This window comes from Elgaria multicarinata, chromosome 14 (assembly GCF_023053635.1).
Source record: "Elgaria multicarinata webbii isolate HBS135686 ecotype San Diego chromosome 14, rElgMul1.1.pri, whole genome shotgun sequence".
NCBI classification, from domain to species: Eukaryota; Metazoa; Chordata; class Lepidosauria; order Squamata; family Anguidae; genus Elgaria; species Elgaria multicarinata.
In genome coordinates, this window is record NC_086184.1 from 7,063,410 (window position 1) to 7,135,498 (window position 72,089).

General features: G+C 43.8%; 1 protein-coding gene across 1 annotated transcript; it reads right to left on the bottom strand.

The window, feature by feature from the left end:
* Window positions 1–31,261: 31,261 nt before the first annotated feature.
* HSD17B2 (hydroxysteroid 17-beta dehydrogenase 2) lies at window positions 31,262–52,138 on the bottom strand. Its single transcript, XM_063141491.1, has 5 exons — window positions 51,853–52,138; window positions 42,760–42,972; window positions 41,488–41,673; window positions 34,701–34,838; window positions 31,262–31,620 (listed from the first exon to the last, which is right to left on the bottom strand). The coding sequence occupies exons 1-5, from the start codon at window positions 52,136–52,138 to the stop codon at window positions 31,262–31,264; spliced, it is 1,182 nt and encodes a 393-aa protein (XP_062997561.1).
* Between the last annotated feature and the right edge of the window lie 19,951 nt (window positions 52,139–72,089).

The window sequence follows — 72,089 nt, forward strand, 5'->3', positions numbered from 1 at the left end:
CCTGGTGGAAATGGGAACAGGCGTAGAACCCAGCCACAGCATGCCAAGAACCAGACAAACAGACAGCAGGTGATGCTTACTCACCTTGTTCACACTCACTCACCTCATCTCTCGCAAGCTCCCAGGGTGAGGCGCTGCTGCACGAATGCCACTTCTGCCACCAGATTGTCAGGGAAATTCCTCAAGACCAAAGAAACATATTCCAGGCAAGTCCCGAGACAAAGGCTTGTATTCAGAATACTATACGTGTAGGAGAAAGGCAGCCTCCAGCAAGCTGAAGGCCAGACTCTCTGACCACCACCCATGCACAGCAAACTTTTATTAGTTCACACTGCTTTGATGAACTCATCCTTTCTCCCCCTCCCTTCCTTAATTGATTACAAGTCCCATAAATGTTTCAAAACTGAAACTATTCTACAATAAACAATGCCTTCTCTATTACAGCTATAACTGGTACAAGTGTTACTTTTCGTTCTTGATAAGCGACCCAAGGGCAACAGAAAGTGCCAGAGTCTGCTCTTGATAACACCATAAATTGCCCTGTCAAGGGTTCTGAGGTGCTTGGGCTAAGGAAGGATGCGCCTTCCTGTCTACGGGATCTGTAGCTGGGGTCGGGAATACAAGGTCCTTGTTAACCGCCCAGAGAGCTTTGGCTATTGGGTGGTATAAAAATGTAATAAATAAATAAATAAATAAAATAAGGTCCTTGGAGCTGTACTCCAGGAAGAGGACAACAAATAGCCTGGGAGGGGTAAGGTGAGAAGTCAGGACAGGGCTGAGTGCGATCATAGAATCATTATTTATTTATTTATTACATTTCTATACCGCCCAATAGCTGGAGCTCTCTGGGCGGTTCGCAAAAATTTAAAACATTCAAAGTATAAAACCACAGTATAAAACCATAATATAAAATACAATATAAAAGCTCAACCAGATAAAAACAGCAGCAATGCAAAATTACAAAATTAAAACACCATGTTAACATGTATTTACAGATTGTTAAAATGCTGGGAGAATAAAAAGGTCTTCACCTGGCGTCTAAAAGCATATAATGTAGGTGCCAAGCGAACCTCCTTAGGGAGCTCATTCCACAGCCGGGGTGCCACAGCAAAGAAGGCCCTCCTCCTGGTAGCCACCTGCCTCACTTCCTTTGGCAGGGGCTCACAGAGAAGGACCCCTGAGGATGACCTTAGGGTCCGGGCAGGTACATATGGGAGGAGGCATTCCTTCAGATAACCTGGCCCCAAGCTGTTTAGGGCTTTAAATGTTAATACCAGCACTTTGAATCAGGCCCAGACCTGGACTGGCAGCCAATGAAGCTGGAAAAGGACTGGCATAGAATAGAATAGCAGAGTTGGAAGGGGCCTACAAGGCCATCGAGTCCAACCACCTGCTCAATGCAGGAAACCAGATTCTTCTGGTTTGTCTCAATTTTATTGTTCTTGGAAGATGTGGCAGGCCGTAAGTGTGTCTTTGGGGGTGTTTGTACACATTCACTTGAAAGGGATTTGTGGGGTCCTCAGATTTCTCTGTGAATCTTCTCCGTTCCGAAGGTCAAGATGGACAAGGTCCTGATCAATTTAATTCTATGCCTCTTTTCCGCATTAAAACCATGCTCAAAGCAGCTTACAGCAGCATTGGGGGAAAACAAGCCTTAATGGAGTGGGGGAAAGGCCACAGGCATCTGGAGGAATCTCGAAGGGCTCGATTGGGACCCCCAGGAAGGTCAGGGTTTGACACCGACACCTTTTTGTTTGAAGCTTCCCTTGCACCGGAGGAGATAATTGCAGAAAACGTGGCTACTCATGAGACTCATCAACTTCTCTTTGTGAAATGTGATCTCTCTGAATTCCTTGTCTCCCCCCAGCCCCAGATTTATGGGCAGGATGGATGCATGAGTGGCATATCTATAAACTGCAGCCCGGCGAACCTCCTTGTGGTGGGAAAGACAGCCAATATAAATCAAAATCCAGATTGCCTCTTCCTTTAGCTCGGTAAGATGCACAAAACCACAGCGCCTCTTGGAGGGGCAAGAGAGCTGGCCGAATGGCAGTCAGTTTCTCTGCATGGAGATGATAGAGAAATAGCATGTTCTGCAGGACAAGAAGGATGTGTGCATTAACAGAGATCTTGCAAAGAACAAGGCACTGCAATCATTGCCCTGGATATTTACGCGCCAATAAATTGGGTTGTATAGACTTGCAACGGCCTGTGCCACCTGTCCCACTTTGCTTTGAGATCCTCAGAGGCATCCGTATAACCACAAATGTGGCGTGTGGTAACCCTTCACACATAATGTACAGGGTATTAGTTTTCAGAAAGGTTCCTGAGACTTTTGAAATAAGAACAATCTCTCTCTCTCTCTCTCTCTCTCTCTCATCTCCAGAGGCTTATTAACCATTCTTTGGGGGATTCTACACGTAGTCTTGAGGGCGTTTCCATGCGCCCCCAGTGTGGCCCCAAAGTGATCGTGTAACTTGCCTGGAGAAGCGACGAGGAAGAGGCGTCCTTGCCGCCGCCACCGACAGACCTCCTCGCCGGCCGGGATGGAGAGCTCGGCGGAAGAAGGCGGGGTGGAAAGCTTCTTCCGCTCTCCACCCCGCCTTCTTCCGCCGAGCTCTCCGACCCGGCCGGGTCGGAGGTAGGTGGGTGGCGGCGGCGGCAAGGACGCCTCTTCCTCGTCTCTTCTCCAGGCAAGTTACACGATCGCTTTGGGGGCGCACTGGGGGCGCATGGAAGCACCCTCAGTACTACGTGTGGAATCCCCCTTTGAGGACAGAGCCAAAATGGGAGGTAGGGTTGCATTTTCATCCCACTTGCTGAGGGGGAAGACCCATTCACAGAATATGCATGAGTCGTGAGTTAAGGACAAATCCGTAATGGCTAGAAGACACAGCCTATAGACAAAGCTGTGTTGGACACAAAAAGGCAGATGGGCCCATTCAGACAACACACTAAGCCATGGTTAGATCGCTAACCCTTTTACAGCAAATGGTTAGAAAGGCCCTGTTCAGACAACACAGTAAACCATGCTGCTTAACCACAAAATGGTTAATGGAATATATTAACCATTTTGTGGTTAAGCAGCATGGTTTAGCGTGCTGTCTGAATGCAGCCCGAGTGTGTTTAAACCATGATTATGTAGCCCCCATGGTTAGGAATGGTTTACACAACACAGTCATAAGGTTTAGCTCAAAATGCTTAACTAGTGTGGCTTAGTGTGTCATCTGAACAGGGTCCTTCTCCGCGAGCCCCTGCCAAAGGAAGTGAGGCAGGTGACTACCAGGAGGAGGGCCTTCTCGGCTGTGGCACCCCAGCTGTGGAATGAGCTCCCTCAGGAGGTTTGCTTGCCACCTACATTATATGCTTTTAGATGCCAGGTGAAGACCTTTTTATTCTCCCAGCATTTTAACAGTCTATAAATAAATTTTAACTTGGTGTTTTAAATTTGTAATTTTGCATTGGTGCTGTTTCTATCTGGTTGAGCTTTTATATTGGATTTTATATTCTGGTTTTATACTGTGGTTTTATACTTTGAATGTTTTTAAATTTTGTGAACTGCCCAGAGAGCTCCAGCTATTGGGCGGTATAGAAATGTAATAAATAAATAAATAAATAAATAAATAAATAAATTTGGCCTAACATTTGGCACAGAATTTTGGTCTGATCTAGCATAGCTCTTCTTATGTTCTTATGTATTTGTTCACCACAGGTGTATCTCCATTCTGTGTGTGTGTGTGAGAGAGAGTATTTTGCACACCTCAGTCTCCACTCTGGGTCCAGATAAGGCCTGGGCGTATGTTAACATTAGCTGTCATATCTCGTTCAACCTTTGTTCTCTGTGGTGCCTTAGTTTATCAGGTTCCCGTGCTTACACGCTTCTCCTTGGCTCATGAAGGAGAGTATATAAATATGTAAAAGAAAAGAAAAGTGCAGTTTCTGAAGGAAGCTTTAGACAGCTGTTTTGTGCTCACGCAGATGCCATCTGTCATGATGGAAAGACGCTAAATGATACTCCTGTAAGAGCAGTAATGGAATTGGCTTTTAAGCTTCGTGGGATGACTTGTTTGCTCTATTAGGTGCAATGGCCTAGCCAGTTTGTTTTACATAATTTTCTATTATATTTACAAGGAAGTAAAAATACAAGTTATTCTGAAGAAGAGAAGTGACAGCTGAGATAATTCTAAGCCAGCAGGTGTATGGGAAGAAAGAAAAGAATGTTGTGTTTTTAATGACCACTCATGCCTTAGTTTGCACAATGCTTAATCTTCTCTTTGGATTTTATTAGTTGACATTTCCAACCGTAAAAGTTCAAAAGTCATGAAGCCTGCTCTTTAAAACACACACACACACACACACACACACACACACACACACACACACACATACACACAATAACCCATGAGTCATTTTTTAATTCATTTTGTTTTGTTTTGTAATTGTGTCCTAGTCTGGCATGTAACTATGGGGAGCGCTGCTATAGCCCCTAGACATTGTATGAGTGTGGGGTGGTGGTGCATAGGATACAGGGGTTTCCCCTAGTCTGAAGTCAGAGACAGTGCTCCAACCTTGGAATGGGGAGATCAAATCCCGCCCTCCTCCACCCCATCATAGCCAGCATGGAAAGAACCAGACTGACTGCCCTCCGAGGCTGGAGGTGCGACTGAGTGGGAGGAGGAGGAAAGGGGACATCCCAGGGGACAGGGAGGGGAGAAGTCCAGGGAAGCCAGGATACGAGTTATCCTGAGTCTCCCCAATCCTCCTTACCTCTCCTTTCGATGCCCATCTAGCAAAATAAATAAATAAATGCAGGGTGAGTGGATAGGAAGGTGAAGACTGCCTCCTTTACCCGTGTTGCCCTGAATTGGATGATGATGATGATGATGATGATGATGATGATGATGATGATATTTATTTGTATCCTGCCTTTTGCCCAATGCTGGGCCTCAAGGCAGCCTTACAAAGTTTTAAACATACATTGGGGGTGGGGAACCATAAACGTTTAAAATACACAACAAAATTATAAGACATTAACATAGATGGAGGGCCAGATTATTCTCCAAAGGCCTGCTGGAACAAAAAAGTTTTAGCTTGCTTCCGAAAGCCCATCAAGGAGGGAGCCAGCCTAGTTTCCCTGGGAAGAGAGTTCCAGAGCACTGGAGCAGCCACCGAGAAGGCCCTCTCCCATGTTCCCACTAAGTGTGCCTGTGAAGATGGTGGGACTGAAAGAAGGGCTTCTCCAGAAGATCTCAAAGCACGGGCAGGCTCATAAGGGAAAATACGTTCTTTCAAATAACCTAGACCCGAGCCATATAGGAATATGTAACATATATTCCATGATAGGAAGCCTTCGAGCTCATAGGGGCTTCTGATAATGCAGGGTGCAATTGATAGGAATTTTCTCAAGCCTTTGTGTTGAGAATCATGTAACCTACTTCTCCCAGCCAACCCCCGGACAATGAAAAGTGGGTCTAATCTGTAAGCGTCTGCAATCCTTTATAAAATGTCAAGATGGAATACACTTATTTATATCGTTTGATGAAGGCATGATGGATAGAACTCATCACCATGACTCAGGGTGTAACCAATGGATTTTGGTAGCAGAGGTGAGGGTAAGGGGATGTCCCAATCCCTTTCCACATACAGAAGTGAAAGAGACAGAATGTTACTTCAACACTGGGAATGGGAGAGTGTCTTCCCTCAATGTAGCTGGGAGGCATGGGGGCGGGGGCAGGGCAGTTCATGTGGCGCACCACCAACATTATTTATTTATTTATTACAGTTCTATTAGGGATGTGCTCCGCTTTTAATCGGACCGGAGAAGCAGGAGCGGAGCGGGGGGCTTCGCCTGCCCTTAAGGCAGAGGCGAAGAGGATTGGGGGGCCGGCAGAGCATGGCAAAGAGGATCGAGGTGAAGGCGGATCCTTCGCCTCAATCTGGAGCTCCGCCGGAAAGGTAAGTGGGGTTTACCGGGCCTTGCCGCTGTCGCTGTCGCCCATGCGGCGACGGCGGCAGGGCCCGGTAACACCCCTCCCCGCCCTCCTCTCCCAGACTTCCTGGTGGAACCGCGGGCTCAATTGAAGACGCCGACGGGCGACGGACCACGGACGGAGGCAGGTAAGGTCCCCCTCTCCCTTGGTCCTTTACCAGGCTCTGCTGATGGGACTGCCTTGAGTCTTGGCATGCGTATGTATCCCTGGACAAGCTATCATGGTGGCGAGTTTGAGATTTTTAACGTGCAAATTGACAGAGCTATGGAAAGGGGTGTGAATGGGGTGCCTGGTTTTCATAAATTCCCCCAAAATCAGGGGATTGGCTTGAAACTTGGCATGCGTGTGTATACTCCCATGAGGTGTCATGGTGCCAAACTTGAGGTTTCTAACTTTCACAGAAAAAAAGTTGTATACTTTTTTAGCTTAATGCAAGCCTACGGGGGGGGGGGGGAACGGAGCTCCGATGCGGATCCAGAGCTCCGAGCAGAGCGGAGTGGACATAGGCGGAGCGGGGGCGGGGCGAAGCGGCCCGATCTGCAAATCGCGGATCTGGAAGTGAAGCGGAGCGGGGGGTCCGTGCACACCCCTAATTTCTATACCACCCAATAGCTGGAGCTCTCTGGGCGGTTCACATCTCATCCCCCCATCATTTGCCATCTGAGGCAGCTACGTCAATCTGCCTCATGTTAGAGCCGGCCCTGATGCAAGTCTTTGTTCATTTTAATGGCTGGCAAATGGCTCTGTTTATTTTTTGTGGCTGCCAAAGCAATCGAGGCTAGAGTTGTCACTTGCCTTAGGATGGATGCCAGTTCACAGAGAGATGGTGCCAACCGAAGGTGTTTAAAAGAAATAAAGAAATAAGACATAGGTATGCCAATTCTGTGTTCTCACGCAGAAAAAGGAAGTGGAGAAAAATAGGGACGAGAATCTGGCACCTCTAAAATACATTGTCAAAGTTATTTCATTCAGTGAAATCTAAAGAACCCCCAAGGCAATATACAAGCATTAAAATAATCTCATACATTAAAGCAAACCTGAAATTACTTTATTTATTATTTTATTTAAATATTTATTGCATTTTTATACCTTCCAACACCCAAAGCTATCTGGGCAGTTTACAAAATTTAAAACCATAAAAATAACCATTCAAAATATAAAACAAACAGTATAAAAGCATAATATAAAACACAATTAAAAACACACAACCAGGATAAAATTCAGCTGGCAATGCAGAAACTAATGCAGATTTAAAACACAAATTTAAAAAAGAAAAATTCAAATTAAGTTGCTAGAATGTTAAAATGCTGAGAATTTTTTTTAAAATGTCTTATTTATTTAGGGTGACCATTTGAAAAGGAGGACAGGACTCCTGTATCTTTAATAGTTGCATAGAAAAGGGAATTTCAGCAGGTATTATTTGTATATATGGAGAACCTGATGAAATTCCGTCTTCATCACAGCAGTTAAAGCTTTAGGAGCTATACTAGAGTGACCAGATTTAATAGAGGAAAGGGCACCTGCAGCTTTAACTGTTGTGATGAAGAGGAAATTTCCCCAGATTCCCCATATATACAAAGGACACCTGCTGAAATTCCCTTTTCAATACAACTGTTAAAGATACAGGAGCCCTGTCCTCCTTTTCATAGGGTCACCCTAATTTATTTATTATTTATTTAGGGTATTTTTATCCCGCACCTCAGCCAAAAAGGCTACAGGAGCAGCTAACAATTGATCAGTAAAGAAGACAGTCCCTGCTCTCAGGGTTACATTCCAAAAAAGGCATGACACACAAGGAAAAGGGGATGAGGAGGGAAGAGGGAGAAAATAATAATAATAATAATAATAATAATAATAATAATAATAATAATAATAATAAATAAAAACACAACCAGGATAAAATTCAGCGGGCAATGCAGAAATTAATGCAGATTTAAAATACAAATTTAAAACAGCAAAGTTCAAATTAAGTTGCTAGACTGTTAAAATGCTGAGACAATATAAAAAAGGTCTCCACCTGAAATTAAAAGCAGAACAGGATAGGAATGGATGTATTTGTCAGTATGTCTTTCTCCATCATTCCCTTGTTGTTACTGAGTTGCTGTTGTCAAATCTCACATTCTTTTCATTCCGTATATTAAGTTATTTGCACATTTTAGCCAATTCTTATTAAAAAAAAATCAGAAATTAAATTCTTACCCATTCTTACTGGTCAGATTCAGTACAACTTTGTGCAACTGATTGCACAAAGATTTAGTTGTGCAATGCCATGAGTGGAGGAAGGTGCTTGAAAAGTGAACACCATGCACAGAACGAGAGATGCAGGGGAAATCTTTCCACATTTTTATGCAAATCCGCTTAAATTCTCAATTTAAACCAAGCAAGAACTGAAATGAAGTTGTCCATCAAAATTCACGTGCCCCTGAGTTTAGCAATAAAGTTCTCCCATTGAAAAATGCATTGAAATATGTACATTAGAGAAGAGTGCACACACAATTGCATTTTATGGTTTAAATTTTTGCAAACTGCCCAGAGCGCTTTGGCTATTAGGTGGTATGGAAATGTAATAAATAAATAAATGTTAGTGCATCAAAAATTCAGGCAAAATTTATCTCTGACAATGGAGTTGGTTGTTCTGGGAATGCAGTGACTTAATGGCCTCCCCAGCTGTTTTAATTTTCAAACTATAATAATCCTTTTTTAATAATGGGTGTATTTCAATTTAAATGATTTTACACAATGTATCCTGAGTTATTTTAGCTTGCACAGTTCAGATCTTGTTTTATGGTGCATTTGTCTTAGGTGTTATGTATGTGAACGGCCTCTGGCCCAAGGAAGTAATAATAAAGAAAGAAGTTAGTGGAAATGGCATTAAAATATTATGTTAGGAAAATGTGTACGTAAGGGGAAACTGTATATAAGGCAAAATTGCTTACCAAAATGCATTATGAGCAATGTGCAAAAAAAGGCATAAAATTTTACATGCATTTTTAAGATAAAAACCTTTAGTTTTGAAGCTGAAAATTATTCTGAAAATTATTCTGAAAATTACACAAAACAATGTGTCATCTTGGCACAGAATTCCATGCACCGTCTTTCACACACTTCGGTATCATCCTTTGGTTTTAAGAGTGGCATGAGCCAGTGTGGTGTAGTGGCTAAAGTAGGGTAACCATATGAAAAGGAGGACAGCTCCTGTATCTTTAACAATTGCATAGAAAAGGGATGTTCAGCAGGTGTCATTTGTATATATGGAGAACCTGGTGAAATTCCCTCTTCATCACAATGGTTAAAGCTGTAGGAGCTATACTAGAGTGGCCAGATTTAAAAGAGGGCAGGGCACCTCCAGCTTTAACTGGTGTGATGAAGAGGAAATTTCAACAGGTTCCCCATATAAACAAGTGACACCTGCTGAAAGTCCCTTTTCAACACAACTGTTAAAGATACAGGAGCCCTGTCCTCCTTTTCATAGGGTCACCCTAGCTAAAGTGTTTGACTGGGAGTCGGGAGATCCAGGTTCTAGTCCCCACTTGGCCATGGAAACCCACTGGGTGACTTTGGGCCAGTCACAGACTCTCAGCCCAACCTACATCAAAGGTTTGTTACGGTGAGGATAAAATGCAGAGGAGGAGGAGGAGGATGTATTCCGCCTTGGGTTCCTTAAGAGGGAAAAGGCGTGATATAAATGCAGCAATAATAATAATAATAATAATAATAATAATAATAATAATAATAATAATGAGTAATTGCAGGGATATGCTAGTAGCTGAAGCACACAAAGAGACCTATGGGTGGGGTCAGAATAGGTTTTTGAGACCCCTTGGGCAAGACACCCTCATTGGTCCCCTTCATTCAGTGAATCTATCTTCTTGCTGCTATTGCCACTAGCTCTTCCTCTCTCACCATTGCTACCAGTTGCTTGCTTGGCAGAGAGCCAGTGAGTAGGGTGACCATATTTGGGAAACCGAAAAAGAGGACATCTAGTGTGTGTGTGGGGAAGCAGCTTTCTGAGTCCTGCAGAAAGTACGTTATTCCCCCGCCACCTTAAAGAACCCGATTGGAGTGGAGGAGGGGAAAAGTTTTCATTCTGCACCACCACCATCCACTCCAATTGGGGCCTTTTCTATAATGTCCACGAATGACCCACTTTCCCCTTTAAGACCTCAATTGGAGCTCGGGGTGGGGGAATGATGTGCCTCAAGAAAGCATGTCATTCCCTCCTGCCATGCTAATGGCAGCTTTAAAGAGGAAGGTGTGTTATTCCAGGACATTATTGAAAATTTTAGAAAATCCCCCCTGACACCATGGAAAGAACAAAAACCAGGACAAATCCGGGGAAATCCTGACAGTTGGTCACCCTACCAGTGAGCAAGTAGGTAATGGTGTCTCCTTCTTACTACCACCATTGCCTGAGCATTAGCGAGAGACAGGTGAAGAGGAGGAAGACTTCAGGGGGCCCTTGTCAGGGGGCCCCTTCTGGAATGGGACCCCTTGGCCAGTGCCCCTCCTTGCCTACCCTTGACGCTGACCTTGTAACCCATGTATCTGGAAACCAACGAACATGGTGGTGTTCATCAGCAGAGGTGGCCCAAGCACAGGCTCCTAAGTTGCAAACAAGCCTCAAGCAGGACACATTGTAGTACATCCTTAACAAATTGCAATCTGGTTGAACTTTGTCTCCATTCACACACTGAGTTAAAGTTTAATCACTTGCCATTTATCAAGCATGATCATTAATGCCATATTTATCAACTTCTTGGAGAATTAGCCAAAACTCATCCTAATGCCAAAGCAATTAGCACAGATCATCTCTTAGTTCAGATATTTCACTATCTCAATATTCCATTAGCCTCAGCAACTCCAAGATATTCCCTCTCCCCACTCTCTCTTCTCTCTGTGTGTGTGATAGCTTAGAACTGGTTCAAAGGAATAAGGAGGGTTTAGTGTGACTGGAGGAAGGGATGTTAGGATGGTTTAATACATGACTGAGAATCCTCTGTGTCCATAGTGAGTCCATAATAATTGATGATTGATTGCACTTTTAATCCATCCAATAACCAAGGTTCTTTGGACAGTGTACAATACATTAAAATCATAACATGGGCACCATGCGGGTAGAGAAACCTACCAGTTGTTTCTGAGAACTACCTTCTTCTTCCTCCCTCCATTTCAGCTGATTAGCTAAGCAATGCAGCCCAGGTGGCAACTCCAATCTAATCTGCTCATTCACTTTTAAGCGCAGAGAAAATGTTGATCCTAACCCGAGTAAGTACCTGATATTACCTTTCACGACCACATCTCCAACTACTTCTTCCACTTCCCCCTTGTCTTGTAGATTACAGCCTGTTCCAGAACTTTGCTCAATCTTGCAACTCATTATCCTATGGATCAATCAATGCAACCCTTGTCTAAGCCCTATTCATTAAGCAACAAGGAATATGACTCTTTCGTCTGTCTTTCACCCTTCCCTCCCTATATGTCACACCTTTGTGAATACCTCTCCCCCGTTTGTATCCCCTGGATGTCTAACCCAATCCCACAAACCTTTTGGAGGAATGCAAGATGTTCTAATGGGCTGTGTAAATCACAACAAAATCAGAAAAGGTCATTAGACAAATGGGGGGGGGGGGGAGGGAAAAAACTCCTCCAAACTGCCTAAAGAAGATAACCTGACTTAGGGTGACCCTCTGAAAAGGAGGGCAGGGCTCCTGTATCTTTAACAGTTGCATAGAAAAGGGAATTTCAGCAGGTGTCATTTGTATATATGGAGAACCTGGTGAAATTCCCTTTTCATCACCACAGTTAAAGCTGCAGGAGCTATACTAGAGTGACCAGATTTAAAAGAGGGTAGGGCACCTGCATCTTTAACTGTTGTGATGAAGAGGAAATTCAACAGGTTCTCCATATACAAATGACACCTGGTGAAATTTCCTCTTCATCACAACAGTTAAAGCTGCAGGTGCCCTACCCTCTTTTCATATGGCCACCCTACCTGACTGTTGGGTTTTTCTCAGGACTGCCTTGTCATCCTTGAATGCTACTTTATCTCTCTGCAAAACACACAGAAAATCTATCAGTACATATCTGGTTGGGTGTGCCTTGAAGTGGAGGCACACAAGTTATCGCTTCACCTTGATAACTTTACTCCACCCTGGGTCTTAGGTAAACCCAGGGTGGAGTAAAGATGTTTAAGAAAATCCTCCACACTTTTAACAGTTCCCAGGATACTTTACAAGAAGACGTGGCATTAAAGCACTATATTTGTGTAGTTGCACTCAGATAAACTGTTTCGCTCAACTAGGGATGTGGGAGACATTTATTTATTTATTTATTTTATTGCATTTTTATACCACCCAATAGCCAAAGCTCCCTGGGTGGTTCACATTCTCTCCATTTATTGTATTTTTTTAAAGAGACTTATCCAATTCAAATCTCCAAACATATACCAAAACATAATTTGTAGTCAGCAATCTGTACGTTTGCAGGTTTGCTATGCATTTTGCAAAAAACCCCAAAAAAACCCCAAGAAGTATTTGAACAATGTGTACACTTTTTTTTTGGAGGGGGGGGGGAATGCACACATTTCCAAAATGTGCATAAACACACTTTGGTCAAGGGATGCATGTATCCCCAAAAAGTGTACTTCTTAAAATGTGTGTTTTAAAACCTCTACATTAATGCATGGGTTATGAAAAAAGTGTACAAGTTAGGAAACCCTGCTTTATGACAATGCTTTTCAGCATCAGTACTGAAACAGCTTTAGATGACAACAGTTTTGCATTATCACACTGGCTGGCCAGATCTTATAGATGACCAAAGAGATTGCATGCATACCAAGGAAACCTGGCACTTAAAAACTATTTTCAGGGCTGGCTCACTTTTTATCTTTGTTGGCTTATGTTGCCAATGTTGGCTTATGTTGCAAAGATCAAGGTTCCCATATTGTAAATAACTTTCACAACACCACATTTATTGATTTGTTTGCTTTTGCCCTCCCTGGGACAGGATCGTAGGATGATGTGAGAATGTACAGCACCCTGTGTTGTGATCTGTGCCCCTCGTCAGGGAGAGTGTTCCATAACTAGGGGGCCACCACTGAAAAGGCTCTCCCCCTTGTGGCTGCCTTCTGAGCCTCCCTCGGAGTAGGCACCCAGAGGAGGACCTTAGATGTTGAGCGTAGGTTTGAGTCAGGAGAGACATTCCATCAGCTATTGACTGTCTTTTTTGCTAAGTGTAAGCCGCTCTGAGAGCCTTTTTTGGCTGAGGAGCGGGGTATAAATACGATAAATAAATAAATAAATAAATAAATAAATAAATATTGCGGTCCTGAGCTGTGTAAGGCTTTGCAGGCTAGAACCGGTACCTTTAACTTCTGTAAACTGCCCAGAGAGCTTTGGCTATAGGGTGGTATATAAATGTAATAAAATAAATAAATAAATAAATTGAATTGGGCTCGGAAACATACAAGAAGCCAATGCAAGCAGGCCAGCTTCCCTAGGCAGCTGCGAAGTGGCCTTCTATGGCTGAACTGGTCCTCCCAACATTTTGTTCATTTCAAAGGTCTGCTGAAAACCATCCTTAGCAGCTTTAATTAAAAATGGTTACAAAATTGTTTTCACAAAATTGTTGTTTTGTGTTGCTTTTAAATGGATACTGTTGTTTTATACTGTTTTTATGTTTTTTAAAAAATTTTGTGTACTTTTAATGTTTACTATTTGTAATTGTTGTAAACCGCCCAGAGAGCTTCGGCTGTGGGGCGGTATATAAATGTAATAAAATAAATAAATAAATAAATTAAAAGCTTCATCCCACGTACTTGTTTCCCTTGAATTATCACTGGCGTTGTTGCTAGCTAAATCACACCCTGGGCAGCAGCACTCATAAGAGCCTTTGCATACCAAGAAATGGGTTTAAGGGGGGAAATGTAAAAAAAATAATCATAAAAAATCAACGGATGACCCAATCCGATTCAAATTTGGTATGCTTAAAGCTCTCCTTAATATCTATTACTATGCCGATTTTGATGTCTATCTTTAAAACTTACGCAGATGTATGCATTTGTTTAATTTGAAGCGTAAAAGTATCAAATCCTGCTCCTACGCCCCCAGCGGCCGCTCGGAAAACAACAAATGATTTGCTCCAAAACTAGTAGCAAAATAAGTCGAGTCTTTTGCTTTTATTGCACAATTAAAGCAGGATGCATGGGAGTACTTCACAGTCAAAGCCGATTATAAACTGGAAAACTTCGGAGTCCTTTGCACGCAATTCGCAGTGATTGCACAGTATAACGCTGGTGTGATAAAGCTCTAAGACTCGGCCAAAAAATATTGCCCAATTGATAATGTATCCTCTCCAGCCATCTTTCTACTTATAGATCTCTTTGATTGTGCATGGTGATTGCTGACCCTCTTTTCCTGCCAACCTCGAACCACTGGGAAGCAGCAGGGAACTCAACCGCCTCGTGTTTACAGCTTCTTGTTTCGAGCTCTGTCTTGGGTGCTTAAACCGCCCGCCTTGCCAATAGGAAGAGACAGCTCCTCCGAGGAAGGCTAAGGGAGGTGTCTCATTTTCATGCTGCTTGCTTTGTAATTTACAAGCGAACACCGCTCACTTCTCATGCCTTCCTGGGGTGGTAAATTCGATTCTACCTGACAGAGGCCATAATTGCTCTGTGCAGTGTAAAATGAACTGCCACCAAAGTTTTAGACTCTGTTCTCTGCAGCGTTCTCTCTCAGCAGCCGGTCGCTCTTCATTTTCACAGGACTAAATAAAGGAAAGAATATTTCCCACCCTTCCTTCAACCCTAGTCCTGGTGTTTATTCATGGTTACAGCCAGTGGTGTAGTAGTGGCAGGCATCATAGGGTCAAAGTGCAGGAGGTTTTTTTATGAGCAGGGACCCTGATGTCAATTGCCATCCTGGTTCCTCACAGTTCCCTGTTCCCTCCCTTCAGTCCTCACAGTAATTCAAAGTGTTTTTTTGGGTGGCTTTGACTGGAATAGACAATTAAGCCATTATCTTTACACACACAGACACACACACACACAGAGGCCCTTTCTACACCTAAGGATCATCCCAGGCAAATGGAGGGATCATCCCTGCCTGGTCTCGGGATCCCCTGTGTGTCATTTGGATGCACAGGGATGATCCCAGGATGATCCCAGGGAAAAAAGACACCCTTTAAATACTTGAAAGGTTGTCACACAGAGGAGGGCCAAGATCTCTTCTCGATCATCCCAGAGTGCAGGACACAGAATAATGGGATCAAGTTACGGGAAGCCAGATTCCGGCTGGGCATCAGGAAAAACGTTCTGACTGTTAGAGCAGTACAACAATGGAAGCAGTTACCTAGGGAAGTGGTGAGCTCTCCTACCCTAGAGGCATTCAAGAGGCAGCTGGATAGGCATCTGTCAGGGATGCTTTAAGGTAGATTCCTGCATTGAGCAGGGGGTTGGACTTGATGGCCTTACAGACCCCTTCCAACTCTACTATTCTATGATTCTAGGGTAATTCGGAAAGGTACTGCATATTTAGAGGCTATTTTGTGTGTGTCGTGTCAGTTGCCATGTTTCGATAGGATCCCCCAACAACTATAGGGATGTAAACTCATAATCATGCTGTGTAGTCTTCTACTCTGTTTATTTGTTCCTTTAGCCTTCACCCATTCGTGTGTTTATCATGTTCTAAATCCTGAAAAGGACTATGGTCTCTTGGCAACACAGGGAGTCACAGGTGAGTTTGGCTGGGGAACAACTCCACCCAGAGCTTAGGGACGGGCGCAAAAACTACTCCCACACAACACTTCTCAGAGACCTCGGTGCCAGAATGTGGTCAATACAAACCAGTGCCCCATTTGCTCAGTGCATCTAAAGAACATGAAAGTTGAATTTGGGTTTCCTGGATGCAAGTAGTACCCCTTCCCCATCAATTTTTGGAATCCCATACCAAAGGAGAACTTCCAGATTTGCTCCTTTGGCGCTAACTCCTTAATTTGCTCCTTTGGTGTGAAGACCTTAATCCCAGATCATGTGTGTGTGTGTGCGTTACTCTGCTTTGTTCCATTGCCTTTGAAGAATAATTTCTGGGTGTCCTGGGTGATACTCAGAAATGTGCTGCTTGGGTCGTGACTGAATTTGCATCAAATAAACTAACACCTTCCCATGGCTGGGTCTGAGCCTCAGGCTAAATGAAAGTTCTCCACACAACAAGGAGCTCCATAATTGATAGGCAACAGAAGAACAGCATGTACTCTACTGGATGTTTTTACTGGTTACATTTTTTGGCAGCTGCCACGTATGAACAGGCAGAGACGAATTATTCATTTCTCTCACACTGACAAGGCTGCAAATTCTATGGCTCCCCGCATTGATGTCCACCAACATTAAATGGCGCTGCTGTAGGAATTCCAAGTTCTTGTCGCTCAGATTGACGGCTGCAACCTGAAACTGTTGTGCAAACAAACTAATCTAAACCCTTCTTGTTATCATTTAGCTACCCCTTTCTATAACTGCCAATGTAGTAGAATCATGGAATCATAGCATAGTTGAGTTCGAAGGAGCGTATAAGGCCATCGAGTCCAACCCTCCGCTAAGTGCAGGGATCTACATAAGAGCATTCCTGACGGATGGTTGTCCAGATGCCTCTTGAAGGCCTTTAGGGTGGCACAGCCCACCACCTCCCTAGCCCATTGGTTCCATTGCTGTCCTGCGTTAACACTTAGGAAGTTTTTTCTGATGTCCAGTCGGAACCTGGCTTCCTGTAATTTGAGCCCATTATTCCATGTCCTGCACTCTGGGATGATCGAGAAGAGATCCTGGCCTTCCTCTGTGTGACAACCTTTCAAATACTTGAAGAGTGCTATCATGTCTCCCCTCAATCTTCTCTTCTCCAGGCTAAACATGCCCAGTTGTTTCAGTCTCTCTTCATAGGGCTTTGTTTCCAGACCCCCAATCATCCTAGTTGCCCTCCTCTGAACACACTCCAGCTTGTCTGCATCCTTCTTGAAGTGTGGTGCCCAGAACTGGACGCAATACTCAAGATGAGGCCTAACCAGTGCTGAATAGAAGGGAACCAGTACCTCATGAGATTTGGAAGCTATATATGAGGGGCGTTGAACGTCATTCAGCCCAAGGGATGAATTCAAGTTTGGAGAAACTGCAGGAGTGGAGAAACTCCAGGGGGGAGGAGCGAAGGTCAAATGGGTGGGCCTAAATATCCCCAAATACCAGTGTATTTTAGCTTAAAGCTCTTACTGCCAGTAATCCTTAGGAGATGCTTTTCAATCCTCAAGTGTGTGTGTGTACAAAGCCAGGAATCAACCATACCATCATGGTCAAAGGAAAGAGGGGGAGGGGGAGGGGGAGGGGGAGGGGGAGGGGGAGGGGAGGGGGCATAGCCAGCTGGAGAGCTGGATTTGGCCCATGGGCCTGAGTTTCACCCCCTCTGTCCACAAACACAAATTATTTTAGTTATGTAATTACAGTATTTATATACTACTCCCCATTCAAGAATTTCGGAGTGGTGAACAAGAAAAAAAATGATGATTTATTATTTATTGCTAAAAGCGATAAGCCATCACAATTTAACATAGTTAGAAAAATAAAATACAAGTTAAAAGTGGAATAAAATAGACAATTTAAAATAAAATAAAAAGATAAACAAAAATACAAGAATATAAAAATACAGAATCGCATTTACATAAATTAAGAGCTCCACGGCGGGGAACTGGGACAACACATATAAAAAGGGCAAAATCTCCAACTCCCCATTACAATACTTGTAAATGGTCTTGATGCCTAGCTCTCAACTTATGCAGCCAAGGCAAATAGAATAAAAACATTAAAAGTAATTTTTTAAGAGAAGCAAAGTACAAATAAAACTGCAGCTGGTCATTAAAGGAAGCCTTTCTAGAACAATGATGTTTTCAGGAGGTGCCAGAAGGAATACAAAGTTGGTGCCTGCCTGAACTCCAGAGGAAGGGAATGCCATACGATGAGGAGGGGGCGGGGACCACATGGAAGGTTCTTCTCTTGGTGGACTTCAATTGTATGTTAGGTCTATGTGGAACCCTCAACACTAGCATGCCCTCAGATGCCCTCAGTGACCGGGCAGGTTGAGGTCGGAGAAAGCTCTCTCTCAGGTATTCTGGTCCCAAATTGTTTAGGGCTTTGTACATTAGTACAAGAACCTTAAACCTGTCCCGGTAGCAAATAGGAAGACAGTGCAGTTCCCTCAGCAGAGGAGTTACATGCTGGAAAGGGGCAGCTCCAGACAACAGCTGAGATCATAGAATCATAGAATAGCAGAGTTGGAAGGGGTCTACAAGGCCATCGAGTCCAACCCCCTGCTCAATGCAGGAATCCACCCTAAAGCATCCCTGACAGATGGTTGTCCAGTTGCCTCTTGAATGCCTCTAGTGTGGGAGAGATGTTGCACTCTGCACTAGCTCCAGCTTCCAGAGCAGCTCTAAGGGCAGCCCCACATAGAGCGCATTGCAGTAATCCAGCCTTGAGATCCACATTTTACACCCTGGTCCAGCATTGCTTATGAAAAATGCTCCTGTCATCTGTAGTTACACTACCACAAGTAGGAACGTTAGAAAAAAGCATAGCAGGTTCAAATGAGGCCCTTTCTACACCTAAGGATTATCCCAGGCAAATGGAGGGATCATCCCTGCTTGCTCCCGGGATCCCATGTGGGTCATTTGGACTCACAGCGATGATCCCAGGATGATCCCGGAAGAAAAGGCAGGTGTAGAAACAGCCTGAGTTTGGATTTCTATGAATCTGACCAGTAGATTCTTAAGCCAACTGGCTTTTTTCCAAAATGTGCAGATTCCTTGGAACATTTGCATAGCTATACATCACCACTAGGGGGGGATCTACACGTCGTACTGAAGGCGCACGCAAGCACCTTCAGTGAGACCCAAAAGCGCGTGTGTAGATCCTGCTGGAAGAGGCGCAGGAAGAGGTGACTGGGGTATCCGGCCACGTCCTTGCTGCCGCCGCCACCGCCCACCACCTCCCCGCCGGCCTCCTGCTGCTGGCGAAAGAGCCTCTGCTGACCTCGGCTACTCACGGTGAGGAGGGAAGAAGCCGGGATGGGTGCTGGCAGCAGGAGGCTGGGGGGGGGGGGGGAGGTGGTGGGCAGTGGCGGCGGCAGCAAGGACGTGGCCGGATACCCCAGCCGCCTCTTCCTGCGCCTCTTCCAGCAGGATCTACACACGCGCTTTTGGGTCTCACTGAAGGTGCTTGTGTGCGCCTTCAGTACGACGTGTAGATTCCCTGAAGTTCTTCCTGCACTGGTTCAAAAGCAAATGTTTTCTAAAGGAAGTGTTCTATCTTTTTAATCTGTACTTCAAGGAAATGCTTGTGTAGTGACTCTACCTTGTTTGAAAGCAGTTTGTTGTTGTTTATTCCTTCAGTCGCTTCCGACTCTTCGTGACTTCATGTACCAGCCCACGCCAGAGCTTTCTGTCAGCCTGTCGCCACCCCTAGCTCCCCCAAGGTTGAGTCTGTCACCTCCAGAATATCATCCATCCATCTTGCCCTTGGTCGGCCCCTCTTCCTTTGGCCTTCCACTTTCCCTAGCATCAGCCTCTTCTCCAGGGTGTCCTGTCTTCTCATTATGTGGCCAAGGTACTTCAGTTTTGCCTTTAATACCATTCCCTCAAGTGAGCAGTCTGGCTTTATTTCCTGGAGTATGGACTGGTTTGATCTTCTTGCAGTCCAAGGCACTCTCAGAATTTTCCTCCAACACCACAGTTCAAAAGCATCTATCTTCCTTCGCTCAGCTTTCCTTATGGTCCAGCTCTCGCAGCCATAGGTTACTACGGGGAATACCATTGCTTTAACTATGCGGACCTTTGTTGTCAGTGTGGTGTCTCTGCTCTTAGCTATTTTATCAAGCTTTGTCATTGCTCTCCTCCCAAGAAGTAAACGTCTTCTGATTTCCTGGCTGCAGTCAGCGTCTGCAGTAATCTTTGCGCACAGAAATACAAAGTCTGTCACTGCCTCCACATTTTCTCCCTCTATTTGCCAGTTACCAATCAAGCCGGTTGCCATAATCTTGGATTTTTTGAGGTTTAACTGCAACCCAGCTTTTGCACTTTCTTCTTTCACCTTCGTCATAAGGCTCCTCAGCTCCTTTTTGTTTGAAAGCACTAATTTGAATGTGCTAATATATGCTATATATTTTTAAAAACTAAACTAATCAATATATTATTCATTTCAAAATGTATGGTTAGGATGGCAGTTTTAATATGAGATATACCGTTATTTTTCTTTCAGAGATCTTAACATGTGGGATACAGCCCGCCCAGCTAGAAATATGTTTACCCCTTCTGTGCCCCCCTGATTTTTTAATTTTTCTTCTGGTGCTGCCACTGTGTGCCTTAGCACTAGTTCGTGCAAGCAGAATGAAATTCTTGTGAATTCCTAAAAAGAAACAAAACCTGATTCTGTCAATGACTGGACAATGGGATGAAAAATGATTGACAAAACACAGATGGAACCCAATCCATACCTCCTCCAACTTCAAGTCTCTTTCTATTATTATTATTATTATTATTATTATTATTATTATTATTATTATTATTATTATTATTTTATTTATATAGCACCATCAGTGTACATGGTGCTGTACAGAGTAAAACAATAAAATAGCAAAACCCTGCTGCATAGGCTTATATTCTGATAGAATCATAATAAAACAGTAAAAAGGGGAAGAGAATGCACCAAACAGGCACAGGGGAGAGTAAAACTAACAGTATAAAAGTAAGATCAAGTTCTAAAAGCTTTAGAAAACAGAAAAGTTTTTAGCTGAGCTTTAAAAACTGCGATTGAACTTGTAGTTTGCAAATGTTCTGGAAGAGCGTTCCAGGCGTAAGGGGCAGTGGAAGAAAATGGATGAAGCCGAGCAAGGGCTACACCTAGCAAATTTGGCTTGTGCAGATGGGTGAGAGAATTTTGTTTCAGATCTTTTTTTTTTTTTTAAATGAGAATTTGCTCATTAAATCTGGGACAGATTTGTGGGTGAAAGCAAAAACCACAGATTTGCCCACTCCTAATTACCTCTCTCTCTCGGCTCATCTACACCAAGCAATATATTCCACTGTGAAAGTGGTATGAAAGTGGTGTATAAAAGGCAGGAGCCACACGACTGCTTTATAGTGGTTCTGAAGTGCACTGACAACTGTTGGGTCCCATGACGCATCTACACCAAGCAGGATATAACATTGTGAAAGTGGTATGAAAGCGGTTGATGGTCTGTGCAATGGGCCCCAACAGTTGTCAATGCACTTCGTGTGGCTCCTGCCTTTTATATACTGCTTTCATCCCGCTTTCATAGTGGAATATCCTGCTTCATAGAATCATAGAATAGCAGAGTTGGAAGGGGCCTACAAGGCCATCGAGTCCAACCCCCTGCTCAATGCAGGAATCCACCCTCAAGCATCCCTGACAGATGCTTGTCCAGCTGCCTCTTGAAGGCCTCTAGTGTGGGAGAGCCCACAACCTCCCTTGGTCACTGATTCCATTGTCGTACTGCTCTAACAGTCAGGAAGTTTTTCCTGATGTCCAGCTGGAATCTGGCTTCCTTTAACTTGAGCCCATTATTCCGTGTCCTGCACTCTGGGAGGATTGAGAAGAGATCCTGGCCTTCCTCTGTGTGACAACCTTTTAAGTATTTGAAGAGTGCTATCATGTCTCCTTTTAATCTCCTCTTCTCCAGGCTAAACATGCCCAGTTCTTTCAGTTTCTCTTCATAGGACTTTGTTTCCAGACCCCTGATCATCCTGGTTGCCCTCCTCTGAACACGCTCCAGCTTCTCTGCGTCCTTCTTGAATTATGGAGCCTAGAACTGGACGCAATACTCTAGATGAGTCCTAACCAGGGCCGAATAGAGAGGAACCAGGACCTCACGTGATTTGGAAGCTATACTTCTATTCATGCAGCCCAAAATAGCATTTGCCTTTCTTGCAGCCATATCGCACTGTTGGCTCATATTCAGCTTGCAATCTACAACAATTCCAAGATCCTTCTCGTTTGTAGTATTGCTGAGCCAAGTATTGGTGTAGATGACCCCACCCCCCCTCTCTCAATGTGTGTATTGTTTGTTTTAAAAGCACAAGATGCACGGAACCCTGATCACCGGGAGCCATTTCATCACAAGGCATTTTTCTGATGTGTTCCCTTCCTGAGCCATAGGCACACTAGTCTGGATTTCCATGGGTTACTCTGCCACACACATTCAGTGGGTTTGGCCTGAATCGGGTTCCTTTCATCTCTTTCATCCTTTAGTTCCATGGCCATTGATCTCTTTCGCGTGAACCATCTTTAGAAGCTTCCAGGTGCCGGCAGTTCCATTCGCATTTCAATCTTGAAAGTCCACAAAGTAACCCTCTGCACGAAACCCTCACAAGCAATCAGGATTTTTAATTTTATTTTTTAAAGTCTTGGGAAATGCTGCTGGTTGTTGTTGTTATTTTAAAAAATAATCTACTGTTCAGCCACCCAGTCATTCATCTCTACAAAACAAACAAGCTATAGAATGGCAGGTTTAAATATACCACCCCCTCCATCATAGTAATTAGATCATATTTGCTCAGCTTCATTTATTCTCCCTTTCTGCCATTTTTAATTAAAAAATTACTATGTTTCTCCTCAGGGCCAAGTCTTGCTTTACATACAGTTATGAAGTTGTTTTCCCAAACATGTAGAAACTGTTAATTATGATTCATAACACTTGTTTTTTTTAAGCGTCTACGGTATGTTAATACAATCTAAACTCCACAATGAATTGCACAACCTGCATTTCAGGTGTATTAATCTCATTTACCCTTTCTTATTGAAGACAAGTTAGACCAGCTGTCAGGATCAAACCTGTTCTCCCTAGTGTGTGGGGAAGGGTTTCAGGGGGTTAATCGGACTTGGAATCAGAAGAAGCAGGACCAGAAATTTACTAGCCAACACCGGAAGTGGTGGAGAATATCCAGGGCAGGATCTACACTAAAGCTTTAAAGCGCTTTATAACAGTTTTGACAACTGTTGGGCCCCAGGACAAACTCCGTATACATTTGTCAAAACTGTTATAAAGTGCTTTAAAGCACGTTAAAGCAGTAGTGTAGATCTGGCCCAAAGACTCTTCAGGAGTCAAGGAAGAACCTTCCCAGGAGTTTCTTGGCGAGAATGCCAATGGCTCAGAGACCATTTCTCCCACACTCCTGGGAACTCAGCCTCTGTCAGAGGGGGAGGGGACCTCAGAATTGACACATCCCAGAGTCTGCCGCAGAGTCAAACAGGCAGGTGGAGTTCAGAGGAGGTGGGAGGTGATCCCATAGGGTAGCAACTCATGAGAGGATTCTACTGAAGACAACCCTGTGATAAAGTGCCTGCTGGACTGTGGGAAAGAGACCTTCTTGAGTTGAAGGCAGCTGTCCTGTTGGCACTCACCTTCCGAGTCCGCTGCTAAAGGGAGTAGTTCTCTGCATAGAGTGTTGTAAGAGTTTAGTTACATGTTGTGATGCAGTGAGGCAAAATCATTTATTCAGGGTATCGTCACCAGACATAAGAACATAAGAACATAACATTGTTGTAAACCGCCCAGACAGCTTCGGCTGGGGGGCGGTATATAAATGTAATAAAATAAATAAATAAATAAATAAATAAATAAATAAATAAATAAGAAGAGCTGTACTGGATCGGGCCAAGGGGCCATCTAGTCCAGCATTCAAACAATGGCCAATCAATGGCTATCTAGTCCAGCATTCAAACAATGGCCAACCCATAAGCAGGACATGAGTGCAACAGCACCCTATTACCCATGTTCCCCAGCAAGTGGTGCATATAGGCTTACTGCTTCTGATATTAGAGGTAGGATATAGCCATCAGGGCTAGTTGACATCCAAGGCTTTCTCCATTAATTTGTACTGTCCCTTTTTAAAGCCATCTAGATTGGTGAACATCACTACATCTTGTCTTAGCAAATTCCATTCTTCAACTATGTGCTGGGTGAAGAAGTACTTCCTTTTACCTGTCTTTAATTCCCCACCAATCCGCTTCATGGGATGTCCTCATTGGATTCTAATATTATGGGGGGGGGGGGGAGAGAGAGAGAGAGAGAGGTGTCTCCCAATCCACTTTTTCTAAACCACGTACAATTTTGTACACCTCTATCATGTCCTCCCTTACCTGGCCTTTGTCCAAGCTAAATAGTCCCAGCTCTAATAACTTTTCCTCACAGGCAACTACCATGGGTTCCCACTCCATCAGGGAACCATTGATGAACCTCTTGTGACCATATGAAAAGGAGGACAGGGCTCCTGTATCTTTAACAGTTGCATAGAAAAGGGAATTTCAGCAAGGGTCATTTGTATATATGGAGAACTTGGTGAAATTCCCTCTTCATCGCAACAGTTAAAGCTGCAGGAGCTATACCAGAGTGATCAGATTTAAAAGAGGGCAGGGCACCTGCAGCTTTAACTGTTGCGATGAAGAGGGAATTTCACCAGGTTCTCCATATATACAAATGACACCTGCTAAAATTCCCTTTTCAATTCAACTGTTAAAAATACAGGAGCCCTGTCCTCCTTTTCATATGGTCACCCTACTACTGTTGGCAATGGTGGTGAGAAGGTGGTGAGAAGGTAGATCCTCTAAAGGAGGGTGTCTTGCCCAAAATCCCTCAGAAGTCTGGAGCCAGCACTGGTATAGGTGTATGCAAAGCTGAACAAACCCAAGCATGTCGTAGAAATTAACCTCTCTGTATGTCATTGTATTCTCTCTTAATTAGTTTAGGTTCTTTCCTTTTGGCTATGTCTTTCATCTGAAATACCTTGATCTTTGCTTCACTTTAGAAATCAGGTGGTTAAAGTTTCAAATTACTCTGCCCCAGTGCGGGCAAGGTTCATCAAACCAGGAAACATCACTCAACCTTAGCAAGGATGCCTGAGGGCATGACAAAGCCTACCAAACCTGTTCTGTCAAGAGCAGACTCTATTGGCATTCATGGATGCCTTAAAACAGCCTTCTCCAACCTGGTGCCCTCCAGATGTTCTGGACTTCAGCTCCCATCAGCCCCTGCCATCATGTCTAATGGATAGGTATGCTGGGAGTTAGGAACAGGAAGCTGCCTTATACTGAATCACATCATTGATCCATCGAGCCTAGTACTGTTGACACTGACTGACAGCAGCTCTCCTGGGTTTCAGGAAGGATTCTTTCATTGCCCTACCTGGAGAAGCTGGGAATCGAACTTGGGACCATCTACATGCAAAGCAGAGACTCTACTATTGAGTTACGCCCCTCCTTTGTAGTCCAAAACACCTAGAGGGCAACATATGGAGAAGGCTGCCTCCCAATGTGACTGGCACAGTGGCACAATCCTTGCCAAAAGCACAGGACCAGCCCAACTGTATCTGTGAAAGAACCACCTTGCAGACAAGCAACCTCTTAAATCATTAACTTGGGTTGCAGTTACAGTGACTGGCACAAAGCATGTACAAAGCACACGTATACTGTTACCCTCACGGCACTCCTCAAGCAGTGAGAAGTTCCAGGGGTGCAGCGCCCACCTGCCCGGGTTTGGTTTCCTTTGGAAGGAGACCATTCAAGGCTCCTTGGCATTTTTTAAAAAGCATTTGTGTTACAGGCTGAGCATGGATGGAAGCCTAGTGTAAACCTGGGGTGCAGAACCTCTTCCAGCCCAAGGGCCCAATCCAACATCAAAGAAGCCCTTGGGGGCCACATTCCAGTGGTTGGTGGGACCCATGGTAAAAGAGGTGGAGTCAAGGGGGAAAGAGGCAGGGCCAAAATATCCCCAATACCAGTGTATTTTACCTTAAAGCTCTTACTATGAGTAATGAAGGCTAGATCTAGACTACTGCTTTATAGCAGTATTGAAGTGCACTGATAACTGTTGGGACACAATCCATATAATAACGCTTTCAGTGTTATTATCTGCTTTTTATTACACATTCGTAATGGTTTGACACAAGCTTTAGAGGAGCATTTAAGCCTTCTGGAGTGGGGAAAGCCACCACAGGATGGGTGGCTGGAGAAAAATTGGTGGGCCCAGTAGATGGAGTGGGGACATCTGGAGTACCTCGAATAGCCAGATTGGGTACACAGGGAGGTCAGCTGTTAGCTTGCAGTGTTTTGTGCCTTGATCTGTCTCCGTCATATTTCAGATTTGTTTAACGATCATAGAATAGCAGAGTTGGAAGGGGCCTATAAGGCCATTGAATCCTACCTTTGCAGGAATCCACATCAAAGAACACCTGACAGATGGCTGTCCAGCTACCTCTTGAATGCCTCTAGTGTGGGAGAGTCCACGACCTACCTAGGTTATTGGTTCCATTGTCATACTATTCTAACACTCAGGAAGTTTTTTTTTTTCCAGATGTCCAGCCAAAATCTGGCATCCTGTAACTTGAGCCCATTATTCCATGTCCTGCACTCTAGAACGATCGAGAAGAGACCCTGGCCCTTCTCTGTGTGACAACCTTTCAAGTATTTGAAGAGTACTATCATGTCTCCCCTCAGCCTTCTCTTTTCAAGGTTTAACATGCCCAGTTCTTTCAGTCTCAGCTCACAGGGCTTTGTTTCCAGTCCTTTGATCATCCTTGTTGCCCTCCTCTGAACATGCTCCAGCTTGTCTGCATCCTTCTTAAAATTAGGGGTGTGCACGGACCCCCCCGCTCCACTTCTCTTCTAGATCCGCGATTTGCAGATTGGGCCACTTCGCTCCGCCCCTGCTCCGCCTATGTCCGCTCCGCTCCGCTGCGGAGCTCCGGATCCGGATCGGAGCTCCGTTTTCACCCCCCATAGGCTTGCATTAAGCTAAAAAAGTTTACAACTTTTTTTCTGTGAAAGTTAGAATCCTCAAGTTTGGCACCATGACACCTCATGGATGTATACACATGCACGCCAAGACTCAAGGCAATCCCATCATCCCCTGATTTTTGGGGAATTTATGAAAATCGGGCACCCCATTCACACCCCTTTTGATAGCTCCGTCAATTTGCATGTTAGAAACCTCAAACTTGCCACCATGACAGCTTATCCAGGGATACACACGCACACCAAGACTCAAGGCAGTCCCATCATCCCCTGATATTTGGGGAATTTATAAAAATCGGGCACCCCATTCACACCCCTTTTGATAGCTCTGTCAATTTGCATGTTAGAAACCTCAAACTTGCCACCATGACAGCTTATCCAGGGATATACATGCATGCCAAGGCTCAAGGCAGTCCCATCATCCCCTGATTTTTGGGGAATTTATGAAAATCAGGCACCCCATTCACACCCCTTTTGGTAGCTCTGTCAATTTGCACATTAGAAACCTCAAACTTGCCACCATGACAGCTTATCCAGGGATACACATGCACGCCAAGACTCAAGGCAGTCACATCATCCCCTGATTTTTGGGGAATTTATGAAAATCGGGCACCCCATTTGCAGACGTGGACTGTTCTCTGACATTTGGACAGATAAAAAAAAGGGAAGTGGGCACACTCACAGATGCCATCTAGACCCACAATCATGCCAAGGTACAAGGCAATCCCATCATCCCCTGATTTTTGGCGGGGCTTAAACCTGCAGACAGCTCAATGGGGCCATTTCAAAGGAAGTCACAAGATGCCATGAATTGGGGAGTAGAGATCATCAACCTAATATGAATCTTCTTCCACACTTGAAAAATGGATTTGGAACTTCCAAAACTCCAAGTGAGCGCAGGAAGGACTTCTCCCCTGAGTCAAAGCCAGACACGAACCATCCCTGCGAGGCAGGCAGGGGAGGAGGGAGGGAAGGCAGGCAGGCAGCAGACATTTCTGGGGGCATAAGGAAGTGAGCCAAGGATAAGCCAGTAATGCATGCAAAATGAATAAATAAATAAATAAATAAATAAATAAACGAAGGAGGGGTGGAATTAAAAGCAGCAGTGTTGCTGAATAAACAACAAGAAGAACTTTTTTAAAAAAGGCAATATCTGTCTTTTACCAGTAAGAGGGGGACGTGCCCAGGGGAGGGTGAAGCATCTGCCAGTTTGACTGGTCCTAGTGACCAGTCTTTTAAGAAGCAAAGCTCTCACTTCAACTCATGAAAGGCATTGCTTCACCACACTACTTTGGAGGGCTCTGACCCAGTCTTAAGAAGCAACGCTCTCACTTCAACTCATGATAGGCATTGCTCCACCGGGTTACTCTCTTTGGAGGGCTCTGATGGCCCTCCAAGTACAGGAGAGAGTGAGGGCATGTCCACATGCCCTAGGGGAGCTCATCCCCTTGCACCACATCTATTCAGTTGTTCCCCAAAGTTAGGGTGGGGAGCAGTGCTGTGTTTTCTATCTCTTATTATTGGCTTGGTATATGATTTCAGGTTGTGTTTGTGCATTTGGTGGGGCTACTGTTTTAAAAAACACTGGGAAAAGTCCGTTCAGAATAAGAAAGAGAAATTCCCAGAATCCCAAGTTACCCGTTTTGCCTATCCCCTCCTCCAACTTTGGGATCATGTGATCATGACCGGGAGTTGACTCTGCCCCTCAGCCCTTCGGAAAAGGTATTTTTCCCACCGTTTTTAAAAAAAATTCTTGCAAGCTAACCACAGCACACAGAGAGCTGAGAGTAGGCTCAAAATGACCCCCAGCCATGACTCTCTAAGCACAAGAAGTTTCAGAAAGATAGCTTCAAAAACAACACAGTTATCCCCTTTTCTTTTCTGCAATGCAATCCTATGGGCAAAATGTTTCAAAATGGCGATCGGATCGGTCCGCGGAAAGGGAAGTGCTCCGAAAATGGGTGCTTCTCTTTGCGTTGCTTCTAGGGGTCTGCGGTCCGCTTCTACTCCACCTCTGGGCAAGGCGGAGTAGGCCAATTCGCTCCTGCTTCTACGCTTCTAATCGAAGCGGAGCACATGCCTACTTAAAATGTGGTGCCCAGAACTGGATGCAATACTCAAGATGAGGCCAACCAGTGCTGAATAGAGGGGAACCAGTATTTTATGCAATTTGGAAGCTATACCTCTATTAATGCAGCCCAAAATAGCCACATCACACTGTTAGCTCATATTCACCTTGTGATCTACAACAATTCCAAGATCCTTCTCCCTTGTAGTATCACATAGCCCTTTTATGCATGCACAGACCTAGCTTGCCCATTCACCCCGGCTAGATGGGCTGGTGATGCAAATGAGACCTCTCCTCCAGTCATCGACTAGTTATCTTAAGCCCACTTGGCTCCCATGAAGACACATCACCTGAATGTAGGGATGTATGAGAAATTTGTTTCCATTTGTTTTAGATCAGCATTTAGCCAGTCCACACCTTCCAGACCAAGCACGGACTCTGATGAAATCTGTATGTCTATATATTTATGAGCCTGAAATGCGATTTGTGGACCCTCCCCCGAAAATATGTTCGGAAGCATATGTGCATTTGAAGGGGGGGGGGAGCACATTAAAAAAAGCAATTCCTTTGAAAAAATGCACACAAACTCACTTTAATAAATGGAAGAAGAATGCTCACGTTTCAAAGATGCGCAGAACTGATGCATACATTTGGAAAAAATATGCACAAACATATGCTTGGATTTCATGTGAAAATTTCCCACCCCAAAGCATGCCGTAAGGCACAGACTCAGGTCAGAACGTGCTTTGAGATGGAATTTGGAGAACTTCGACGAGGTAGATTTTTTTTACCGATTCACACATTCCTACAACTAGGAACGCTCTCCTCCCCCAGCAATTTGGAGATGCCAGCCAATGATTGCCTGAGGCTAACCTGCACTGAAAGCCCTGCTTAGAGAAACCTGTTAGGAAGCCCATAATAACATCAATTAAAGAGTTTACAGATCCCTCCTTCCACATAATGTGTTGGAGATTTGATTTATGTTGAAAGCTGCCTACAAATCATGTCGACATGCACCCTTGGAACCACATGCTTGGCAAACATCTCTTGGAACTCGCCCAGATGCAATACAAACTTTAATTTCTAGCTATTCAAGCTTATGGGCCCCTTTAAATATTTTCCTTCTTTAGTCTGAGCATTCCTATTGAGCAATGTGCTAATTTGGCAGGGCGGTAGACTACATCCTTTTCAGCCCATGTCAATGTGACCCAGGTTGAGTGGCTATGTCAAGCATGAAATGTCAGGAGGGCAGAACGCCTCAAACTTTTGTGGTTTCTTGTGGTGCCACACTTTGGTAATGGCCTGATGAAAATTCATGATATGATGAATGCAGAAACCAGCACAAACCTAACCATGACTTTTCTGGCCGACCTGGGTCACCCTGACCTAGGATGAGCAAAGTATGTGAGCAATAAAGAAATACTGTAATTCCCCATGGGGTGGAGGTGAGGGATCTCCAAGCTGCCAGCAATAACTACTTAAAAAAAGAACATGGTTTGTCAACCCAATGGCAAGTTTGCTACACATTCTACAGTCTTTCCTTGCAACAGTCCTTCATTGATTCCTGCAAGAAGTCATTGATTCTAGGGATGTGGTCATATCTAGGTTTGCGCAAAATCATATCTGCTTTCAGTTTTGGAGGTCAACCATTGGGTTGAATTCAAATTTAGTCATACAGCGAATGGACCCATCAAAATCAATGGACAGGATCCAATGCTGCCCATTCACTGGCGGAGCTAGCCACAAATTCTGGTACATGCACAGCCAGCCCTGACACATCTGGGTCTTCACGTCGCCGTACCGCTTGCAGAATGGCAATTTAGCCATTCCAGAGGCAAGCCCCAGGATGAATGGAAACACTCATTTCTGGAAGGGAACAGTTTCTGGAAGGGTGACTACCTGGGAACCCCATGTACATTGATTCCTGCATTGAGCAGGGGGTTGGACTCGATGGCCTTGTAGGTCCCTTCCAACTCTATGAGTCTATGCTCTATGCTCTATTTTGGAGCTTGCCGTCACGACTGTTAGATCACCATTTCATAAGCAGCAGGGGGCACTTGTGGATCAGAGTAGGTGGCCACTTCTGCCAGCAGATGGGCAGCAATGGATCCTGTCCACTGTGACTTTAGTTAGCCACATCTAACTTAAGTCCCGTTGATTGCAATAAGTCTATTTAATTATGACAAACTCTAGATCCAACCCAATGCATTTTAAGGACAGAAGATCATCACCATAAAGATAAAAAGATCCAAGATCTCCAGCACTCGCAAATGACTAAATAACTTAGCAATCAAAGTCCATGAATCCATGACAATGTAGTCCATCATTGCATTAATTGTAGAAAATAATGTACACTTGTGAATCTGTCTAAAAATTCTTGGGTTTTGTCTCCTCTGTTCTGAGAGCTCTGGGCATGATTGGAGAATGCATCAGTTTGCTCATTAAAAAATCATAAAACCAGATCGGGGTATAGAAGAAAATGAGGACATATTTGTAGGCATTCTTGCCTGGTGTGTACAAACCATACGGACGCTGTGCCAGTAATGCGTGTAGGACATCGCAGAGCACCGGCGAGAAATCTGGTGAGGATATGGAAGGCATGAAAGCGAGTAATGTCTTCAAGGCGAGGATGTAATCTTCACCATAATCTTTCTTCGCATCTGGTGTGAGGTTCTGCAGAAGGATCTGCTCTTCTTTATTCCAGAGCTCAGGAGTTCCCTGGATAGCTGGAAAATCAACCAATTCATTCATAAACATCTGGGCTTCCTAATTTTACATTAGAAGTCATTCAAACAAGAAAAAAACTTATCAGAACATATCCAATGGTGAGGCATGATGGGAGTTGTAGGCCAAAACACTGGAGGGTCACAAGTGCTATATCCACACACCAAGTAGTAAGGAAGCTAGAAGGACTGAGAAGTCCATCCAGCATAATAATAATAATAATAATAATAATAATAATAATAATAATAATAATAATAATAAATGTTATGGTGGAATGGGAGGCATTTTGGCCACTGTCATTCCATCCTCCAGGCTTGCAGGCCTTTGGATAGGCAGAGATTGAAGGGTTCCAAAAGCAGAAGCCTCCTACTGGACTGCATTCTTAGTACCAGATTCCAGCTGGACATCAGGAAAAACTTCCTGACTGTTAGAGCAGTGCGACAATGGAATCAGTTACCTAGGGAGGTTGTGGGCTCTCCCACACTAGAGGCCTTCAAGAGGCAGCTGGACAAGCATCTGTCGGGGATGCTTGAGGGTAGATTCCTGCATTGAGCAGGCAGTTGGACTTGATGGCCTTGTAGGCCCCTTCCAACTCTGCTATTCTATGATTCTATACCTTCCAGAAGAACTGAACATGTCCGTTCATCCATGTAACCACATCTCCTTCAGCACATTTCCATTTTCATTCTGTTCAAAGATGGCATCAACTGAACCTAATCAAGCCTCCCAAATTACTGTGTGGCTCTAATAAGTTGAGTGGTTTGATAACTGCCGTCTGGGTCTTTCCCTGCCCTTGAAGAAAACTCCCCTTTGCAGCTGGTATGTATTCGGGTATGCCAAACATTTCTGTGATGTTCAATTTGATAGAAAAACACACACATCCATTTCTTTCAAAAAGGAATTCGAAGGAGAAGAACATTTTGGAGAAATTCTCATGGCATTGGGTTCAGGTTTTTTTGTGCTTACCTTACAGAGCAGGTGGTTGAAGGACATGTAAGAGTCCCCCATCTTTCATTGTACAACCATCTGTCCAACAGCCTGTGACCTCCCTGGCTTACTGCACTTCAATTAAAGCCCAGCAGGAAACATCCTGCGTTAATTCCTCCCATCGGGCTTTTCAGATCAGGAAGTGTAGGCAGCCCAGAGCAATGGAGAAGTGTAACAGAAAGAAAACACACACACAGAGAGAACATCTGTGGCTCCCTCTCAGTGATTAGGTAAGCTCAAAACCACCACAAAAACGAATGATAAAACACCCTAAGAACGAGGCAGCCTCTTTCACGGGGGACAAAAGTTTCATGACAACAGATTTCGGCACAGGGTTAGCTCCACCTCTTCTCTGGAGCTGGACGCAACACACGCCTCCCCACACAGACCTGCATTGTGGAGGATGCAAAATAGGTACCAGCCAACCCCATAGTTGATGCTGTAACCACTTGTAGAGGAAGCACCAGCATTAATTTTAACTTTGCCGTTTTAAATTTGTACTATAAATTTGTATTTCTGCCCTGCTGCTGATTTTATCCTGGTTGTGTTTTGTTATTGTATTTTATATCATGTTTTTATACTGTTTGTTTTATACTTTGAATGGTTTTAATTTTTGTGAGCTTCGGCTATTGGGTGGTATAGAAATGCAATAAATAAATAAATACCAAAACACCATAAGAAAGAAAGCTGCAACACTTGCCATTGGTGAGCTCACCTGTGAGAAACCATCGAGAATTTCTCCTCCTAGAGAAATTCGGAGAAATTGCTCCCCCTGTCCTGCTAATTTCTCTCCCACACATCAGGTCGAGAATTCCAGGAGGCCATTTGCACATGTTCTTGTATGTATACAGAGAGAGCAATTCCGTGGCAGCCAGGCAGGTACACAGACAAAGAAATTAATGGTGCCTTTGCAGGCCAAGGATCATTGATGAACTCCTATCACTAGCCTCGTGTGGCACAGAGTGGTAAGCGGCAGTTACTGCAGCCGAAACTCTCCCCACGGCCTGAGTTCGATCCCAGCGGAAGCTGGTTCTCAGACAGCTGGCTCAGGTCGACTTAGCCTTCCATCCTTCGAGGTCGGTAAAATGAGTACCCAGTTAGCTGGGGGAAAGGTAACTGCAACTGGGGAAGGCAATGGCAAACCACCCCGCTATAAAGCCTGTCAAGAAAATGTTCAGCGAAAGCAGGCGTCCCTCTAGGAGTCAGCAGTGACTCAAGTGCTTTCACGAGAGGTTCCTTTCCTTTCCTTTCCTTTCCTATCACTAAAACAAACTCCATCTGGGATCCTAAATAGCAATATCCAGTTTCATACATTCTTGAGGGTTAACACTTGTGAATGAGGGACAGTGTGTTGTAGTGACTAGACTGCTTGACTGAGGCTCAGGAGATCTGGGTTCTAGTCTCCACTCGGCCATGAGGTTTATTGGTTGTTGTTGTTGTTGTTGTTGTTGTTATTATTATTATTACATTAGACACTTCAATCACCAGCACCACATCAAAAAATTTAATAGAAAACCTTCAGAAACTGGGCCTATCAAAGTATGTCTACACCAGCATCCAGAAGCAGTCATGCTTAAAACATGCTCAATTTGTCAGGGAATTTCTGAATCAGTAAAAGACAGCACAATTTGGCAAACCTAGGGTGACCATCTGAAAAGGACAGGGCTTCTGTATCTTTAATGTTTGTATTGAAAAGGGAATTTCTGCAGGTGTCATTTGTATATATGGGGAACCTGGTGAAATTCCCTCTTCATCACAACAGTTAAAGCTGCCCTCTTTTAAATCTGGTCACAGTATAGCTGCAGTATAGTTCCTGCAGCCTTAATTGTTGTGATGAAGAGGGAATTTCACCAGGTACTGCATGCATACAATTGACAGCTGCTGAAATTCCCTTTTCTATGCAACTGTTAAAGATACAGGAGCCCTGTCCTCCTTTTCAGATGGTCACCCTAGGCAAAGCCCATCATGTTCATCTAGAAAAAACTGCCATAAGTGAGAAAAGAGAGATGATGATAATTAGAAGTTGGTCTTTAAAAAGGTCCACACATGCACACACACACTTGCTAAAGAATCGTGCGAAATGTTAGTGACTTACATGTTTTGAAGGCTGACGGGTGAACAACAGCTACGTTCATGCCCCATTTCTTCAGCTCTTGCCGTATGACTCCAGAAAACATAGACAGGGCTGCTTTGGATGCTCCATAGGCAGCGAACCCTGGCATTGGAATCCCTCCTGGGGGATTAATGGAAACATGATACTGAGACTCACTGCGGGTGACTTAAAAAGAGGGATTCGAGCAAAGCCGAAATGTGTCAGGTTAAATGCTTGGCATGGATGGAACCCCATGCTAGCAGCCACAAACCCTAAAAATGTTTTGTCCTGGCCACCACTGTTGGAGCAGTACATGATTTGAGGGTCCCTCTCCCCCACCCCCACACCAAAGGAATTGATATTGGCATTTCATTGGGCCGAGGGGGGGGTGTCACTGTAATGGATTCCTGCACTGAGCAGGGGGTTGGACTTGATGGCCTTGTAGGACCCTTCCAACTCTACTATTCTATGATTCTATGAGACAGTAAGTCACATACAAAATAGTGTTGGATAAACAATTAATCCACCACGTTTTCTTCCATTGTGTTGACTGGGTGAATAGGCAGTCAGGAGAAGTTGCTGAAGATGGGTGATTTCCTTTGCCTTTTCTTTCCTTGAATTAGCTTTGAAATGAGAGCTGAGCTATTTCTCCTCCCTCTCTCTCTCTCTCATCACAACCCACAGGGAAATAGCCCATCTCATTCCTCAGCCAATCCAAGTGTACTATGAATCCCCTCCCATTCCCAAAACACTTTAACCCCTCTCCTTCCCACCCACTCACCCATTTTCCATATTACCCCTCACCCCTCCTCCCAAGGGAAACTGCAACTTCTAAAACTTCAATTGGAGTAGCCCTCAGAAAACTACAATTCCCAAGGAACCCTAAGGCTTTTTTCCCTTTTCTCTTCTTAAAATTTGGTGGCTTGATGACGAAGCTCACAGAGTGCCTTGGTTGAGAGAGAGGGAAAGTATGAACAGCTCCCTTTCACAGAGCCCTCCCCCTCACCATATCACCGCCCTTCCCAAAGCGACTTCAATTGGGCCACCATTCTCATAGAATGCCCCAAAGAGGTTACCCACTGCATCTCTGTATGAATTCATCTATACCAATTTCTTCCAGTTAAGAAGCACTCTCAGAATAGTGACTCATGCAGGTACATAGAACATGGTCTCCCTCTTTGGACTGGTTATTCTTACAGATTCACATGTCAACACTAAGGGCGAAGAGTATCACCAACATTTAATAAGGCGTACCCCCTCAACTATATGAAAGGCCTTCTCTGCTGTGGCACCCTGGCTGTGGAATGAGCTCCCTAGAGAGGTTCACCTGGCACCTATGTTATACTCTTTTCGATGCCAGGTGAAGACCTTTTTATTTTCTCAGTATTTAAACAGTTTACTACCTTAGTCTTTTAAGTTTGCTGTTTTAAATCTGTCTAAATCTCTGCATTGCTGCTCGATTTTATCCTGATTGTGGTTTTACAGTGTACTTCTATGTGGTGTTTTTATATTGTGGTTTGTTAGGGTGACCATATGAAAAGGAGGACTGGGCTCCTGTATCTTTAACAGTTGCAGGGCTTTAACAGGAGGAGGGCTTTCTCCGCTGTGGCACCCTGGTTGTGGAACGAGCTTCCCAGAGAGGTCCGCCTGGCGCCTACACTGTACTGCTTTCGTCGCCAGCTGAAGGCCTTTTTATTCACTCAGTATTTTAACACTTAATTTTAACTTAAATTTAAATTTTACTGTTTTAACTCTGTATTTTAATCTTATATCAACTTTGCTGTGTGGTTTTATCCTGGTTGCGCTTTTTATACTGTATTTCGTAATTGTGTTTTAACCTGTTGGGTGTTTTACTGTGGTTTTAATTTTTGTGAACCGCCCAGAGAGCTTCGGCTATTGGGCGGTATAAAAATGTAATAAATAAATAAATAAAATAAATAAAAAGTTGCATAGAAAAGGGAATTTCAGCAGGTGTCATTTGTATATATGGAGAACCTGGTGAAATTCCCTCTTCATCACAACGGTTAAAGCTGTAGGAGCTATACTAGAGTGGCCAGATTTCAAAGAGGACAGGGCACCTGCAGCTTTAACTGTTGTGATGAAGAGGGGATTTCACCAGGTTCTCCATATATACAAATGACACCTGCTGAAATTCCCTTTTCAATGTTAAAGATACAGGAGCCCTGTCCTCCTTTCTATATGGTCATCCTAGGTTTGTTTTATAACTTGAATTGTACTTGATGGTTTTAATTTTTCTGAACCACCCAGAGGGCTTCGGCTATTGGGCAGTATAGAAATGCTAATAATAATAATAATAATAATAATAATAATAATAATAATAATAATGTCTCAGAAATATGGGTTTGTATGGATTTCATTGCAAGACAAATATCTCCTCTCGTTTCCCAATGCAAAAGTTCCCAAAGAAGAAATGCCAGGTAAAAAGGAAGATCACGTGTTTTATCAGCAGCCCATCTTGACGGCTTGTTCCCCATAAGTATCAAGAACATCCATGTAATCTCACGTTAGCCTGATTATTTGATTTCTGTTTTGAGGTCAGGATGACTTTAGAGAGCACATATCAGACTTAATGAGACTGCTTTCCCAAGGGCGTTGACATCATTATTACACAGTGTGTTAACCCTTGTTTGTGTAGGAACCATCAATATTGTACCCATTACACAGTAGAGACCCGTGTCATGTAATGACTATGTCCCATGCTACACCTTATGGGGAGCCACATGGCCTCTGCTAGGGTGACCCTGTGGAAATGAGGACAGAGCTCCTGTATCTTTAACATTTGTATAGAAAAAGGAATTTCAGGCAGGTGTCATTTGTATGCATGCAGCACCTGGTGAAATGCCCTCTTCATCACAACAGTTAAAGCTGCAGGATCTGTACAGAGTGACCAGATACAAAAGAGGGCAGGGTTCCTGCAAGTGTAACTGTTGTGATGAAGAGGGGATTTCACCAGGTGCTGCATGCATACAAATGACACCTGCTGAAAATCCCTTTTCTCTACAACTGTTAAAGATACAGGAGCCCTGTCCTCCTTTTCATAGGGTCACCCTACGTGACAATGTCGAGTCACTCTAATGCAAGGCTGGGAGCCACCATTCCAAAGGTGGGTGGAGTGAAAGCAAGTGGTCAAGGCCGAAGCCCAAAGGGGCACAGCCAGGGCTGGCCAGAAGTGAATGAGAAGATGGCACCATCTCCTATTCCATGTACAAAAGCATATTGGACTGACTAGCAGATGAATCTATCCTCCACGCTAACGATGGGGCAACATTCTCCACTTGAAGACAGCAGGCAAACTTGCAAGGCCCAGAGTAGGCCACAACGCACACACTGCTGTTTCTACACAACATGTGCTGTCTCAGGCCACTGCCTCATCCTGCCTGATGGCAGGGCCGGCCTTGAGCAGAGCCAAAAATACAAGAAAATATCAGCATATTGTAGCTTAAAGTGCTTACTGCCTGTACCCAGGCCTTACTGGAGGCATTTAAAACTTCTGAACTAGACAAAAGACTGCACAGAAGTTGGGAAACCACCAAACAATTGATGTCTGAGGGAGAAGGATATCTGGAAAACCCTGGGGAAGTGCTGGTATTGTTCCCTTGGCTGCTCTAATGGGCCATTCCAGAGAAGGGGGATGGGGGCCCCAGCGGGGTCTTATGGAGAGCAGCAGTGAGTTTTCTTCAGCACCAGCTCCAGAAATATACCGAGATCAGGAGGCACATGCAATAGGAAACTAGCCAGTGTTTCTGGGGACCACAAGACTCTACATATTTATCAGCTTGTCATTCCAAAGATTCTCGGCTGGCTCTTTTCCTCACTACTTTTTTTTTTGTAACCCTTAAGTGATGCAGACACTTTTGACAAACTGGCTTTTTCACCTGCTGGAATTGATAAATGCATATGCCATTTGGCTTGGCAATTGGCCGCCTGCCATGTTGGAGACACAGCCGAAAGCAGCGGAGGGGAGACGAGGCAACATTTTTTAAGAAGTCTGCGATTGCCTCGTTTTACCCTGTCTTCATCAATCCTGGTTGTCAGGAAGGCACTCTCTCAGTCTGGAGATATTCCGGCAAAAAAACCAACGTCCTCGGCTACCGAACGACGGAGCCTGGAGCTACACATGTTTCCATTACAAAAAAAAAAAAAAAAAATATTTAAGAGGACCCCAAAGACAGGTGAGAATTTTTAAAGATGCATAATGCACTGTTTTCTGTGCCGTCGGAATACATCTTGTGCTGCAGCCGTCTTGTGAATATCAAAGGGAACCCAATTTATTTTAAGTGATATGTTTGGTAAACTTTCCTCCACAGTTTCCAACAGGAGTAGGAAACAAGCAGATCCCAGTATGGCTACAACTCCCCCTTGCCCATGCTGCTGAATAATACAGAGTGTGTTCTGAAAGGGTCAAAAAAAGCAAATGCTATTTTGGGCTGCATTAATAGAAGTATAGCTTCCAAATCGCATGAGGTACTGCTTCCTCTCTATTCGGCCCTGGTTAGGCCTCATCTAGAGTATTGCATCCAGTTCTGGGTTCCACAATTCAAGAAGGACACAGACAAGCTGGAGCGTGTTCAGAGGAGGGCAACCAAGATGATCAGGGGTCTGGAAACTAAGCCCTATGAAGAGAGACTGAAAGAACTGGTTTGGGTCCAGGGGCGGATCTACACAGCGTAGTGAAGGCGTCGTGAAGGCGCTTGTGTGTGCCTGCAGGGCGCCCCGCCTTCTTCAACCTAGCTCTCCAACCCGGGTGGCTCTTTCGCCGGCAGCAGGAGACCGGCGGGGAGGTGGGCGGCGGCAAGGACACGCCGGAAACTTTTCGCCCCGTTCCCGCGAGGGGTGATGCGGGGCCGCCGCCGCTGCCTCCTCCTCCGTCTCTTCTTGGCAGGATCTACACAAGGAGTTTCGGGGTGCCCTGCAGGCACATGCAAGCGCCTTCACGGCGCCTTCACTACGCTTTGTAGATCTGCCCCAGGCTGCCTGTGGGATTGCCTTCTCCCGTACAATCCATCCCACACACTCAGGTCCTCTGGGAAGAATTTACTCCAGTCAACAAAAACAAGGCTGACAACAATTACCCAGAGGACCTTTTCCTCTGCCACTCCCAGATTATGTAATGACCAGCCGGGAGAGATTCGTCAACTTAACAGTCTTCGGGATTTTAAGAAAGCTAGAAATACTGATCTCTTCTGGCAGGCCTACCCAGTTGAATTTTAAGACGCCTTTTAATAATGTGCTGCTTTTAATGATGTATTAGTTTTGAATGTTTTAATTATATGTATTTTATGGCATTTGCATTTGTGTTGTACCATGCCTCGATCTGGAGGGAGAGGCAGGTAACAAATACATTATTATTATTATTATTATTATTATTATTATTATTATTAGGCATGTTTAGCCTGGAGAAGAGAAGATTGAGGGGAGACATGACAGCACTCTTCAAATACTTAAAATGTTGTCACACAGAGGAGGGGCAGGATCTCTTCTCGATCCTCCCAGAGTGCAGGACACGGAATAATGGGCTCAAGTGACAGGAAGCCAGATTCTGGCTGGACATCAGGAAAAATTTCCTGATTGTTAGAGCAGTACAACAATGGAACCAGTTACCTAGGGAGGTCGTGGGCTCTCCCACACTAGAGGCCTTCAAGAGGCAGCTGGACAACCATCTGTCAGGGATGCTTTAGGGTGGATTCCTGCATTGAGCATGGGGTTGGACTCGATGGCCTTGTAGGTCCTTTCCAACTCTACTATTCTATGATTCTATGTAATTTAGCCAGCCACCTACATTTGCAACAGCCCTGTACTATTAATATTACAAGGTAGTGAGGTGTGGCTGTGGATGATTAGGATCACCTGCCCCATATTCTTCCAGTTGCTGCAAAGATTAATCCAGTTAAATGTCCTACTACTCTCACGCCCTGCTCATTGCCAAAACTTAGCATACAGTTTCATCCAGGATCTTGGCCATCGCTGGCCCTTTCTACACCATGTTTCCCCCCCACCCCGAGATCATCCCAGGATCATCCCTGTTTGTCCAAATGACACACAGGCACTCCCAGGAGCAGGGTAGGGACGAGTATGGGTTTTCCCAGGGATCCCAACTCCTCACGAGTAAACTGTTCAGTAACTGCAACAACCATCTCCCCATTGTCCTCGACAACCAACCTTGGGATGAGTATGGGTTTTCCCAGGGATAACTAAAACCTGGGAAAATCCATTCTTCTTGCTGTCTTGGGATTGGCCCTGCTTCATCCCAACTCCTTGCGAGTAAATGCAAGGAGGCAAGAAATGGATATGGAGCTCTTTGGGTGCTCCCTGCCCATCGTGGTGGTGGTGGTGGATCAGGATCAGGTGTTGTGGTTTTTTAACTTACATTTTTGTTGGAGAGCAAGTACGCTCGTCTCCCGAGGGGGTGGGGTGGGGGGTTAAAAAAAGAAAATGGCAGCATGACAACCCTCTTTTCTCCCAGGATGTCGCACGCACGTGTGGCCCCAAGGGGGAGGTTCTGATGAACAGAACTCCGTCCCATTCTTGCCAAGACTCAGCGTTCCTGCATGTTAGATCACCTAACCATGCCAGCACTATCTATGCATTCTTTCGGTAGCATTATATTACGGTTTACACGCAGAAGGAGTGTTTTGTTTTGTTTTCAATTTGGAAGGCTGCTGCATGGGACCTGCAACGTATAAGAAATATGAATGTACGGAGAGACCAAACGTCCCACAATCATAATCAGTACATGTAGAAATCAGGTGAACGCATCGTCTTGACTCACCCGCCATGCTTGAGATGTTAATGAGCCGTCCTTTGGATTTCCGGAGCAAAGGCAAGAATGTTTTCGACAGTTCGACGGGACCGAAGAAATTGACATCCATGCATTGTTTGTAAGAATGCATAGGCAGCAGTTCACCATCTGCTGTGAATCCCAAGACCCCTGCATTGTTGATGACACCCCAAAGATCTGTCAAGGAGGAAGAACAAAGTACATGGGAGTGTATAAAAAAAAATGAAAACAAAATCCTGTCACAGGAGATTAAAATCTATCATTTCCCTGCAATGAGACTGTCTGTGTTCAAATGGCTTCTTTTTGTACTTTGCAAATTCCTCTTAACATACACTTCCCTTTATCCTGCTGGACTCCGTAAATCAAATATGTCAAACTTGTACTTGGGAGATCTTCCAGCATACTTCTCATCAGCCTGTATTCGATGACTACTGGTAGATAAAACGAAGAAGGACCGAGGCTGCAATCCTAAGCACACTTACTATGGAGGAAAGGCTATTGAAGTCAGTGGGACTTACTTCCATATGACTGCACTGTGAGAAAGATTATATCTCAAACAGCAGCAACAGGCCCATGAAGTAAGGAAGGAATTAGAACTAAAATGTACACCCCGCCCCAAACAAACGAATATCTCCTATGAATGTTGGTGTTGAATAGTCTCCAAATACTCCACAGATCTGTACTACCCAACTGCAGCCTTTAAGAGTCAGGGATGTTGCCATATGTATCTGACAATATTAGATAGCTGACATATGACAGCTGCCAAGGTTTGGTAATATCTGACTGCAGACGTGCAGTCATAAAACCATAGAACAGTAGAGTTGAAAGGGGCCTATAAGGCTATCGAGTCCAACCCCCTGCTCGATGCAGGAATCCACCCTAAAGCATCCCTGACAGATGGTTGTCCAGCTGCCTCTTGAATGCCTCTAGTGTGGAAGAGCCCACAACCTCCCTAGGTCACTGGTTCCACTGTCGTACTACTATAGTTGCAGCCAGCTGCTGACAATAGCTGACATGCAAGAGGCTGCAGTTGAGAAGAGCTTGAAAGCAGACATGCAATGGGATGCAGAATACGAATTACTCTTATTCATTTAGCCAAGCAAAAGGGATACAACTGGGTATCAGATTTTGATTCTGAAACAGGACTGTTTGCATTCTGAGGTCAATATCAAACCCCCACATTTTTGTAACTTTGCAAAATGTTCTTTCAGCTCTAGTATGAGTCTTATAATGAGGGTCATGGAAGTGCATGCTCCAAGATACCTGCATTTTGCAACTTCCTTCGTACTTCAAGATATGCTTCTTTAATTTGTGCAGAATTGGTGATGTCTAATTGCAGGACAGAAAGCCTCTCCGAGCAGGTCTTCTTCAGATTTTCAGCACCGGGCCCGTTCACATTTAAAACGCTAGCAAACACAATGAATCCTAAGCGGTCAAGGTACTTTGCAAGTTCATGTCCAATGCCACTGTCACTTCCTGAGAAGAGAAACCAAATCAAAAGATGCATTAAACTAGGGGTGTGCACGGACCCCCCCACTCCGCTTCACTTCCAGATCCGCCATTTTCGGATCGGGCCGCTCCGCCCCACCCCCACTCCGCCTATGCCCACTCCGCTCCGCTCGGAGCTCCGGATCCGGATCGGAGCTCCGTTCCACCCCCATTGTTGGGTTTACCGGGCCCTGCCGCCATCACCACCCATGCGGCGACGGCGGCAGAGCCCGGTAAGGGACCAAGGGAGAGGGGGACCTTACCTGCCTCCGTCCGCGGTCCGTCGCCGTCTTCAGTTGAGCCCGCGGTTCCACCAGGAAGTCTGAGCCGCAAGTGCGGCCTAGACTTCCTGGTTGAACCGCGGGCTCAATTGAAGAAGCCGAGGGACCGTGGACGGAGGCAGGTAAGGGAGAGGAGGGGGGGGTTACCGGGCCCTGCCGCTGTTGCTGCATGGGCGACAGCGACAACGGCAGGGCCCGGTAAACCCCACTTACCTTTCCAGCGGAGCTCCGGATCGAGGCGAAGGATCCACCTTCACCTCGATCCTCTTCACCATGCTCTGCCGGCCCCCCAATCCTCTTCGCCTCCGCCTTAAGGGGAGGCGAAGCACCCCGCTCCGCTTCTAATTCGCCGGTCCGATTAGAAGCGGAGCACATCCCTACATTAAACTAGACAGTGTTGCAATGGAACCAGGGCCCTCAGGGACACAGTACCAATGATTCTTTATTAGCAGGGATAATGATGTCATGTGCCATCCGCCTAGGAATTTCCTGTTCCCATCGAGTTTTGTTGAAATTCTCCCAATAGCAGGGCAGGAATAAATTTTCCCAACAACAGTTGTTTTCTGTTGTAATGCAAAGTGTTCCAGGACGGTTAATCTTGAATGAGCAAATTACCAATGCCCTGTTCTTAGTAGATATAAAAACTGGTATAACTGGTTTATTGTTAAGGCTCAGCCTTTTTGGAGTCTCCTTGAGACTATGACTGTGGAGACTATCAAGATGAGCACATGAACTTCAACATTTACCATTGCGTAACTAAGACCAGGGATTCTTAAAACTCATTATAGTAGTGAACATCATGAACTTCAACATTTACCATTACGTAACTAAGACCAGGAATTCTTAAAACTCATTGTAGTAGCGAACATCATGAACTTCAGCATTTACCATTACGTAACTAAGACCAGGAATTCTTAAAACTCATTGTTGGAGTGTGTCTCCTCTGAATGAATTCTTAGAGACTGTAATGGGCTGGATGAGGAAAAACAAACTGAAGCTGAATCCAGACAAGATGGAGGTGCTTGCTCTCAAAGGCCGGAACCTGGGTTTGGAGGTGTGTCAACAAGTTCTGGATGGGGTTACACTCCCCCTGAAAGACTGTTTTCGCAGCTTGAGGGTGCTTCTGGATCCGTCATTCCAAATGACAGCTCAGATAGATGTGACGGCCAGGAGTGCCTACTATCAGCTTCAGCTGATACGCCAGCTTCCTAGAGTTAGAAGACCTGAAGATGGTAGTGCATGCGCTGGTAACTTCGAGGCTCGACTTCTGCAATGCGCTCTACATAGGGCTACCTTTGTGCCTAGTCCGGAAACTTCAACTGGTTCAAAATATGGCAGCCAGGCTGGTCACTGGTACACCTAGGGGTGACTGCATTACACCAGTTTTAAAATCTCTTCACTGGCTGCTGATTAGTTTCCCGGCAAAGTATAAAGTGTTGGTTAACACCTTTAAAGCCCTACATGGTTTGGGTCCAGGCTACCTGTCGGATCGCCTTCTCCTGTACAATCCGTCCCGCACACTCAGGTCCTCTGGGAAGAACTTCCTTCAGCCAGCCAAAACTAGACTGACAGGTATTACCCAGAGGACCTTTTCCTCTGCTGCTCCCAGACTGTGGAACAGCCTGCCGGAGGAGATTCATCAACTAACAGTCTTTTAGCATTTAAGAAAGCTACAAAAACTGATCTCTTCCGGCAGGCCTATCCAGTGGAAAGATTTTAGTATGTTTTTAGTATGTTTTTATGAAGTTTTAACAATGTATATTGTGTTTTGATTAATATTTTATGTATTTTATTCTTCTTGTTGTTCCCTGCCTTGATCAGGATGGAGAGGCAGGTTAGAAATAATAATAATAATAATAATAATAATAATAATAATAATAATAATAATAATAATAATAATCCTCATGAACTTCAACATTTACCATTACATAACTAAGACCAGGGATTCTTAAAACTCGTTGCAGTAGTGAACCTTTCTGAGACATAGGCAAAACTCTCCAGGTGTGGGTCCATGGTTTTGCAGTGCTAGCCTCAAGAATGACACAGACTGCTCTGGAAATATTTTTAGCCCTAGGACTCTGCCTGGAAGTATAGGAAGCCATCAGCAAGAGTGGATCTAAGCATGTGCCAAGTACCTTTCTTTCGACAGTAACCTAGGGTAGCCATTCACAAATTGTTGAAAAAGAGGAAACCCGTCACCAAAAAATGAGGCCCACAGAGACCTGTAATCTGCATAAAAAATGCATATGTATAGATGTAAATTTTTATATACCTGGACTTCAAGAAGATCAAACCAGTCCATACTCCAGGAAACAAAGCCAGACTGCTCACTTGAGGGAATGGTATTAAAGGCAAAACTGAAGTACTTTGGCCACAGAATGAGAAGACAGGATACCCTGGAGAAGAGGCTGATGCTAGGGAAAGTGGAAGGCAAAAGGGCAAGATGGAGGGATGATATTCTGGAGGTGACAGACTTGACCTTGGGGGAGCTAGGGGTGGCGACAGCCGACAGAAAGCTCTGGCATGGGCTGGTCCATGAAGTCACGAAGAGTCGGAAGCGACTGAACGAATAAACAACAAACAGAGTGCATCTATCACTAGTGGCCTGTGTTCCTCACTTCATCTGCTGTCCAGGTGTTTCTCATGGGCAGCTTGAAGAAGGCCCTTTAACTCTTCCTTCTGATGGCTCTTTATCTTTCATTTGGACTTGGACTGGACTACCCTTCAAACAGAGGATACCTTCAAGAGGAAAGGACAGTCCTCTGGCAGCCCTTCAAATAGAGGACTGCCCTCTGTAAAAGAGGAGAAATGCCCACCCTACGGTAATCCCAAGCAATGGGACACAATCTTGCAGCTGGATTCTATGTACCCTTTTCAGCTGAATCTGGGGACAGGCTGTTGGAGGAGTTCCTTTCAGTTGTGCTGTCCAGGTTGTAAAAAAACCCCACGCCAAGGAGTGTCACCTAGTTCTTAAACTCTTATCTTTGAGGCAAATGCTTTAAAAAATAAAAAAAGATAAGATAAGTTCTCCCAGCCCCTTTTAAGCAATTGGAACACAGAGGGAAAGGAAGCAGCTGCTGAACTTTGCAACTAAGAATCGAGTGGCTAAATTGCCTCCAATATCTGGATAGGGGGATTAACATCTGAGATAGATAGGCTGCAGACAAGGTTTTTGAGGACCCTTCTTCAACTCCCAAAGTGTGTCCCTAATTCGGTACTTTTGTTGGAAACCGGGGAAAGCCCTCTTTCGCTTAGGGCTTGGTGGTCTGCCTTAAAATTTTGGATGGAAGTTAGTCTTTTTGGGAGGGGCTCAGGTCTGCTTCCCTGTCTGGCTCAGGACAACTACGTGAACAGCTGGTCCAAGCTTCTTGCCAGGAAGGCAGCTTCAATAGGTCTCTCCTCTTGCCTCCTCCTTAATCTGGGCTTGAATTTTGCTTTTAAAGCTATCAAACAAAGACTGTGGGATATAGCCTTCTGCGACTTACGCGCTCGCTCTCATGTCTCTTGCTCTCCCAGTGCATTGCACGTTCATTACGTTGGGCCTCTTCAGCTGGCTGACTATCTAAAGAACTTGTCGGTCGCTAAATATCGTATTGCCTTCTCCAAGGCCAGATGCAATGTTTATTCTATTGAATTACTTCAGGGCAGATATGCTGGTGTCCCTTATCAGGAACGACGGTGCCCCTGTAGGAATACGGAAGTGGAGACGATGGAGCATATCCTTCTGTCCTGTAGCTTTTATAATCAGGCCCACCATCTTATGATTACCCCATTGTTGAGCAAACTGCCCAGAACTTCAGGCAAATTTTATGTTAAGTTTCTGTTGGAAGATAAGTCCTCAAGTGTAACTTTACAGTGGCGGCCAAGATTAGAGCTCTTTCTGTATTAGACTAAAGTTGATAATAGCTCTAACTGTATTATTTCATGTCTGATTCTTGTGTTTGGTTGTTTGTTGTTTGTTTCTTTTCTTTTTATGGATCTATAGATCGCAATAAAGAAAGTTAAGAGTGGCTAAATTTGTTTCTTCTTTTTTTTCCTCCTCCCTCCTAATCCCCTTTCCTTTTGTATCTTTTTTTTTTTTTTTTAGATTGTAAGCCTGTGGGACTGTCTTAAGAAATGATTTGTAAGCCACCTTAAGAACCCTTTTGGCTAAAGGGCAGAATAAAAGTACTCTAATAAATAAATAAAATAAATAAATAAATTCTGTTGATATTAATAAGTGCTGTCTTAATATTATTTCCCACTCTAATCTTGATGTGTGTGTCTGTGCATGGATATATATTCTTAGCATTGCATTACATTGCTATTATTATACTGTAAACTGGAGTCTTATCATGGGGCTGTATCTAAATCAGTTCACTAAAAGAAATGGGTCGACATGCACTCTCTCCAGTTGAAGAGGAAAAGGAAGATGAAACGGAGCAGCATGGAAAGCGTAAACGGCACGGGTGTAAAAGAAGCAGGTTCAAATCTGCATCCAGATGATAATTTCATTGGACAACCTCTGTCATTCCTCTTGCCTCAGCAAAAGCAAGTCTCAAGGGTATCAGGGAAAAACATATTAAAAATAATGACAATAACCTTGCAGAAGGAGCAAAGACCATGAAAGCAAGGGATCTTGTTGGGAGAAGCAAGTCTCTTGTTTGAAAGATGGGTTTATTTCAGATCTTATGCTGGGTAGTATACAATTCTCACACTAGCCTTGACTGTGTGTGTGTGTGTGTGTGTGTGTGTGTGTGTGTGTGTGTCTGTCTGTCTCTGGCCTTAGCTAGACCTAAGTTTTATCCTGGGATCGTCCCGGAGTCATCCCTGTTCATGTAAATGACACACAGGGGATCCCGGGAGCAGGCAGGGACGACCCCGGGACAATCCCGGGATAAACCTTAGGTTTAGCTAAGCCCCCCCTCTCTTTCTCTGAAATAGTTAGAGGACTGATCATTTGTAAATTGTACCTATTTCCATTATCACTGCATTGATTTGTTCATTGCTGTTCCTGTTGTCATTGCTTCCAACAAAACCGGAGGGAGTTATTTATGACAATCTTTTCATCTCAGTCCTGCAGGTAAAATCCGGCAATGAGCTTCATGTAGTTATGCGTTCTGAACAATGGTGCCAGCCTGGCTGAGGCAGCTGTACAGCATGAAAATGTGCTAATTTATCCAATTAGCCCTTGTGAGAATTTATTTTTCTCTGCGGCAAAAATCTGCTGAACTGTGAGGAGGTTTCTTGGAGATTGTTCAGAATTCCCCCGGCAGAAGTAGCCTTCCCTTACTCAAGATACGTCTCCACGACAATCAGGAGATAAACCCGAGGATCTGAGAGGCCCAGTAGGATGTGTTTTTTACACAACAGCAAAACTGTTGTGTAAAAACAGTTTAGTCAGCAAAACTGAGGCCAAGTCAAAAGCTCTCTGAGGAGAATGTGTGACTTGAACGGAAGTAGAGGGTCAGGAGGGACCATTCTTGGCCACCATTTTTAACCTCACAATTCCCCTCAAAATGACACTATGCCATCATGTAGCATCATCTCACGGGGGGATTGTGTGTCTCTGTGGGGAGTGTGTGTGTGGGAATAAGAGATTGTGGCTTTTACCTGTCATAAAGTCTTTCTTTCCTCTCCTTCTCAAAGACAACAACAAAATCATTGATATCTACGCACACAACCAAAATCACTCTTTGTGAATGGGGTGGCAATAGTGTGTGTGTGTAGGAGGTTGCATTTGGGCTCAGCCCTTAATTTTTATAAAGGGAACAGTTAGGGGCTCAGTGCTGTCAGATCACTTTTGTAGGGTGACCATATGAAAAGGAGGACAGAGCTCCTGTATCTTTAACAGTTGCATAGAAAAGGGAATTTCAGCAGGTGTCATTTGTATATATGAAGAACCTGGTGAAATTCCCTCTTCATCCCCACAATTAATGCTCCAGGAGCGATACTAGAGTGACCAGATTTAAAAGAGGGTAGGGCACCTGCTGGTTTAACTGGTGTGATAAATAATAATAATAATAATAATAATAATAATAATAATAATAATGACCCACCTCTCCCTTTGGATCGAGGCGGGGCACAACATAAATGAAAAATCATACAACTAATTAAAACATTTTAAACCAATACATCACTAAAAGCAGCACATCATTAAAAGGCAAATTTAAAGAGGAAATTTCCCCAGATTCCCCATATATACAAATGACACCTGCTGAAAATCCCTTATCAATACAACTGTTAAAGATACAGGAGCCCGGTCCTCCTTTTCATGTGGCCACTCTAACTTTTGTGGCCTGTCCTTTCCCAAGGAACTTGCAGTAACATAGAAGAAACTGCCCCAGGGAATATTTTCGTCTCGCAACAACCCTGTGAGGTAGGCTAGGCTGAGAAACATGACTGGGCCAAATGAGTTTAATGGGAGAGTATCTCTCTGGCCAAAGAGCTTCTGTAAATGAGTGACTTATTGCATTCTTGTGATTGGACACTCCTGGAAGTTTTGGGGTCCATTACATGACATCATCAATGTGCAGGACATCTCCTGCACTATGCCCTGGAAATCTCTCTTTTAAAAAAAACAAGAACCAGAGATAATGTGGTAATATGTGGGGAACAGTGGGGTCTCCCAGTGTGTAAACTTGGTGCTGCGCTATAATTCCATCACTAGATGGAATGGCCTTATTAAAGCATCAGTTGCTGGGAACATGGGTGGGAAGGTGCTGTTGCACCATGTCCTGCTTGTTCATCCCTGGCTGATGGACTAGATGGTCCCTTGGTCTGATCCAGCATGACACTTCTTATGTTCTTATGTTTTGTTCATATTGTTGACGGAACAGCATGAACTTGGCACATGCTTAGAGGCACTCCTTCTAATGACTTCTTCTGCTTCACGGCTGAATCCTAGGGCTGCAAAAAAGTGTATCCAGGCATGGTCCCCAATAATCTCAGGCATGAATTAAGCCACTGAAATTTCAGGGTCAGCAATATTGTTTCCGTATGTCAGTAGCCTTTCTTGTCAGTGTTTGCTCCTAAAGGGTATTTTATGCTGCGGTTGTACGACATTGCAGATTTCTGCCAAAAAAAAAAAAAAACACATGGATTGATGGGCATTTTTGAAAAGGGCAGTTAGTATGTATACCCTTCAACTGTCCCCATTTTTTGATGCCAGTCCCTACCAAGTGGGAGCCAAATGACACTTCATGTGTGATACGTCTTTGCATTTTGAATGAAGGTGTTGTTTTAAATGCCAGCAGCGTCCGCTGGAGGGAGGTGTGTGTGTGTGTGTGTGTGTGTAGGGGGGGAATTAACCCTTGTTTCTCTGCTGCAGTCTTTGTGCCTTTTCTTGGGGGGGGGGGTTCTTCCCATATGCAAATCCCAGCTTCACGTGAGGGGGTTCCCTCTGGAAAGGAGGGATTATCCTTCCTGCTCCAAATTCCTCAGCCACTGATTTCGTGCGATGTGGGTTAATCTATGATTGGTGTGTAGCTTGTGCCTTCTGAAAATGTTCCTTGCTCTCACAGTCTGTTCTCATCTTGCTTTCCTGCTACACTTCAAAGGTTTCTTCATCAAGTCACCACCCAGACAGAACTTGGCTGGAATAGAGGTGGCAATTGGAACGTGCTGTGAACGTGATCTTCTTTTCATTTGTATGGGACGCTTAGCCCTGAGAATGTGTGCCAGTGAAAATTCAGTTATTCTCCAAGCTACTCTACTGAAAGAAAACCATCAGGTTTACAAGGGCCAGTTAAACACCATGCACCTTAGCTTTTTAGCATTACACTGAAAGCAGAATGTATTCTACAAATCTCCATAGGTAAGGACTGTCAAGTCATTTACTTTTCTCTTTCTTTCTTTCTTTCTTTCTTTCTTTCTTTCTTTCTTTCTTTCTTTCTCTTTTTTGTGAATGGCCATTCTGTTTAGAGACCATTGACGATTTTTTTCCTTCTATCTCCCATCACTACCACCTCGGCCAATGAACGGTGGTGTTCTTTCTTTGGCAAGACACTGTGCAGCCAAATAAGCAATTTGTATTGAGGTGCTACACACACCCATAGCATTTTGTTCCTGGAATCAGTTTTGAGCCGATTTATCAAGATTATTTAGAGTTACACGTCAAAATCAGACATGTGTTCCCCAGATGTCTTTTGTTCAAATTTGCAAAAAACAAAACCTGTGAATGGCATTTGCAGCCCATCTCCTGATCATGTTTGTGATGAAAGAGGAAGGGGAAAAGCCCAGAGAAAATTCTCAGTAATAAGTCTTTTCACAGCTCACAACCCCAGTAACCCTATGCACACTGTCTATTGAGAAGGTCCCATTAGACTTAGTTCTGAGCATATGAGTAGGATTGTGCTGGATGTCAGCAAGGCAGAAATCTCATATAATTTCTGTTCGAAGCAAAAGACCTCTTATTTTGTTCGAAAAGGTTTGGGGAAACAGATGGTGCGGAGAAATTCCTGCTATGAGCTGAAAAGATGAGAGCCATGGGGATGCAAAACAGTTTGACATCGGAAATTAATTCTAAAAGCAATTGTCACGTTTCACAGCCCCTTCCAAGAAATGACATTTGACGACGTGTTATAAAAGCCGAAACGTTCCTTCTTACCTGTGATGAACACTGCTTTGCGGTCCACGGGCAGCATCGCTTCAACACGTGTGTAAATGCAAAAGGCGATACACGCCAGCGAGAACAAACTCAAGCCCAGATAACTTCTCAGCGTGGTAAGACACAGGATTTCCAAGGCGAAAAGCAGGACGAGACCACCCCAAAAAGGAAAGGCTTTCTCAACCCGGTTCTTTTTGGCTCTGTAAAGAATCGTCCCTCCGCAGAGCACAGTTGCACCTATGTAGATCAAAAGGGAATCGTCAGCTTCGGAGCGATGCAGGACCATGGTCACAGGCAAAAGACAGACAGGACTGTGCAGCAAAGACACTGCAAAAACAGGAATAATTTTATATATATATATATATATATATATATATATATATATATATATATATATAATCCTAGCAGTGCTCAGAATGTATGCATTCCTATAAGACAGCGTAGTGTATATATGAACAGGATAAAAGAAGGAGGTAGCGAGGTTGCAGAAAGGTCAGTTGCAGTTGTGGTCGGTGGGAGAGGTCTTTGATGACTTCAAATAATGTGCGTGCGTGCATGTGTGTGTGTATTTCCCTCAAGTGGTTGCTTGTCTCAGCCACTTGCCAGAAAGGATAAAACCTTTGGACACCTTCCTCTCACGTTTTTATTTATTTAATTTATTGCAGAAGGGCTCCACCTTCTGAGGGACACCCAGCTTGAGTAATGATTGACAGAGCCAGGAGTAAGCATGAAGTAACAAGTCTTGCCTTATGGGAGGTGATGGCTATTACATTTTTTACAGGTTCGCAGATGTTGCTCTTAAAAGGAAAGGAGAGACGGAGAGCGAAAGGTGCTTCCAGTGGTAGAGGTGTTTACCTACCCCCTTGCTGCTCTTTGATGTATTCTCTTCCCGCTCTGCCTCTTTCATCACGTTGTTTCAAGTTGCCTCTGCATCATGTAATTAGAACGGATCTACTTCTCCTCCAAGGTTGGACCCATTTGGATGGGAAAATCCCAACCATCTTTCTTTGGTATCCTAGGGTGACCATATGAAAAGGAGGACAGGGCTCCTGTATCTTTAACAGTTGTATTGAAAAGGAAATTTCAGCAGGTGTCATTTGTATATATGGGGAACCTGGTGAAATTCCCTCTTCATCACACCATTTAAAGCTGCCCTCTTTTAAATCTGGTCACTCTAGTAGAGTTCCTGCAGCTTTAACCGTGGTAATGGAGAGGGAATTTCACCAGGTTCTCCATATATACAAATGACACCTGCAGAAATTCCCTTTTCTATGCAACTGTTAAAGATACAGGAGCCCTGTCCTCCTTTCCATATGGTCACCCTAGTCATGTTGTGCAAACCTGGCCATGGTGGCTTGTGACTGTATGGAAAGGAGGACAGGGCTACTGTATCTTTAACAGTTGTATTGAAAAGGAAATTTCAGCAGGTGCCATTTGTATATATGGGGAACCTGGTGAAATGTCTTCTTCATCACAACAGTTAAAGCTGCAGGTGCCCTGCCCTCTTTTAAATCTGCTCACTCTAGTACAGCTCTTGCACCTTTAACTGTGGTGATGAAGAGGGAATTTCACCAGGTTCTCCATATATACAAATGACACCATCATGAGAAGAGGTCTTAGAAAATGAGGTAGGGGGTGCAGAAAGTGGACAGAAGGATTATTTTCTCCTTCTCTCACGATACAAGAATATGGGAAGTAGGCATGTGCTCCGCTCCGATTAGAACCGGAGAATCAGAAGCGAATTGGCTTGCTCCGCCTTGCCCAGAAGCGGAGTAGAAGCAGACCGCGGACCCCTAGAAGTAAGGCGAAGAGAAGCGCCCATTTTCAGAGTGATCCTCTTTCCGCGGACCGATCCGATCGCCATTTTGAAAGATTTCGCCCATAGGATTGCATTGCGGAAAAGAAAAGGAGATAACTGTGTTGTTTTTGAAGCTATCTTTCTGAAACTTCTTGTGCTTAGAGAGTCATGGCTGGAGGTCATTTTGAGCCTACTCTCAGCTCTCTGCGTGGTGCAGTTCGCTTGCTAGAATTTTAAAAAAAGTAGGGTAAAGACGGGAAAAAGATTACCTTTTCGAAGGGCTGAGGGGCAGAGTCAACTCCCGGTCATGATCACATGATCCCAAAGTTGGAGGAGCGGATAGGCAAAACGGGTAACTTGGGATTCTGGGAACATCTCTTTCTTAGTCTGAATGGACTTTTCCCAGTGTTTTTTTTAAAACAGTAGCCCCACCAAATGCACAAACACAACCTGAAATCATATACTAAGCCAATAATAAGAGATAGAAAAAACACAGCGCTGCTACCCACCCTAACTTTGGAGAACAACTGAATAGATGTGGTGCAAGGGGATGAGCTCCCCTAGGGCATGTGGACATGCCCTGTGCACTCTCCTGTACTTGGAAGGCCATCAGAGCCCTCCAAAGAGTCACCCAGTGAAGCAATGCCTATCATGAGTTGAAGTGAGCGTTTGCTTCTTAAAGACTGGTACCTAGACAGGACCAGTCAAATTGGCAGATGATTCCCCCTTTGGGCACGTCCACCCACCCACCCCTCTTACTGGTAAAAGACAGATATAGCCTTTTTTTAAAAGTTCTTCTTGTTGTTTATTCAGCAACACTGCTGCTTTTAATTCCACCCCTCCTTTGTTTATTTATTTATTTATTTATTTATTTATTTATTCATTTTATATGCATTACTGGCTTATCCTTGGCTCACTTCCTTATGCCCCCAGAAATGTCTGCTGCCTGCCTGCCTTCCCTCCCTCCTCCCCTGCCCGCCTCGCAGGGATGGTTTGTGTCTGGCTTTAATTCAGGGGAGAGGTCCTTCCTGCGCTCAATTAGACTTTTGGAAGTTCCAAATCCATTTTTCAAGTGTGGAAGAAGATTCATATTTAGGTTGATCTCTACTCCCCAATTCATGGCATCTTGGGATTTCCTTTGAAATGGCCCCATTGAGCTGTCTGCAGGTTTAAGCTCCGCCAAAAATCAGGGGATGATGGGACTGCCTTGAGTCTTGGCGTGCATGTGTATCCCTGGATAAGCTATCATGGTGGTGAGTTTGAGGTTTCTAACATGCAAATTGACGACGCTATCGAAAGGGGTGTGAGTGGGGTGCCCGATTTTCATAAATTCCCCAAAAATCAGGGGATGATGGGATTACCTTGAGTCTTGGTGTGTGTATGTATACATCCATGAGGTGTCATGGTGCCAAACTTGAGGTTTCTAACTTTAACAGAAAAAAGTTGTATACTTTTTTAGCTTTCAATGCAAGCCTATGGGAGGGGGAAACGGAGCTCCGATCTGGATCCGGAGCTCCGCAGCGGAGCGGACATAGGCAGAGCGGGGGTGGAGCAAAGTGGCCCGATCCGCAAATCACAGATCTGGAAGAGAAGCGGAGCGGGGGGGTCCGTGCACACCCCTAATGGGAAGCTTTCTAGGAAACTGATTGATGGAAGATTCAGGACAGACAGAAGGAAATTTATTGATTTGTTTTATTACAATTATATAATAAATGTAATAAAGCTCTCTGGGTGGTTTCTAAAAGTTAAAAACAATGAACATTAAAAACAGATATACAAAAATTTAAAACCATCAAAGGCATAAAAATAGTATTGATTTAAAAACAATATCGATTTAAAACAACTATTCTGGGGTCAATTAAAAATTAGCATAAAAATTAGCATAAAAATTAGCATAAAAACTGCCTGAGAGAAGAGAAACATCTTAACCTGGTGCCGAAAAGATAGCAATGTTTGTGCCAGGCAAGCCTCATCGGGGAGATCATTCCAATATTGGGGGGCCACCACTGAAAAGGCCCTCTCCCTTGTTGCCTCCTTCACAAAGTGAATTCGTTTATGGAATTTGCTACCTGTGAGGTGCAGTGCAGACAACTTATATTAATGTGATTAATATATTATAATATATAATGTATATGTGTATATATATATATATATATATATATATATATATATAGTATATAATGTATATTATATAATATATATATATATATATATATATATATATATATATATATATATATAAATTTATTAATGTAATATATTAATATATTAATGTGATTTTTGTGAACCGCTCAGAGCGCACCAGCTATTGGGCGGTATAGAAATGTAACAAATAAATAAATAAATAAATGGGTAAATGAATAAGTTTATTATGGTATAACAACCAGCGCTCCATTAATGGGTAAATCTGTCAAACTTGAATATTTTTTTATGCATCCATCCACTGATTCTAGTGTCTTTGTGTGCATTTTGGAAATGAACACAGTTTTCCTTCAGCATTTTTTCAAATGTGCGCATGCCCTTGGATAATTTGTTTGTTTCACGAGCTCAAAAACAAATCGATTTCAAAATGCAAATTGTATTTGGGTCTGAAAGTTACAAATCAGGCTAAAACAACAACAACAGCAATGAATGGATAACATTTCTCACCCATACTTAGCCGTGAAGTTTTATCATTTTAAAAGGGGTTAAGGATAGGAAATTGGAGAAGAGATTTTGGCACAACACTAGCTTCTCCTCTGAAAATGACACTGTCCCCGTCACACCTGGATTATGGAGAAGGCCAAATAGGGGCCAGGCTGCCAGTACAGGCTGTTCTTGTACTAAGGTGACCGGGTACAAAAGAGGGCAGGGCTCCTGAAGGTTTAACTGTTGTGATGAAGAGGAAATTTCACCAGGTGCTGCATGCATACAAATGACATTTGCTGAAATTCCCTTTTTTACAGAACTGTTAAAGATACAGGAGCCCTGTCCTCCTTTTGATATGGTCACCCTACCATTTGGTCTTCTAATTCTTCCTTAATAGGGATAAATGCCAAGTTCTACATCTAGGAAAAAGAAACCAAATGTACAGGTACAAGATGGGGGATACTTGGATCAGCAATACTAGAAATGAGAAGGATCTTGGAATTGTTGTAGATCACAAGCTGAATATGAGCCAACAGTGTGATGTGGCTGCAAAAAAAGCAAATGCTATTTTGAGTTGCATTAATAGAAGTATAGCTTCCAAATCACATGAGGTACTGGTTCCTCTCTATTCAGCCCTGGTTAGGCCTCATCTTGACTATTGTGTCCAGTTCTGGGCACCACACTTCAAGAAGGATGCAGACAAGCTGGAGCGTGTTCAGAGGAGGGCAACCAGGATGATCTGAAAACAAAGCCCTTTGAAGTGAGACTGAAAAAACTGGGCACATTTACCTGGAGAAGAAGAGATTGAGGGGAGACATGATAGCACTCTTCAAATACTTGAAAGGTTGTCACAAAGAGGAGGGCCAGGATCTCTTCTTGATCATCCCAGAGTGCAGGACACAGAATAATGGGCTCAAGTTACAGGAAGCCAGTTTCTGGCTGGACATTAGGAAAAACTTCCTGACTGTTAGAGCAGTACGACAATGGAACCAGTTACCTAGGGAGATTGTGGGTTCTCCCACACTAGAGGCATTCAAGAGGCAGCTCGATAACCATTAATCAGGGATGCTTTAGGGTGGATTCCTGCATTGAGCGCTCAATGGCCTTATAGGCCTTTTCCAACTCTACTAGTCAATGATTCCTCCTTGGGAAGTCTTCTGATAGCGGCATGGCATTTTGCCTCTCTGCCTCCGACGGCAAAATATCTTGGACCAGTCTTGGTGATGACACATCACAATGGCTACGTCTTCAAGATCAAGGGTAGTATGTGTCTGAACTCCAGTTGCCAGGGAAGAACTGTGGAGAAGGAATTTTGCCTCTTATGCTCTCTGTGTGGATATGCCTGAGGACTTGTGTCAGCTGGAGTAATTTTTCAGTGTTGTTTTTCTTGGAGTTCTGTTGTAAAAACAGGTGAAAGCAGCCCTATCAAGATGTTGAGCTCCTTTGGAGACAGGAAGTGAGGATAGAAATCTGCAAAGCAATAAACAAGGCATCATCTGAGTAAACAGGCTTTGGAATTGGGTAGAGAAATCTAGCCACCTAATTGCAATATCAAATAGTTCAACCACATTCACCTGGGTTTATGTTTATTTTATATCTGAACAAATAGATAGAAACAATTTATTTTGTACTTAGTGTATAATTGGTCCTAGTTATCTAGGTATATGAAGATTGAGGGTGGGGGAGAGATGAGAGTGTCTTTCTCCAATGCTGACAAGGATAATGAAAGAATTGTTTTTAAGCTCTTGTTTTTCAGCTGTTTCTCAACCAAACTGAAGATTGATCTGATTAAAGTTTCTGAAAGAGACTCAATGCCTAGAGCAGAGGCACTGAACCTCTTTCACCCGGAATTTCATTTGGGGAGGAGCTCTTACAGGCCCCATTCCAGTTGTGGGTGGGGCCAAAGGTAGAAGGAGGTGCGGCTAAATGCAAAAGAGGTTAAGGTGAAGGGAAAAGAGGTGTGGCAGATTTTAACACTGTTATTGCCAATAACTAAGCCTCAGGAGAAAAAAGGAGGAGAAAAAAGTAATCATAAAAAGCCAGGAAACCACCAAATGATGGTTAGGTATGGGAAAGGGAACAGTTGTCACTCCTAGCCCTGCTCCCCCTGGGTTGGAAGAAGGTGTTTCAGGTGACCAATCAGAATCAGATTCAGACCTAGAGGAGTCGGTGCCAGACACCAGCCAGCCTGTACCAGTGGGGGAGGAAGCTCTCAAGGGCTCTTCACCAGCTGGGAGTCAGCCCTCTCCAGAGCTTATCTCATCAAGGGCAAAAAATACCCAGTCAGAGAACATTCTTCTGAGGGGGAGAGCATGGAGAGGTTAGCCGATCCTAGAGTACACCACAGACTAAAATGGGTGGAGGGAAAGGAAGTTGAGAGAAAGTCAGCCCAGCTCACATTGCGTCAGAAGCATCCTCAGATCTACTCTCTCTGATGGTAATGCGTCTTGGGAAAGGGCTTTCCGTTCTTCTTGAAAGGACAATTGTCTTGCTTACTTTGCATGGTTTTGCAAAGTTCTTAGGGATTAGACTCTCTTCAGGTGGGAAGATATGTTTATTGCTTGAATAAAGCTTTGTGGATTACGATAGCAGGCCTCGTAATTGTCTCCCAAGAAGGCAGGAAGTTTTTGAAAAACACGACAACGGTACCAGTAAAAGAGGTTATAGCATTCTGAGCTTCTTTAAAAAGGCAATTTAAAGCACACTTGTTAATGGCCACTCACTGATGTTTGCGGGTTATTTTGAAGATGCCGTCAGCCTCCTGCACATCTGTTGCTTCTTTTCTCAGTTTTAGTGTCACAAAATAAACCTCGGAAAACCTGACTCTTCTGACGCTGCACTATAAAATGCCCACTAGAAGATGCTGTTCCATTAAAATGTAAAGGCTACATGGTCGCTGCTGTCTTCTCTGTGTAATTCTGCCCATTTCAAATGCAGAAGAGAACCAGGGAGAGAGAGCCCTGGTAGGGAAACATGATTCCCCTCCCTACCCTGTCTGAAAGTCCACTTTCTATATCCTTCAGGCTGTCTAAGGAAGCTTCTTTCCTTATGGAAAGCAGAAGTCATTGCAGTAATTTCAGATGGATACACAAATAAAGCTTGGCCAGTGTTTTCTGGAGGCTGAGAAGATGAAGATGAGTCTTCCCCACATTTTTGGCTTGGGCTTCCATTTTTGTTCAGAATCTGTGCGTCAGCTTCTAGGTTACAGATTTACATGTTTTCAGGGAAACAACAATCCATTTTCAGAGAACAATGATGATGACATGACCCTGACATCTCCGTTTCTCAATTAGTTGCTTCACCGCCTTCTAGCTAGGAATATCTTTGCAAAATAAGGCGTTGATTTCTGGAAGCAAGCAGCAGCTTCAGTGAATTTGGATGATGCAAAGTCATAGCCCATGCATGTTTGATGGAAACTCCCAAACATGCTCAACTAGAAATTAATAGCTGTGGGGTCAGGCTCAGGCCATCAGAGTCAGGGTCATGCTGTCCTGTTTCTCAGAAAACTCCTGCTTTCGATGGGAGGCAAAGGACAGGGCTTGCTAAGTAATCCATAAAGCTTTTATTAAGCAACAAACATCTCTTCTACCTGAAGTGAGTCTCACCTCTTGGAAACGCCCCCCTAGGCAAAACTATGCAAAGTAAGCAAGACATTTGTCTGCTCAAGAAGAATAGGAAGCCACTTCCCAAATGCCCGTAACTTCAGGGAGCCTGGTGCAGACGCAGGTTCTGGTATTATCGAACTGACTTTCTCACACCTTCCTTCCGCGCCAGGCGTTTCAGCTTCTAGCGGACCCTAGCGTCAGCTAGCTTGTCGGGATGCTCTCCTCCGGAAGAACGCTCACTTCCCACTGAGTGTGTAGGATTTGGCCTTGAGGAGATAAGCTCTGGAGAGGGCTGACTCCCAGCTAGGGAATCGCCCATGAGAGCTTCCCACTGGTCCAGGCTGGCTGGTGTCCGGCGCTGCGTCTTCTAGTTCTGAATCTGATTCTGATTGATTACCTGAAACATCTTCTCCCAAAACAGGGGCAGTAGTGTTAGACATGACACATGCTGAGCCCCAGTAATTATCAAGAATAATCTGAACAAAGGGAAGAAAGCCCAAGTCCATATTCAGACAAAAAACCAACAATTTGTTAGTGAGTTCAGGAGTTGGCTACATATGACATAGACACAGAAGCAACCCCAAGTCAAGGGTGTGCAACATGGTACCCATAATGTGCCCCTGGACCACTTTCTTGACACCTGCCAAGGTGCCCTACCCCTCCCACTTTTTCCATACCATTAACACATTTTCTCACTGGCAGGTGAGATTGTGGTGAAATAGACTTCTGTTGGTGCTGAAAACTGTAGGCATAAAGGAGTTCTTTAGTACACTGTGGCTCACCTCTGCCTTGTACTGAGCTCTGCCTTCTACTCAGTCTGTTTGGGAGGTGACTTGTCCTTTGCCCCACCTCCCATGGCAGCGATTTTGTGGTGGTGCCCAGGACCATTTCTCAAACTGGCGAATATGCCTATAGCCCCAAATGTTTGCCTCCCCCTGCCCTAAGGAATTTGCATCATTGAAGCCCCCATGAGAAGGAAGCCACAATTCTGGCAGGACAAATGTTGATGCATTTTTTATTATTATTTAATACTAGAACTTATACCCTGCCCTTTGACCACATTATCAGAGTAGCTCACAATAAACTATCAAGAGTCGTGTAGCACCTGAAAGAGCCACAGATTTACTCTGACAAAAGCTTATGGTCTATTGTCCACTTCATAGGATGCATGAACTATTATGGAGAGTTTCAGGATTATATATATAAGAACATAAGAAGAGCCCTGATGCTGGATCAGACCAAGGGTCCATCTTGTCCAGCACTCTGTTCACACAACGGCAATCCAGCCATCGACCAAGGATGAACAAGCAGGACATGGTGCAACAGCACCCTCCCGCCCATGATCCCCACAACTGGTGCACACAGGCTTCATACGGAGTGGGTGGAGTGACAAATATAAGCAGTGGGGTTGGAAGGAAGTTAAATGCAAAATAATACTAATAGTGACGATCACATTATTAACTGTGGTCATTCACAGTGCAGTTTTTGCAGATAACAAGCCTCTTGCTACTAAGTAAACTAACTGACATATGTAGCATGATCACAGAATCATAGAATCATAGAATAGCAGAGTTGGAAGGGGCCTACAAGGCCATTGAGTTCAACCCCCTGCTCAATGCAGGAGTCCACCCTAAAGCATCCCTGACAGATGGTTGTCCAGCTGCCATGACTAGTGTGGGAGAGCCCACCACCTCTCTAGGTAACTGATTCCATTGTTGTACTGCTCTAACAGTCAGGCAGTTTTTCCTGATGTCCAGCTGGAATCTGGCTTCCTTTAACTTGAGTCCATTATTCCGTGTCCTGCACTCTGGGAGGATCGAGAAGAGATCCTGGCCCTCCTCTGTGTGACAACCTTTTAAGTATTTGAAGAGTGCTCTCATGTCTCCCCTCAATCTTCTCTTCTCCAAGCTAAACATGCCCAGTTCTTTCAGTCTCTTTTCATAGGGCTTTGTTTCCAGACCCCCTGATAGAAGTCCATAGTCCTGATTTGAGCCTCTGGTAATAGAAGTAAACCCTGCTGATGAATTTTAATATGCTCTGATCTCTTCTTGGCATTTCTTTACTCCACAATGGCCACTTTCAGGTCAATGTCGGAGTATCCTGGAGACCAAAATGCTCATTAAAACAGAATAGAAATAATTTCGAGAGGGGACAGTTATTATGTATTAGTCTGTTTCAGCAACAAACAAAACCCCAAAAAATCAAATCAAACAAAGAGTCTTGTGGCACATTAAAGACTAACAGATTTATGATGGTTTTAGCTTTCTTGGACTTTGCCCACATATTGAATGTCATAAAAAAGGTGTTAATCTTTAACATGCCCCAAGATGACTTGTTCTTTTTATGAGAAAATAACTTGTACATAAACATCAGCTAAATGCAGCACTTCTATAGAAGCTGTATAAAAAGAATGCATTAGGCAACAGATCTCAGATTAACAAAAATGTAAAAGCCCAGGAAAATAAAGGATAGACATCACAGTGGATGCTAGGCAAACATTTCTGGGGAACAATATAGAGCACCATATATACTAATGACGCCGGCTGAAATTCCCTTTTCTATACAACTGTTAGAGATACAGGAGCCCTGTCCTCCTTTTCATATAGTCACCCTATCTTAACAGACATGTTATTAAGGCAACATTTATTTATTTATTTTATTTATTTATTACATTTCTATACCGCCCAATAGCTGGAGCTCTCTGGGCGGTTCACATGGCATTGTATCTTATACTGTGGTCACTTCCCTGCAGATGGATGGCTATCAGTGGCACAGCAGTGGACCTGAGTTCCAGATTTGTCTGTTTGCTGGAATAGACGTGTGGAGGGCTTTAAACATGTTTATACAGGATCCAAGATTCACCCCTATTTTCCCATGAAGTAAGAGTTTCCTGTTAGCTTGGATAAGGAAGATGTCTGGGTTTCTTTTAATACTCTGCTGTAAGAAATATTATGTTACTCAACTATGGTGGCATGTGTTGTATTTGGATTTCAGTTCATGTCATTATTTGTCAATTTCAGGGTTGACTGGAATTTGAATTAGTGTCTCTCCACTTTTGGTCTGACACTCTAACCACTATCCCTCACAGCCTCAATTTCTTAGTTTCACCCCTTCCCAAGGCAGTTATCTCTTGAAGTTCTTAAAATCTATTCCACAGAGGCCTCTAAGGATATGAAGGAAACCCTTTCAAGTTTCAAAGGGTGAATTTTTGCTCATTAGATTAATAGATAGTTCTTGTTACACCAGCTATGTCATTTGGCTTCACTTAACAAGATATCGGTGCTAGAAAGCCAATGTTGCAGTCTGTCTGAAATATGTATGATGGGAGGAGAGGGAGGTTGGAATCAATGAGAGAGAGATTAATAACTGGGAGATGAGGCTGGCCAGAATATATCCTCTACGATTCCCATAGGAAATAGCTAAAATTAAGCATCTTTCGCTGTGATTAAGCCCTCAATGGTCACTATTGCATTACCCCACAGTTCTGTTCCCTTAGGTATGTCTGGTTTGCATATCTACTGAGTGCAGAATGTTGGACTGAATGGGTGTGGCTGATGATGCTGTGAAAGGGGAAGGAGTATAAATGGGGGACTCTAGAGCTTAGGAGTGGTTGGTTAGTTGTTTGGGAGTTGGGAGTGTGAGTTAGGATTGTTAGTGGTGTGGAGAGTGAAAGGAGATAAGATTTTAAGAGACTTAAGATTATTGTTTTTATTAAAACTAGTAGATTAAGCAGGTTAACTTGAATTTGAAGTTACTAAGATCTGTTAAACAAAAATAAACATTTTATTTTGTTTTGTTACCTCAAACCACATGTCTGCTTGGCTTTATCACCTGCTCTACAGTTGCTGTCGTAAACACCTTATAGATAACCTTCAGATTACATACCCAGTAAAACCTCTCCAGATTCTAGCCTTTACCCTCTCATATGAGGGAAAGGTTGTGTTTTACCCTACCCTCAGTTGTTCAAGTGGTGGCGCTTGGCTTGAGGAGGGTTTGTGTACGACAAGGCATGGAGTGTGAGGCCAGTGTCATGACAGGCCTATAAGGCCATCGAGTCCAACCCTCAATCAAAGACAATTGAACAGGCAATTCAATTCTGGTATTTTAGGCTTTCTTGGTATGTTGTTGTTCTTTTCTATGATGTTGATAATGGTGATTACATTGATACCCTGCCTCTCCCCTGCCCCTCGCCACTCTTGTAAGGAATTCAAGGTGGTTCACATGGTCTTCCTCCTCTCTAATTTATCCTCACAGCAACCCTGTGAGGTAGGTTAGGCTGAGAGCCAGTGGTTGGCCCAAAGTCGCCCTGTGAGTATCATGGCTGAGTAGCGACGATTACCTGGATCTTCTAAGTCCCAGTCCAAAACTTAAGCCACGACACCATGCTGGTTCTCAACACGTTTGACTTTTGTAAGTTTCTGTGAACCTCAGGAAAGTGGCACGCAATATATCGTAATGACTCAATCAAAAATGGAAACCTCTGTTTTTAGCATTGTTTAAAAACCTGTCCACCCACATGGAATTTGAGGGTGTGTTTGGCTAATTACCCTTCCTGTACGGAACAAGTGTATCTTGGAAAGATGAACAACTATCAGCAAAGAACTTTTGAAACTCTACTCATGTCAGTACATCTTTGTTAGAGTCACTTGTGTTGTGAGTGGAGGAGGACTTTGATGACCGCTTGAGTCATACAGAAACCTGGGTCCTCGTGACTTCCGGATAATCTATGGTGTCATCAGAGTTGGCCCTAGGCTAGCTGCCAGCAATTGGGGCCATACGAGAACCATGAAATTGCTGCTCCCACTCCTATTTTCTATTTAATAATTTTAAAGCATATTTAATTTTACAGAGACATACTTTGTTTTCCCCTGCATCTGTCCATCTGTCCAACCAATGCTTTTGAGATCAGATAAAATGGAGATACTAACATTTCAGAATGTATTTGAGCATGACAACTAGATGATGTTTCAGTCTGATTTCAAATAAAATGCATTAAACTGTTAATTGTAAATATTGTTATTTTTCATTATTATTATTTTGGCTTGAATTTGGTACCCCACTTAACTTAGCACCCTAGTTCGCCTGTATGGATATGCTAACACTGCATGTCATTCCAGCAGGAATCATTTGGCTGTTCTTGCAAAAAGTTGGAATGGTGTCATCTTTGATTGCTTCAGAAGAAGAAACTATCCCCACCTCTGTTCTTTATTGTTAACATTCCAGGTTCTTCTATAAACTGTATTCCATATTGAAAGAATTTGCTACGGTCTGTGAAAGTACTTAATGAGAGACTCAAGATGGACAAAAAGGAATCCTTCTCCACATAGGATATCATGAATAGAATGGTGCACAAGTTTTCTCCACCCCTTTTGGGGGTAGAGAAATTGGGGGGACAATTTCGCCAAATCTCCCCAGAGGGAGGAGAAATTCTCCAACAATTTCCTCACAGGTAGGCATGGCCATCGGCAAGGGTTATACAACATCTTTTCTTTCTTTCTTTCTTTCTTTCTTTCTTTCTTTCTTTCTTTCTTTCTTTCTTTCATTTTTTCTTCCTTCCCTCTTTCCTTCCTTCCTTCCTTCCTTCCTTCCTTCCTTTTCTCTAAGGATTTTTCTTTTCTTTTTTGCACTGCAAGTGGCCACAGCATCAACTGTGTTGGCAGCCTGGGCTCCATTTTGCATTCTCCAAAATCAGCCATATACTAGGGTGACCATATGGAAAGGAGGACAGTTTGAGTCCTCAGGCTCAGATGAAGCCGCTGCCGGAATGCGACTGACGCAGGTAAAGGGGAGGAGGGAGGGGGCCTTACCTGGTACAGCCGCTGCTGCTGTGGAGCTCTGATTCAGATCCAGAGCTCCGTAGCATAGTGGAACAGACCATAGGCGGATCGACGCAAGGAGGAACAGGCCCGATCCGGAATTTGCGGATCGGGTGTGGAGCGGATCGGTGTGTGTGTGTCCGTGCACAGCCCTAATTAAGACCACAGATTATATGTAAAAGCCGCAGACATATAAATTATTCTTTTGCAACTCTTGCGTATATTCTATCAGAGGTTTCTAGTCCAGTATGAATGAAGTTGTTGATTTTTCTCTTACTAATGCCTTAAGTTTGGCCATGTCCACCAGGTCCAAAACCTTAAGCATCCATTTCTCCGTTGATGGTACTTGTGTATTTTTCCAGTATTGCACATAGAGTAGTCTGGTGACTGTTGTCATGTACCCCCCCCCCCAAAAAAAAGTCCTTTTATTTCGAGGGCATACAAAAAGAAAAATCTCAGGAATTTCCTGAAAGTTTTCTTTCCCCATGAAAGAGGCTTCCATTTTTCTGCCTCATTCTCAGGGCATTTTATAATTCATTTTGAATGTGTGTTGGTGGCATTTTTGACTTTAACTAATCACTGTGAGATAGCTGAGGGTAATGTTTATATTTTTCCTTTCTATTACACCTCTCACAATATGTTCTGTAGTCTCCCAGGCAGCTTTCACTGCCTAATTTGAGAAGGCCTTATGGAAAGAATAAAATCATGATTTGTTCCCCTGGGCAGGAGGAAACCAAGGAGGCTACAGGCTATCAGAGAGGAATTTGTATAATGAAAAGCAGGACACTCAGACACACACTCAGACATCTCATGAGTAAGGTAAGCACAAGAACCCGGAATGAAACCAGGAGAATTTCCCTGAAATTTCTTCTCCTTTGAATTTCTTTTTGAAAACTGTTTCTTTACAATCAGATTGAATGAGAATGGTCGAAATTCTCAATGGAGAAATTTTCGGCACAGCACTAATAATTAATGTTTGGAATTCACTGCCACAAGATTGATTGATTGATTGATTTGTTTATCAGATCAGTTCTATTGTTTATAACTCTAGATCATCATAACAAAACTGAGGTAGAAATACCCAATATATTGTAAAAGTATATGTGGAAAAATTAAGGATAAAATCAGAGAAAATAACTAATAATCCAAAATCAGCACACTTAAGCTAAAGATAAAATTCCATAATTTTAGAGCGATACGACAACGGAACCAGTTACCTAGGGAGGTTGTGGGCTCTCCCACACTAGAGGCTTTCAAGAGGCAGCTGGACAACCATCTGTCAGGTAATGTTTTAGGGTGGATTCCTGCACTGAGCAGAGGGTTGGACTTGATGGCCTTATAGGCCCCTTCCAACTCTTTGATTCTATGATGGCTAATCACATCAATAATGTAACATGCACTAAGGTTCTGTTTACTAGTAATTGGGTTGGAACAACAGGAAAGGGGGGTTTGTTTTTGTTTTTAAAGATTTTATTAGTTTTCCAAAATGAAATCAACAAAGAGAAGAGAAGAGATGGTTATGACCTTTATATACTTCTACCCAGAGATGTCTGTTTGACCACACTTGAAAACAGGATCATCCAGGGCTCATCTTCTGATCTGAGCCACAAAGAGTTAAGCATCTCAGGTTAGCCTGCCCTAACCTGATGCGCTACAGATGTGTTGGACTACAACTCCAAGCATTCTCAGCCATTGGTCATGTTGGGTGGTGAATACTGGGAATTATAGTCCGACACTTCTAGAGGGCACCATTTTGGAGAAGGAGAAGGCTGATGTGTGTGTGTGTGTGTGTGTGTTTGTGAGTGTATGACAGATATATATATATATCTCACACAGACACAGAGACACATGGATATATCAAGGAAATCTATCAGCCTTAACAAATTCTTTCCATATGGAGTAGAGGTCATATAAGAATGTTGACGATCAAAAGAATGGCAGGCAGAGGGGATTAATTTCTTTCCAAGCAATCAAAGAGGACACCACTCCTATCTTCAACTAGAACAGCCCAAGGATTCCTGCCGGAATGACATAACTCATTTCTCCGAAGGTTGAGAGGATACGACGACATTGGAAGATATATATCAGTCGGGGGTCCCTCCGCTGCTTACAGTGTAATCCTATACATGCCTGCTCAGATGTAACGCCCACTGGGCTCAATGGGACATACCGCTGGGTAAGCGTGTGTAGGATTGCAGCCGTAGTGACTTTATTAATTTTTCCACGGTTCTTGGGTACGGGAGGAGGAAAGGAGGGAGATCCTTCCTGGCCATCTGTTTTGTGGCTTGGTGCAGCTGGATAGACATCAACCACAACGGGAATCCAATTAGAACATCACAAAGATTTAAGATACATGGCAAATGCCACGCAAGCAAAATGCAGCCCAAAGTTTCAAAATCAGTGTTCAAATTATACCCCCTTTGCTTTGGTCAAGTATCATGCATGGGACTCAACTACACACACACACACACACACACACACACACACACACACACACACACACTCCCCTTTCTCAGATATTACATTCTGACCTGTACGGTAGAATTATACTTTATTTCTCTTTCTTTTACTCTACACTTTGGTACACATGACATTTCTCTGGTTCTTTGTGTTTATGTTAAATTTTCTTCATTGTATACTCTTTCAAGTCATGAAAAGTGGCTAATAAATATATTAAACAAATAAATTATTATGAATAACAGGATTATGATGATGATGATGATGATGATGAAATTAAAAAAAAAAACCAAGAATGAATTCATTTTGCAGTTCCTTAATCCATCGCTTCTGCCCCCAACCCCCATTCCAGTGCATGAATTCTGTGGAATCTTTAGTGTCAAGTGAGAAGGAGGACCAGTAGATGCCATCCCCGAATTGCTCATTGGTTCTTTGTTTGTCAAGCAAGCAAGTGGTAGCAATGATGAAAGAGATGGCAAGGGTCAAGAGCAGCTGGTGACAATAGTGGTAATAAGGTAGAGTCATTAAGGGAAGAAGGCCATGGGGGTCCCCATGCTATCGTGACTAGTAGCCATGGATAGCCTTCTCCTCTGTGGATTTGTCCATCCCCCTTGTAAAGCCACTCAAATTGGTGGCCAGTACCACGTCTTGTGGTACTGAATTCCACTGTTAAACTGTGTAAAGACGTCCTTCCTTTGATCTGTCCTGAATTTCCCACCAATTAGCATCTTGGGATATGACCCCATTGGGTTCTAGTATTATGAGAGAGGAAGAAGAATATCTCCCTATCCACTTCCTCCACTCCATGAAACATTTTGTACACTTCAATAGTTTAAATAATAATAATAATAATAATAATAATAATAATAATAATAATAATAATAATAATAATAATAATAATAATTTCTTACCCACCTCTCCCTTTGGATCGAGGCGGGGAACAACATGAGAACAGGAATCAATACATCTTAAAAAATCTTGATTTTACATTGATCTTGATAGGCCTACCGGAAAAGGCTACTCTTTAAGGCTGCCTTAAAATCACACAGAGGGTTAATTTTACGAATCTCCTCCGGAAGGCCATTCCACAATCTGGAGGTGACAGAAGAAAAGGTCCTCTGGGAAACTGATGTCAGCCTAGTTTTAGCTGACTGAAGTAAGTTCATCCCAGAGGACCTGAGTGTGTGGGGCGGATTATGATCTTAAAGCTGTTACTACCAGCACCTAAGCCTTAGAACCAGCATTTCAAACATTTTGAGTGGGAGAGGGGGTCATGCAAAGGCCAGCAAACCTCTAAATAATGGGTGATCAGGGAAAACGAGATGTGGCCTGGGAAGAGGAGTTGGCTTCTGGGAAAACCTTGTTGAGTTGGATTGGGACCCTAAGCTAGATACATCCTTGAAGTAGATGGAGCTTCCTTATGATCCAACAGGGCTCTTCTTGAATCGGTCTGCTGATGAGTGAGTTTGAACATCATGTTGTTTTTCAGAAACAGCTGGGGCATGATTTAAATTGCAAGCCTCAATGCACTTACTGGAGGGTAAATCCCATTGAACTCAGCAGAATTACTTCCAAGTAAACATGCTTTGGTTTGGGCTGCACACATTTCGCTTGCTGCCCTCACCTTTATTCGTGCCGTGCCGAAAACAGTTTTCTGATGGCATCATATTTTTTTCTTTGAACATGCATATTTCAATTTTAAGACACAATAATGTTCTGCTAGGTGATTGGAAATTACTTCCAAGTAACCTCAGCCTGAGAAAGATACATCCTTCATACTACTGGAATCTAAAAATGCCGCCACCATCTGTCCAACGTAATAGTTGGCTTTCTTTCATTACTTGGGCAGTTTGTCTCGAAAGCACAAGGTTCTGGATTCGAAGAAACTTGCAAAAAGCCGCCGCCAGCTAGCTATTTATTTTTTGGGTTCAGCTCACTTGTGCAATAGCACCACCTGTTGCATTTGAGAAGAAAGACTGCCAGGAAAGCAGTCAAGAACCTGAGATGGAGGGATAGGCAGAAGATCAACTGGTAGTGCAGAAAATCTCCCTCCGTTGGGTGTATGTCTGCCAGGGAACTGATATAAACTTAAAACACAGGACCTTGTTTGGGGCAAAAGGGTGGCAAACCCAAGGAACGCAAATTAGACTTTGCACTGGGCAGAATCCAGCAACTTTTGCTTGGAAAAACAAAGCACTTGTCCATACCCATAAACCATGGTAGAGTTATGTTAAGAAAGGGCTCTGTCATCCCTGTTTTAGGCAGTGTCTTTATGTTTTAAACTAGATGCCTTTTGGTTCTGCTGTGGATTTCTAAATTTACAGATCAAGAGTTTGCATGATCAAGATGGATATATGCCATCTCTGGTATCAGAGGCAGCATGTCAGTGACCCGACAACATGCTAAACCATGGTGGTTAAGCATGTTGAGCTAAACATTATGACTTAGCATGGCATGTGAACAATGACTTAGCATGGCATGTAAACTATCCCTAACTATGGTGGCTACATAACCATGGTTTAAACATGATCAGTAACCATTTGCTGCAAAAGGGTTAGCGGCCAGACCATGGCTTAGCATGTTGTCTGAACAGGCCCTATGTGTGCTAGTTGCTGGGGAACATGGGCGGGAGGGGGAGTACTGAACTCATGGCCTCCTCCTGCATTTCCCACTTACAGCTGGTTAGCCTTTGTGTGAACAGACTGCTGGTTGTTTTTCAGCTTCTCTGGTCATCTAAATGCAGGGTTGTTCAGAAGGTAGATCTCCGGAAGGGGGCAGAACAGGCCTCAGCTTTGCATTACTTCAGCACAACCTGTGAAATAGGCTGTGTACAAATGAAGAGAGACTGAAAGAACTGGGCATGTTTAGCCTGGAGAAGACAAGATTGAGGGGAGACATGATAGCACTCTTCAAACATTTGAAAGGTTGTCACACAGAGGAAGGCCAGGATCTCTTCTCGATCCTCCCAGAGTGCAGGACACGGGCTCAATAATGGGCTCAAGTGACAGGAAGCTAGATTCCGGCTGTACATCAGGAAAAACATCCTGGCTGTTAGAGCAGTATGACAATGGAATCAGTTGCCTGGTGAGGTTGTGGGCTCCCCCACACTAGAGGCCTTCAAGAGGCAGCTGGACAACCATCTGTCAGGGATGCTTTAGGGTGGATTCCTGCATTGAGCAGGGGGTTGGACACGAAGGCCTTGTAGGCCCCTTCCAACTCTGCTATTCTATGATTCTATGAACACTACACATAGATACAAAACAAAGGCAGCTGTGTTGGCTATAAGAAAAAATAATAATCCAAAATCATTTTAGTGTAATACTTTTATTAGGTCAACTGAAAGATCACCCAAAAATGTGTAAGCGTTCAAGACCTCCCTATTTCTTCCTCAGGCAAGATATTGTAAAAAAAAAAAAAAAAAAAAAAAGCAGATTAGCACATATGTATGTATGCGCAGAATAGGAGGGGTGGGAATAGATTGGCTAGAAGCTGTAATCAGGTTGTCTGCATAGTCAAGTTTCTTACGATGATATGGAGGAAGAGGGTTTGCAGAATTTCAAATTGGACTCTGCCGGGTGATGTGATAGTTTTCAGTTTCGATGCCCCAGGACCACTGGGAACAAAGCAGCAATGGAGCCTAGTGCCTCTGGTTTCAGTGAATCCATTCTGGGTTTCAGTCAGAACCAGCCCAAACTCCAAAGGAGCTCTATCCAAGGTGCTGAACCCTAACCCCCAAATAGGATCAGCACTTTGGAGAGTTCTTTTAGGGTTTTAGAATCATAGAATCATAGAATAGCAGAGTTGGAAGGGGCCTACAAGGCCATCGAGTCCAACGCCCTGCTCAATGCAGGAATCCACCCTAAAGCATCCCCGACAGATGCTTGTCCAGCTGCCTCTTGATGGCCTCTAGTGTGGGAGAGCCCACAACCTCCC

Bases quoted from the DNA above. Each gene is read 5' to 3' on its own strand.
- HSD17B2 (XM_063141491.1), bottom strand. From the start codon at position 52,138: ATGGTCCTGCATCGCTCCGAAGCTGACGATTCCCTTTTGATCTACATA. The intron at 34,839-41,487 runs GTGAGTCAAGAC...TTAATCCCCCAG, and splicing joins TAACATCTCAAGCATGGCGG to GAGGGATTCCAATGCCAGGG. The intron at 31,621-34,700 runs GTAAGTCACTAA...TTGATTTTCCAG, and splicing joins CCCGTCAGCCTTCAAAACAT to CTATCCAGGGAACTCCTGAG.